General features: G+C 43.7%; 4 protein-coding genes across 9 annotated transcripts; 1 reads left to right on the forward strand and 3 right to left on the reverse strand.

The window, feature by feature from the left end:
- The first annotated feature begins 34,244 nt into the window (after positions 1-34,244).
- On the forward strand, positions 34,245-41,095 carry LOC139581521 (aldehyde dehydrogenase, dimeric NADP-preferring-like). Of its 2 annotated transcripts, none has more exons than XM_071411364.1 (11): positions 34,245-34,426; positions 35,059-35,139; positions 35,374-35,565; positions 37,990-38,221; positions 38,565-38,650; positions 38,751-38,959; positions 39,066-39,183; positions 39,777-39,918; positions 40,129-40,295; positions 40,392-40,491; positions 40,615-41,095. In XM_071411364.1, the coding sequence occupies exons 3-11, from the start codon at positions 35,410-35,412 to the stop codon at positions 40,887-40,889; spliced, it is 1,485 nt and encodes a 494-aa protein (XP_071267465.1). In that variant the 5' UTR covers positions 34,245-34,426; positions 35,059-35,139; positions 35,374-35,409; the 3' UTR covers positions 40,890-41,095. The 2 variants fall into 2 exon arrangements, with proteins under 2 accessions (XP_071267465.1, XP_071267466.1); XM_071411365.1 differs by lacking the exon at positions 34,245-34,426 and adding an exon at positions 34,498-34,850.
- Positions 41,096-41,113: 18 nt separating this feature from the next.
- Positions 41,114-47,404, reverse strand: ccdc142 (coiled-coil domain containing 142). 3 transcript variants are annotated; one of them, XM_071411360.1, is made up of 13 exons: positions 46,967-47,404; positions 46,348-46,485; positions 46,159-46,211; positions 46,001-46,055; positions 44,249-45,847; positions 44,081-44,182; positions 43,765-43,929; positions 43,429-43,592; positions 43,064-43,180; positions 42,821-42,935; positions 42,497-42,674; positions 42,005-42,216; positions 41,114-41,827 (listed from the first exon to the last, which is right to left on the reverse strand). In XM_071411360.1, the coding sequence occupies exons 2-13, from the start codon at positions 46,433-46,435 to the stop codon at positions 41,577-41,579; spliced, it is 3,099 nt and encodes a 1,032-aa protein (XP_071267461.1). In that variant the 5' UTR covers positions 46,436-46,485; positions 46,967-47,404; the 3' UTR covers positions 41,114-41,576. The 3 variants fall into 3 exon arrangements, with proteins under 3 accessions (XP_071267461.1, XP_071267462.1, XP_071267463.1); XM_071411361.1 differs by having other exon boundaries at positions 44,081-44,167; positions 46,967-47,403; XM_071411362.1 differs by lacking the exon at positions 44,081-44,182.
- Positions 47,405-47,670: 266 nt separating this feature from the next.
- Positions 47,671-51,310, reverse strand: slbp (stem-loop histone mRNA binding protein). Of its 2 annotated transcripts, none has more exons than XM_071411367.1 (8): positions 50,993-51,310; positions 50,034-50,162; positions 49,513-49,617; positions 49,367-49,423; positions 49,030-49,164; positions 48,791-48,940; positions 48,365-48,476; positions 47,671-48,201 (listed from the first exon to the last, which is right to left on the reverse strand). In XM_071411367.1, exons 1-8 carry the CDS (start codon positions 51,049-51,051, stop codon positions 48,133-48,135), a joined length of 816 nt encoding a protein of 271 aa, XP_071267468.1. In that variant the 5' UTR covers positions 51,052-51,310; the 3' UTR covers positions 47,671-48,132. The 2 variants fall into 2 exon arrangements, with proteins under 2 accessions (XP_071267468.1, XP_071267467.1); XM_071411366.1 differs by having other exon boundaries at positions 49,367-49,429.
- Positions 51,311-52,910: 1,600 nt separating this feature from the next.
- On the reverse strand, positions 52,911-56,796 carry tmem129 (transmembrane protein 129, E3 ubiquitin protein ligase). Of its 2 annotated transcripts, XM_071411369.1 has the most exons (5): positions 56,658-56,796; positions 55,731-55,820; positions 55,002-55,476; positions 54,621-54,780; positions 52,911-54,063 (listed from the first exon to the last, which is right to left on the reverse strand). In XM_071411369.1, exons 3-5 carry the CDS (start codon positions 55,466-55,468, stop codon positions 53,815-53,817), a joined length of 876 nt encoding a protein of 291 aa, XP_071267470.1. In that variant the 5' UTR covers positions 55,469-55,476; positions 55,731-55,820; positions 56,658-56,796; the 3' UTR covers positions 52,911-53,814. The 2 variants fall into 2 exon arrangements, with proteins under 2 accessions (XP_071267470.1, XP_071267469.1); XM_071411368.1 differs by lacking the exon at positions 56,658-56,796 and having other exon boundaries at positions 55,731-56,085.
- Between the last annotated feature and the right edge of the window lie 4,182 nt (positions 56,797-60,978).

The following is a 60,978-nucleotide window of genomic DNA, read 5'->3' on the forward strand; positions in this document are numbered from 1 at the left end:
GTCAGCTAGAGATGATGTGCAGGAGCTTGCAGGGACTTGTAGTCTTGCGTGATGTCTACTTTGATGCTAATTAGCATTTTCGAGTCAGAGTAAATAGAGCCAAATATATTGATAAAAGTCACCTTGTCCTCCTAGAGAGATTTACATGGTTATCATAATGTCACACCAGGGTAAGCCTACATGAAACACAGCCCTTATTTTAAGTGTTTCTAAAATTCCCTATTGGAAAAATGTGTGCTGGAAAAATTATTGGAACCATTTCCTTGTTTGACCGCTAGGTATAATGACACTTCTACTGTGGGGCTCTATTATCAGGCTGATTAATGGATGCATGTCTGTTGAATTTGGAAAAATCCACCCTCACTTGGCCCATGCCCACCTACTGAGCCATTCAGGAGCTGCATTCAGGTACTGCATTGCGGCCGTGGCATACTGCATACCTTTTACTAAACAGTACGTGCTAAATGGTATGCAATGATAAGTACATAGTATGCTGTTTATGTAGTGCTTTAGTATGGTATTCGGACACAACCAGTTTATTTCTGTTGTACTTGTTTTTTAGGTTCATTCTTTTTTTTAATAGTCTGGGGGGGTGTTAAATGTATATTTATTTTGTTTCCTCTGACTCCTGTAAACTGTGAAATGTGTAATCTACAGGCATTAAATAAAAATACAATAATAATAATTACGATATCCACTTAAAGTTATATAAAAATAAAAACAATTCTAAGATAATTTTTCATTGGTGAGGAACCCTTGACCAGTCAAGGTCTGTCTCCAGTTAAGGTCTTCAGATAGTAAAGCCACTGATGTATCCTGACAGCTCAGGGGAATCACTTTCCTGTTGTAAAACCTAGCCAATCGCTCTCCTAACAACTCAATAGCTTCTGCTTTATTCTGTACGGTGGAAGATGGCCATCATACCAGGGACTTAGTGCAGGAGTCACTACCAGGATATCACACAGGTCACATCATTCCCCAAAGGTTGATGACTCGGTTATATCTTCATCACACCACTCAGCCTGGGGAATATAGGCTCAACAGAAGAGGGCAAGAGTCAGACTGGTTCAGCAGTGATGGAGCCCTGCTAAGGGGACAGGGGTATTGGTAGGGGGTACCATGGGGGATTCCTGTATTAGACCTGCTGATCTTGACACTATACAAGGAATGTTTGGGTCTGTGGTCTTCATCTGTACATTTGCTTTAGTGTCATGGGGTAGGTTACCCTGATCTATAGATTCTGTAGTGTCAAGGGGTAGGTTACCCTGATCTATAGATTCTGTAGTGTCAAGGGGTAGGTTACCCTGATCTATAGATGCTGTAGTGTCATGGGGTAGGTTACCCTGGTCTATAGATGCTGTAGTGTCATGGGGTAGGTTACCCTGGTCTATAGATGCTGTAGTGTCATGGGGTAGGTTACCCTGGTCTATCGATGCTGTAGTGTCATGGGGTAGGTTACCCTGATCTATAGATTCTGTAGTGTCAAGGGGTAGGTTACCCTGATCTATAGATTCTGTAGTGTCAAGGGGTAGGTTACCCTGGTCTATAGATGCTGTAGTGTCATGGGGTAGGTTACCCTGGTCTATAGATGCTGTAGTGTCAAGGGGTAGGTTACCCTGATCTGTAGATTCTGTAGTGTCAAGGGGTAGGTTACCCTGATCTATAGATGCTGTAGTGTCAAGGGGTAGGTTACCCTGATCTATAGATTCTGTAGTGTCAAGGGGTAGGTTACCCTGATCTATAGATGCTGTAGTGTCATGGGGTAGGTTACCCTGGTCTATAGATGCTGTAGTGTCATGGGGTAGGTTACCCTGGTCTATAGATGCTGTAGTGTCATGGGGTAGGTTACCCTGGTCTATCGATGCTGTAGTGTCATGGGGTAGGTTACCCTGATCTATAGATTCTGTAGTGTCAAGGGGTAGGTTACCCTGATCTATAGATTCTGTAGTGTCAAGGGGTAGGTTACCCTGGTCTATAGATGCTGTAGTGTCATGGGGTAGGTTACCCTGGTCTATAGATGCTGTAGTGTCATGGGGTAGGTTACCCTGGTCTATCGATGCTGTAGTGTCATGGGGTAGGTTACCCTGATCTATAGATTCTGTAGTGTCAAGGGGTAGGTTACCCTGATCTATAGATTCTGTAGTGTCAAGGGGTAGGTTACCCTGATCTGTAGATTCTGTAGTGTCAAGGGGTAGGTTACCCTGATCTATAGATGCTGTAGTGTCATGGGGTAGGTTACCCAGATCTATAGATTCTGTAGTGTCATGGGGTAGGTTACCCAGATCTATAGATTCTGTAGTGTCAAGGGGTAGGTTACCCTGATCTATAGATGCTGTAGTGTCATGGGGTAGGTTACCCTGATCTGTAGATGCTGTAGTGTCATGGGGTAGGTTACACTGATCTATAGATGCTGTAGTGTCATGGGGTAGGTTACCCTGGTCTATAGATGCTGTAGTGTCAAGGAGTAGGTTACCCTGATCTATAGATGCTGTAGTGTCAAGGAATTCTAAGCCTTATAGTGTCCACATAGGCTACAGCCTAAAGCTTGGGCATGTCCATACAGGTTTGACTGTGTCTTTCTGGGGCTTGGCAATACATGGATGCATAAGGTTCTGAAAAATAGCCCGAATGCAAGACATTGTGTTTTGCATTGGATTATTTTTCTAATAAAGGAATAGCCTACTATACTTGCCAGAAACAAGAAAGCTTTTGCCCTGCAACCTTTACAGTGCATACGTCTCAGGTAACACCAGGTCAAACATTGACGGCTGCATTCATTTGTGCTGGGGAGCAAATAATCTTGACAACTTTATAAAGTGCTTGGGTGAAGAAGTTGTTCACTTCGAGAACCGTTTGCCTGTAATTTAAAACAACTACCCTCCGATTTGTGCAGGGGCTTTTTCACCCTCCCTCCCTGGTCTCCCTCAGTGAAAGTTTTCAGCAGGATATTACACACAAGAGCAGGCAGCAGATTGTGTGAGATTACGACAACATCCCGGAGCAGTCCAGCCTCTGTAATATCCTCATGTTTGTAGTCATGGCCCGTCACCCCCGCTGACCAGTAGGGACGTCCGGTGAGGCCGCCTGCGTTCCTCCATCAACCTCAACTGTTATTAAATACTGACCTCCATAAAAAAAAGTACAATGTAATGATGTCTTAAACAAACGCAATTTATCATCCTCTTGGAGTTGACATTGCTTTAGCCTCCTGTAGCCAGCCAAGCAAGTGCACTTTAGCTGGTTGGGGAAGGCTCCCTTTGGTTAAATCTAATTCTGAGGTTGTGCTGCCATTGGTTTAAATGTCTAAAAAGTCATTGAATGTACAGTATTTGCATTGCAATGTTCCCAGTCTTTTCCCTTTACCCCGGTATATTACAATTTAGAAAGATTTAAGATGGAGTTATTCTTATGGAAACAATATGGCAAGACCATTTAAAGTCACTCCTATGAAGGACATGTATAGAGATGCCTTGCTTGATGATGTCCTTCAGGATCTTGGACAGTTCCAGAATCTCCACCAGGTCAGACAATGACTGTCTACTTCTGCAGTCACATTAAGCTTCTTTCCTAGTTATGAAAATGGAAGCAGTCGCTGTCACGATCCACACACAATCAACTTTGAAAATTGAGCCATATTTGTACATTTTCATGGTATATTTAGTTCTACACAATTTTGCAGATAATTATTTGCTGTGGTCGAAATAAGGACAAGTTTGTTATGTAAAGATCTCCTGTGTTTCAGCAGATCAGCAGAGTAGCTATGCCTCAGGACATCACTAGTTGAGTAGCTATGCCTCAGGACATCACTAGTTGAGTAGCTATGCCTCAGGACATCTCTAGTTGAGTGCTATGCCTCAGGACATCTCTAGTTGAGTGCTATGCCTCAGGACATCACTAGTTGAGTAGCAATGCCTCAGGACATCTCTAGTTGAGTAGCTATGCCTCAGGACATCACTAGTTGAGTAGCAATGCCTCAGGACATCACTAGTTGAGTAGCTATGCCTCAGGACATCTCTAGTTGAGTAGCTATGCCTCAGGACATCACTAGTTGAGTAGCTATGCCTCAGGACATCTCTAGTTGAGTAGCTATGCCTCAGGACATCTCTAGTTGAGTGCTATGCCTCAGGACATCTCTAGTTGAGTGCTATGCCTCAGGACATCACTAGTTGAGTAGCAATGCCTCAGGACATCTCTAGTTGAGTGCTATGCCTCAGGACATCTCTAGTTGAGTAGCAATGCCTCAGGACATCTCTAGTTGAGTGCTATGCCTCAGGACATCACTAGTTGAGTGCTATGCCTCAGGACATCTCTAGTTGAGTAGCAATGCCTCAGGACATCTCTAGTTGAGTAGCAATGCCTCAGGACATCACTAGTTGAGTAGCTATGCCTCAGGACATCACTAGTTGAGTAGCTATGCCTCAGGACATCACTAGTTGAGTAGCTATGCCTCAGGACATCACTAGTTGTAAACGTTAAAAGTTTGGCTTTTTACAGTTCGTTGGCACTTCATCTTTGATGGGATGATTTTTCTATATAAGATATTGATTCGCCCTTTATTGATCCACTAGAATGTATCACACAAATCATTTTGCACCAAATCAATAAAGAAATCTCCTGGAAAATGTATATTAAAAGGCCTTTGTTTGCTTAACTGGGTTTAAGACAGGGCATATTGAATGTTTTGCTGATTAATTGAATATGTTTAAATTTGACCAAGGCTAGCCCATTAAAGAATGAATTCTTAAATCAAGTTCTGCCATTTCTGATTGAAATGAGTTTCCGATGCAGTGAGAGGACTGTTAGATAAATCAGCTGTGCATTTTACAGTGTGCAATAAAAGGGACATAATTCTTATGAATGCACAGTCTCCTCATCTTAAGCTGCTCTGTGAGTAACTTCCCTCAGGTAGCCTACAAGTCACCCTCTGTAAAAGAGTTTAAATGACTATAGTTTAAGGTGACTTGCTGTGTGTATCATCTTAATTATGCAGAAATACGTTTGAAATATCATTCCAAATTGATAAGTGATTATGATTTTTATTGCAATAATAATCACACATTTATTTTCAAATTAGTTTCTCAGGTACAAACATCCCATATGGTTTGGTTGTTAGTCACTGAATGACAACTAAGCGCATAATTTCAAGGATCTTGATAAATTGTCAATCGAAGATCAACTGTCAATCAAATGCATCTTTCTAATGATTCATCATAGACTCAGCAGTAATCTCAACACAATGTACTTTTCCAGGCATCATTTCTAATGAGCAATTAGTTTGGCACCTGATAATGCCCATTTTGTCCTCTAACTGAATTGTCACTGGTGAGTCCAGTCTGACCTAAAGCATAAGACCATACCATCAGATAGACAACACAGAGCAAGCACACAGGGACTGACAGCTCACCTCACTGGCACTGAAGGGCAGACACTTCAAGGATGCCAAGTTTTTTTTTTTATAACTATCAGTTGATCATTTCTATTTAATTATGTGGGGTGGATTTTGGAGTAGATAACAAGCTGTTATCTGTAGGTGAGGAGGATAGAAAGGATATCAAAAGATAAAGATGCCTAGATTGCCACTGTTAAAATATTTTAATGATTTTTTCTCTAAAGGAATGGAAGATGTTAATGTTTTACTTAAAAGAGAATGAAAAAGCTGAAAAAAAGACAGGCCTACCGTTTGACCTCCTCGTGTGAAAGTGACAAATACATTGGGACATCAGCCAGACAGCCACCTCCATCCAGACGGAGCAGGGGGGTAAATAATGACGTGAGGGGAGGAAGGCAGGCAGGGTGAGGGGTAGCTAGTATAGGAGACCTGGGAGGTTCAGCAACACTGCAGAAGTAATGGCTCAGGGGATTAAAAGATCACGGGAGTCAGGAGGTGTGCTAAGCGCAATAAAATGCAGAAAATATTCTGAAAGATATACCTGGTGGAGTGAGGTTGTGGAGAAATGGAGGAGGACTCTGTTGACTGGGCATCCATTAAACAGGCCGCGCCGCACAGCATTGGCCCCAGGAACCAGACAGATGGGAGTGACAAATCTCTCTGCATCTGGGTGGCTTTCACTCTCAATACGTATGTTATAAGCATACAGTTGTTCCATTTGAAGCAGTCAGCCAAGGTCTCTCTTGACAGATACCCCTAACAATTTGACATTATGATCAGTAATGTTAACATCATGAGCTGATAAGATGATGACTACCTGTGAAGATTTGGACCTACTTTACTATCAGCAGCGTTCCAACATGTCATTATGGTTGAGCAACAGGAAGTCTGAAGAGACCTAACCTAAGAGGCTTGGGTTGTATTAATAGCCCAAAATAAAACACTCTGCACTACTTGGCTCTACATTAGATTCAATCTAGACACAAAAATGCAGTACAATATTATCAGCAATGTGTTGACTTTCTGTGTTTAGGTGGAAATAAAGCAAAGGTAGGGTGCTAAAGGTATACACAAGCATGGGTCTGGGTGGTAGGCAACACTCAGAAGAATGTATACCACTTACAGCACAAGAGAAGGAATTTAGGAAACATTCAAATGGAAAAAGGAAGTGGGAGGGAGTGGGAAACAACTCATGAATGATCGGAATAGGAGATTGGCTGCTTAATTACAAGAGGATTTATTCAATAAGCTGTCTAAACTCTTAATTAAAGGAACTAATTATGCTATCGAAAGACGTCGTCGCCCTGCCACCAAAAGTGGGCCGCCCACTGCGGCCGCCTCCACCCCCCCCCCACCCCACCCCACATGAGCAGCGAAGGTGATGACCTTGCGATAACCTGTGTGTTCATTAGTCAAATTACTGTCCCCAGTAATGGTAATGGCAAAGCACTGGAACACTGGGGCCAGCTAATCTGTATTCAAATTACACGCCACCAAACGGTGAGGTGCACTCCTGGGTCATAACTCAGCTGAGCTGTAAGGGACAGAGAGCCAGGTGGGTGGGTGGGTGAGAGACAGAGAGAGAGAGACAAAGCGAGAGAGAGACAGCTGTAAGTGAGAGAGAGACAGAGAGAAAGACAGCTGTAAGAGAGAGAGAGACAGAGAGAAAGACAGCTGTAAGAGAGAGAGAGGGACAGAGAAAGAGCGAGAGAGACAGCTGTAAGGGAGAGAGAGACAGAGAGAGAGAGAGAGAGAGAGAGAGAGAGAGAGAGAGAGAGAGAGAGAGAGATGTAAGAGGGCGGGAGAGAGACAGCTGTAAGGGAGAGAGAGAATTCAAAAACAAATCCAATTTTGATAAACTCCCATATCTATTGGGTGAAATACCCCAGTGTGCAATCACAGCAGCAAGATTTGTGACCTGTTGCAACAAGCAAACGGCAACCAGTGAAGAACAAACACCATTGTAAATACAACCCATATTATTGATTATTTATTTTCCCTTGTGTACTTTAACTATTTGCACATCGTTACAACACTGTATATAGACATAATGACATTTGAAATTTGAACTGAAAATGACATTACTCTTTTTGAACTGTCGTGAGTGTAATGTTTACTGTACATTAGTATTTTTTACTTCAGTTTTGTTTATTATCTCCTTCACTTGCTTTGGTAATGTTTACATACAGTTGAAGTCGGAAGTTTACATACACCTTAGCCAAGTACTTTTAAACTCAGTTTTTTACATTTAATCCAAGTAAAATTCCTTGTTTTAGGTCGGTTACGAGCACCACTTTATTTTAAGAATGTGAAATGTCAGAATAATAGTAGAGAGAATGATTTATTTCAGCTTTTATTTATTTCATCACATTCCCAGTGGGTCAGAAGTTTACATGCACTCAATTAGTATTTGGTAGCATTGCCTTTAAATTGTTTAACTTGGGTCAAATGTTTCGGGTAGCCTTCCACGAGCTTCCCACAATCAGTTGGGTGAATTTTGGCCCATTCCTGACAGGTCTGGTGTAACTGAGTCAGGTTTGTGGGCATCCTTGCTCGCACACACTTTTTCAGTTCTGCCCACAAATTTTCTATAGGATTGAGGTCAGGGCTTTGCGATGGCCACTCCAATACCTTGACTTTGTTCTCCTTAAGCCATTTTGCCACAACTTTGGAAGTATGCTTCCATTTGGAAGACCGTTTGCGACTAAGCTTTAACTTCCTGACTGATGTCTTGATGTTGTTCAATAAATAACATTTTCAGCCCTCATGATGCCATCTATTTTGTGAAGTGCACCAGTATCTCCTGCAGCAAAGCACCCCCACAACATGATGCTGCCACCCCTGTTCTTCACGGTTGGGATGGTGTTCATTGGCTTGCAAGCCTCCCCCTTTTTCCTCCAAACATAACGATGGCCATTATGGCCAAACAGTTCTATTTTTGTTTCATCAGACCAGAGGACATTTCTCCAAAAGTACGATCTTTGTCCCCATGTGCAGTTGCAAACCGTAGTCTGTCTTTTTTATGGCGGTTTTGGAGCAGTGGCCTCTTCCTTGCTGAGCGGCCTTTCAGGTTATGTCGATATAGGACTCGTTTTACTGTGGATATAGATACTTTTGTACCTGTTTCCTCCAGCATCTTCACAAGGTCCTTTGCTGTTGTTCTGGGATTGACTTGCACTTTTTGCACCAAAGTACGTTCATCTCTAGGAGACAGAATGCCTCTCCTTCCTAAGCAGTATGACGGCTACATGGTCCCATGGTGTTTATACTTGCGTACTATTGTTTGTACAGATGAACGTGGTACCTTCAGGTGTTTGGACAATTTGTTTTGCTGATTTCTTGGCTGATTTCTTTTGATTTTCCCATGATGTCAAGCAAAGAGGCACTGAGTTTGAAGGTAGGCCTTGAAATACATCCACAGGTACACCTCCAAATGACTCAAATTATGTAAATTAGCCTATCAGAAGCTTCTAAAGCCATGACATCATTTTCTGGAATTTTCCAAGCTGTTTAAAGGCACAGTCAACTTAGTGTATGTAAACTTCTGACCCACTGGAAATGTGATACAGTGAATTATAAGTTAAATAATCTGTCTGTAAACAATTGTTGGAAAAATTACTTGTGTCATGCACAAAGTAGATATCCTAACCGACTTGCCAAAACTATAGTTTGTTAACAAGAAATTAGTGGTTGAAAAAGGAGCTTTAGTGACTCCATCCTAAGTGTATGTAAACTTCCGAACTCAACTGTATGTTTCCCTTGCCAATAAAGGCCTTAAATTGAAAATTAATTGAATTGAGAGAGAGAGACAGCCAGCTTAAGGGAGATAGGAAGTTTGATATTGAAAATATGAATCAAAGGCAACCCCACTCCGGTTTAATGGTCAATTTGAATTCATTGCAGAGGCGTGTGAAGGAGGGGCATTTATTGGTTGCAGAGAGGTGCAGTATAGGACTGTGTTGGGGCCACGGGTGAAACTCGGGAATGAAAAGGTCAGCAACTCTTTTTTATTCTTAGTTCTTAGCTATGGGTCAATCTGACCAGACCAAGACCCCCTTTGTATGGTGTTTGACCCTGTTATTTACCTACCATAAAAGTAATTGAAGGGTAATATTTACAACTTTGGATATGGTCACCAAGTGAACTGAGAGATTATGGAAATAGTCACTATAAAATAGTAATGGTGTTCAGGTCTGCTTGGCCCAGGAGCAGACAGAAACACAAGACACCTGAAGTTGTTCATCAGCAGTTTAACACTTTCATATTCACCAGTCAATTCTGAACAATATTATGTGGTTCTCAAAATATAACCAGAATATTGTACATTTATTTACATCTACAGATTGATTACATCTACAGCCCTGCATCAATGTCTGTGTGTGTGAGGCTTAAGCTTACAGATGCCAGACAGATAATGGTCTCTCTCCAGATGAAATCCTCTGACTAGTGAGGTCCGGCAACCCGACAACCTGACGCTCGACCCCTTCCCCTCCTCCAGACCATCTCTGGAGACCCTTTCCCATTCCTCATTTCCCTCATCAACTCATCCATGACCACTGTCTGCGTCCCCTCTGACTTCGAAATTGCCTGAGTCGCTCCCCTCCTCAAGAAACCAACACTTGAACCCTCTGACATCAAAAGCTACAGACCGGTATCCTTTCTTTCTTTTCTTTCCAAAACACTTGAGCGTGCTGTCTGTGACCAACTCTCTCGCTATCTCTCTCAGAACGTTCTTCTTGACCCTAACCAGTCAGGCTTCAAGACGGGTCACTCAACCGAGATTGCTCTTCTCTGTGTCATAGAGGCTCTCTGCACTGCCAAAGCTGACTCTCTCTCCTCTGTTCTCATCCTCCTAGATCCATCCACTGCCTTCGACACCATAAACCATTAGATCCTCCTCTACCCCTTCTCAGGGCGTCTCAGGCTTTGCACACTCTTGGGTTGCATCCTACCTGGCAGGCCGCTCCTACCAGGTGATGTGGAGAGGATCTGTATCTGCACCACATACTCTCACTACTGGTGTCCCCCACAGCTCGGAGCTAGACCCTCGCCTCTGACACTCAACTACTTTTCTTCTTCCCCCTTTCTGACACCCATGTTGCGACACACATCTCTGTGTGCCTGGCAAATATCTCTGCTTGGATTTCGGCCCACCACCTCAAGCTCATCCTCGACAAGACAGAGCTGCTCTTCCTCCCAGGGAAGGCCTGCCCAACAGTCATTATGCAGGAATTATCGTGAATAACTGCTATCAGCCAGCATCCAAACAACCTGTTTTTATCCAGTGTAATTATGTTAGATCTGCTAAAAACAGAACAGTTGAACTGCAAATTACCTCACGTAGAGCACTGGACAGCCTACGACTCCTAGTTGAACTCCTGCACTGTAACTGCAATTGTTGTAATTGGGGTGATGTGCTATATGCTGTTATTATACTTTGCTATTTACATAACTTACCGTAGGCCTACATTAGAGATTGTGATGTAGCATATGCTTGTATGTTATCTTTCTATATCTGGCAAAAATTATTATTTAGAGCATCACAGCTCATTTATGTCAGAGTGGATTTCTGGAAAGTATCCTATGGTTTACGTTTAAAAAAAATCACACTTCCTTCCACACTCTTTTTTCAGGTGCCCTACGATGCCAGATCATCACTGCACTCAGCTGCCAAAGAAACTCCATCCTTGCACCTACATTATGCTACAGCCTAGGTCTAACCCACCCAGAAATGATTGGGTCAGACATTGGAATACGTAGCCTAATTACTCATGACAAGGCGCTTTGCTCATATTGGGCATGTCTGTAAAATAGGAAAGGAATAGCCTGTCTTCAGATAGGTTGTCATTATGTTAGTAGTGGTGCTTGAGCTGCTTTTTCTGTCCACTAGGTGTCATCCGAGGGTTAATAATGTATTTTTGTTGGCAACAGAGTGTTTGTTAAGCCAAGTGTTTGTTAAAAAACACTAAATAAACCAACTATTGCTGATTACAGCCTACTGTTTACAAATGTCCAGGTCATCTAAATTTGTTTTCAAATAATTATATCCAGAAGACAATTCCACCCCTTGTACAAATCATGCTAATATATCATAAAAATATATTACACTTGGCAAATGCTTTTATGCATAGCAACTTACATCCATATGTGTGGTCCCGGGACTCAAACCCGCTATCATGGCATTGCAAGAGCTAAGCACCATGCTGTACCAACTGAGCTGGAGGACCACTCTAGGTCTCTGTGGTATTATTTCCTGTAGTGTAGTTTAAAGGGGCAATCTGCAATTCAAACAACAACCACAAAGTGGTTACCCCACCTCCGTTTCGTTAAACAGTTGAGGGATAGTGGTGGAGAAATATAAACACTCTTAAATTCATGAACAAAGATGGATGCAATGACTAACCATCCATGAGTTCAGCATTCTATTTATTTGAAGCTATATGGTGTTTGTTTACATTTACATTGTTTAAAAACAATGTATTCAAATAAGCTTCTATTTGGGTTACGGTGGGGTGTGACAGTTGAACTATGCTCATGAAGCATTTTTCAGTCATATTCTTTTTTTTCCTTTTTTATCTATGGGTGTTAATAAGCCTATACTGTAACATATCCGGGGGGTTCCAAACCCCTTGATGAGGTCGCTAGTTATTAGGTTAAGGTTGCTACAATTGGCTTTACCCAGGGCTTTTGATGAGGCTCTCTTGTTCAGATATCGGTAAGTGGACTGGAGGCAGGGCATGAAAGGGATAACGAATCCAGTTGTTTGTGTCATCCGTTTCGGGAAAGTACCTGTGTAATTGCGCACCCAACTCACTCAGGTGCTTCGCTATATCACATTTGACATTGTCTGTAAGCTTGAGTTCATTTGCACACAAAAAAATCATACAATGACTGAAAGACCTATGTGTTGTCCTTGTTAATGCAGACAGAGAAGAGCTCCAACTTCTTAATCATAGCCTCAATTTTGTCCTGCACATTGAATATAGTTGCCGAGAGTCCCTGTAATCCTAGATTCAGATCATTCAGGTGAGAAAAAACATCACCCAGATAGGCCAGTTGTGTGAGAAACTTGGCATCATGCAAGCAGTCAGACAAGTGAAAATTATGGACAGTAAAGAAATCTTTAAGCTCAAAAACTTTGCCCTTTGATAACCAGTGCACTTCTGTATGTTGTAAAGGCGTTACATGGTCGCTGCCCATATCATTGCATAGTGCAGAAAATACATAATAGTTCAGGGGCCTTGCTTTAACAAAGTTAACCATTTTCACTGTAACGCTTTTACAACATATTCATTGACCCCCCATGCAAAGCTGTCATCAAGGCAAAAGGTGGCTACTTTGAAGAATCTCAAATATAAAATATATTTTGATTTGTTTAACACTTTTTTGGTTACTACATGATTCCATATGTGTTATTTCATAGTTTTAATGTCTTCATTATTATTCTACAATGTAGAAAAAAGTAAAAATAAAGAAAAACCCTTGAATGGGTATGTGTGTCCAATCTTTCGACTGGTACTGTATATACTTAAATTCAAACATTGACCTTGAGAATTAGCTAACAAACATGGTAGGTAAAACAATAATGCTATCAAACACTAGTAATATTCTATAAAGTGGATCCAGGACAATGTACTGTAGCACCTTATATCCCATCACATGGTAATGACACAAGGAGAAGTGTATGATGTAGACTAGGCTACAATCCTTCAGCTTTACATTGTCAGATCTTTTGAAAGTGATAGACAATCTCACCTTTGTCCAGGATCTCTTTGGCCACCTGCATTCAGGCCCCACCGATGTTAAAATGCATTGGGACAGTTGGGTCACTTAGTGCCTTCTCCCTCTGCATGAACTCTCTGCCCATCTAGGTCAGCCTTTCTTAATGTATGGGTCGCGACCCGGACCTGTTAATAGTGGGTCGCGACGTGTCAGAGTAAATGTATAATTACTGAATTAATTACAGGAATTGATTTGGCCAAGTGCAACTGCGCTCATTCAAGTCGTTGACTGCTAAATCCCCTTTGCACATGTGAAATCTTTGGAAAGAAACACTTGGATGAACGTTAAGGCTATTTTCTGGTAATTGTGTCGTTATTATGTGCCAGATGTCAAGACTACAAACCATTATAATTGGGTTATTTGCGGAATTTACTCGTAATTTCAATAGCATTGGGTCCATGTTACTGACTGAATTGAAGTTGTGGGCAGAAAGAGGCTCATGTATTGTGAACTATTTTAAATCCCATCGAAATGTATCTTTTCCCTTAGGAATTGGCTGATGTATTTTGTGGATTTGGCACATTACATGTTAATCTTATAATAATAGAGGTTTAATAAGTATGAAGCAGAAAGGGAATATCCAGCAGAGGTTGGTATTAAAAATATAGAGTAATATTGTTAGGATGGATTGAAATTAAAACAATGCCTTCTAATAATGTGAATGGAAATATGTTATTAGTGTTTTTTGGATAGACTCTAATAATGCCATGTTTAATTCCGTAGGTGAAAGTGAGTCGTGCTCGCTGGGCTATATCAGGCTGTAAGGGACGCAATGAAGCAGAGGTCTGAATAGTTGAATCAGAAACATTCTTTGACAGTTTCTGATTATTATTGCTCAGTTTTGTAGTTTAGGTAACACCAGTGAATTTGAGCAGGAAGGTAATGTCATTTAAAACGATACTCTGTTTCCATTACATGGAACAGTGGAAAGTATCTGAAGTGAATGTTTTAGTACTGAATATTGAGCTGATGAGTATTGAGCTGATTTGTTAAAACAGGTTTTATATTTTGACTAAATCAATGCAACAGGTTAAAATGACAGGATTACCAGAAAGGGGCTCTGGTACTGTTTATTTTAGAAGGTGTCTATTCCTCATAATGGGACACAGTATTATCTGATGTGTTTTCAGTAGGATTCTCTCTTCCAGGACTGATGGAAGTCCACTACAATATGCATGTTAAGGGAGCTCCCACATTAAATAAGGCAATGAAAATGTTGTTTGTTTTTACCCTACAACATGAATGTTTGTTAGTGTTTCAATATCATGTCTGATTTATTGCGTGGGGTTATTTTATTTGTTTTCTGTGGGTTTTTCACGGGTTAGAGCCGAGGTATCTTGAAAGGGGTACACAAATGACATTTTCTGAAGTTTTATTTTCTGAGTTTTAATTGAACATGTGTATTCTTTTGATAAGGAATGTACTGAAGAAACTGTAACCTGGGATACGAAATGTATGACATGTATGAAATGTATGACATGTATGAAATGTATGACATGTATGAAATGTATGACATGTATGAAATGTATGACATGTATGAAATGTTTGATATGTATGAAATGTATGACATGTATGAAATGTTTGACATGTATGAAATGTATGACATATATGAAATGTTTGACATGTATGAAATGTATGACATGTATGAAATGTTTGACATGTATGAAATGTTTGACATGTATGAAATGTTTGACATGTATGAAATGTATGACATGTATGAAATGTTTGACTGTTTTTAAATAATTAATCTATTACAGAAAGAAACACTTATTTGAAGGGTTTGAATGACCTCTGACCTCTGTCCTGACTTTCTAGTGTGGTTTGATCGCCCTCACTGGAAAGCCAAGAGATGGTTGGTTGATGATTTAAGGTAATTTATAATACTGATTTCAAGGTCATTTATAATACTAATATTTACGGAGAAGTTTATAATTAATAGTTATATGTGTGATTCGGACCACGAGATGGATAGTCCTGTCTCTAGTCTATTTTTCTATTCCTTGAATCAAGTTATGGGTATAATTATTTTTCTTTATGAAGTTGTTATGGGTAGTGATTCTAATTTGATTTTGTTATTTTAATTTGTTTTATTTGTTTATTTCTTGTTGTTTTTTACACGTTAGTCACTATGGTGAGTCGTGTCAAAATGGGGGAATTACCAGTGTTTTGAGGTTTTTGGATTGAAGTTTACACACCTTGAGTGATATGTAGGGATGTATAGAGTGATATATGAAGGAGTGTATTGTTGCATTGTTTGTTCTGTTTTGTTTAGATAAATCTCACCAGATTGGGTCTGCTGGATGATCGGGTAATTTCCTGATCCTATGACTCTGCGATGAGGTTGACAGTGTGATAAGGGGAGCATAACCAATTTGGAAAAATTGTTTCAACAGAATGTGTTGTTATTCACTTTGACATTTGTTTTAGAGATTTGTATTAATAATATTGGTCCGAAGTAATAATATGTCATATAGTAGATCATTTGTCAGGATTTCCTGAATCAGATATAAACTGAACTGAATTGTTGTTCTGATCTGGCCTTTCTCGGGGTTATGGGATTGGTCAACTGTCATCATTTATTTACTTGTCTAAAATTGTTGTTTTGGGGTATCAGGTTGATTGAGGTTTACACACTGCTAAATGTATAGTTATTTAGGCTAAGAATGCATTGAGATACCGATCTGTCATTAACATGCCACTCACGACAGTGTAAGACGGGGATAAACGGGGGCTGTAATGATAAAAAGTAATAAGTAGTACAAACTGTCTATATATGATCCCGTTTGTAAATGTATAATCTAACTGTATTGGTGTGTGCTAAATTGAGGGTCTTGAATTTGAGTGATAGACTCAATGTGGAGCATTACATTTGGGATAAATAACATTGATAGTAGAGGTTCTATTTTACCATGTTATCAGAATTCTAATGTTAAAGCGCATCAATACATATGGCTTTCTGGATGATACAGTACAATTGACCTGAGCATGTTTTAGTATGTTTATAACTATGTAAGTGGACTAGCAGTAGTGACTAACGTGTTATGAATTAGATAGAATGATTAATTGTGCAAAATGTATTTGTAGCCGTAGGCTAAGTACATATGGGGACAGAATGTTTGCACAAGAGTGTGCCATATGATAGGTGACCATTGCTGTACATTCATACCCCAGGGTGAGGGTAACTTCACTATTGTAGTGGAAAATCTGAAAGAGCTCAGTGGGGATTGGAATCTGTTTGGATGGGTTCAGTCATTATTTGGTGTTATGGGAGCTACAATATTTAATTGGTTGATTTATGGCTTAGTTATTTTTTTTATTACAATAATTCTGATTATAACTTGTGTTAAGAAATTGTGCTGCAAAGCCGTTGAGACTATTCTTGCCATGCCATTACTGACCCCTGAAGGAGATGCCTCAGAACCCTATTTACCTGATTTATTTCCTATGCCTGATTACATGTCTGATGAAGACTATGATAATCCATAACATAGAGGTACACATATTGAGTTAATGGTGCAGCATGTCCATAGGCCATGCTCACGGCAGGGGTTATGTGAATGGTGCTCCCAAGGTAGGGTACCATCGTGGTGAACCTGTGGCAATATGGACAGTCTCAACAAAGCTATTGCCTTGTGTGTTGTGATAAAGTATGTACAGATGTTTGAATTCATATGTTCCTTTCCCCCTTCTGAGAATGAATTGCACTATATGAAGGGTTGAAACTGAATGACAACAGAGGTAATTTACAATTGTAATGTACTAAGTGTAAGAAAGCATTTTCTTTTCCCTCATGTTAATGCTTGTTTAATGGAAATGCTTGTAAGTAATTTTCTATTAGGTTGAGACTTAGTCTCAAAAGGGAGGAAATGTTGTGGGAAATTATATAATTATTCATGCTATCCCGTGTTTTAATCCTTAAAGAATAGTCTCTTGTTATATGCTAGTGTTTTTCTAACCTGATACAAACTTGTCTTGATGTGACTTAGTCATGAGACTGGCCTTACAGCTGAGAGACTTTTGTGTGCAACCACAGCATGTGAAATCCCGTGGGTTTACTATCTACAGAAAGTCACATCTTTGGAACCTTGCAGAAAGCAGTACAATATAGTGTTTGTTGTTGTGAATACAGTTAGACTGTTGAGCCCTAGGCCTATCAACCTTGTGCTATCTTAAGTTTACACAGACAACGAATTATCTTTTACACACTATCTGCTGACTGCCAAGCATTGAACCGGCACTGTTTGTTGAGCTTTTCAACTATGCACTGTTGAGTGGATAGTTAATTCTCAATTTTTGCAAATCTTATAATAAAGTGTTGTTTGAAAGAATCTGCAGTCTCTCTTCCCTTTGATTAGATATTCCACGACAAAGTCTGCAGATAGACCTCAGAACTCATTGTAGTTACAGGCCCCAGTCGGGCGGGCTCATGGAACGCACTGACCAGACCCCAAAGATTAAGATGGTAAAATTTATGGCAGAAACGGGTCTCCCATGTGTGACGGTGATGCCATTGGCATTGATGTACATGATGGGGCGGGCCCACAGGACCACAGGGTTGGCCCCTCATGAGATACTGATTGGTAGACCTATGAGAATGATAGATACCCCTTTCCCACAGAAAAGGTTGACCCTGATGGGCTGTGATGACCAGATGGTAAGTGACTGTACAGCTCTAAAACAATGTTGTGAAAGCTATCTTTCCCAGGGTGAAAGCAGCACTGTCTCAGCCTAAAGAGGGGTGGCTACACAAACTTCAGCCTGGTGACTGAGGGGGGGGTGAAGGACCTGCGCCGGAAGCATTGGAGTCAGAAGCACTGGACGGGGCCATTCCAGGTAATCCTGATAACTCCAACTGCTGTAAAGATCGCAGAGAGGTCAACATGGGTCCACGCCGGTCACTGCAGGAAGGTGCCACACGATCCAGCTGAGGATGTACCGGAGGATGAGCCGCCACCAGGTGCGACCTAGAGGGCTATGGGAGGACCAGGACCTGACTCTACGCATCATGCTGGGGGCCATTGTGATCAGTCTGTTCATCGCAGCTGTGGTATGGGCCCTGGGAGGAGCAGAGACGTGCCGAGGAGTAAATGAGACCAGTCCAGCCGAAAGAAACACCAGCAAAGTCCCACGGTGGGACTTAAATAACAGCCGCTCCAGCTCGATCCAACGGCAGGCTCAGGACAGGAGCCTGACCCACATGATAACTTAACAGCATTAATGGACAGGCTTGAGGCATTGGTGCACTCATTTGCCCCCTCTGAGAGTGCGGGTACTTCGACAAAATCATAGTTCCACAATACATTAGGCCCATGTGGTACTATGCTCCTTCAAATTCTCCTTCCGGTTGGGATTGTTTTATGCCTCATGTTTTGTGCTTGCACTATAGTAATAACATGCATTAAAGCTGTTCTGGTGCGATGGGTTGGTACAGCTCTAGGACCAAATACACTAACCACACCATTATTGAAGGGCTGAGCCCAAGCAGAGTCTGATGATGAGGAAGGTGAGGAAGGTGAGGAACCTGACAATGATCAGGAAAGCACTGATGGGTACATGTCTGATTTCCCTGACCCATTCCCAATTCCAGGCTACGTTGAGGATGATAATGATCCAAACCCTGAGCACAGGGCTCAAATTGACCTGATGGCTCATTTGGTCTGTAAACGTAGTCCTAAGAGGGACAACTGCAGATGGTGTTCAAAGGGAAGACGTGGTCCCAGAGTCGATGGTCATTTCCACCATGCTGACCCTTATCATTGTGCCCGGTGCCAGCGTGACAATTGTCCTGTGTGTTTTAATGAAACTTGTGTGTAAAAACTATTTGATGTAGAGAAGACTGTGCTGATGGCAGAAAGGGATTATTTACCATGTATGGGTTATTTAGGTTATTTACCATGTATGGGTTGTTTAGGTTATTTACCATGTATGGCAGTGGCGAGCACTAGAGGGGTTTTATTGCTCTTTCTTTTCTTTTAACTTTATTGTTTGTATGATTCTTTTTAACGCTGTAAGGGTTTAACTGAAAGTTTAGAATAAACTTAGTTTCTTAAGTGGGGAATGTGAGGGCATTTTCTGTTAAACCTGACTAATGCTTGTGTACTAAAATATCATTCTTTAAGCCTAGGCATTGAGATTGTCAAAGAAACTAAATCATATAAGATAGAAAAGTGTGTGTGCATTAGTATAGGCCTGTTGTAACTGTTGTGTGTGTGTAGCATGACCCCATGATGTCTGGGCGCTCAGCCAAGAGCTGACAGAAACTAACTGGTTCCTCTTAGCTTAACTGGAGACAGGGCAAAGTGTTCTATCCTGCACACCAGGGGTAAGGCTGTTGTTCTGTTTGGAGCCTGCTTCTGGGTGAAAGGTTCATGCTTGTGTGTGTGTATAATTAACAGACTCAAATACATTTAGTTCACATTTTTTCACAAAAGTAGTGCACTGGGCATTTACTAACCCTCTATTAGTGGATGATATCTTCGGTGTGGAAGAAATTGTAAAAAAAACACAAAAAAAACATGTTCACTAAAGTTTTTAAAGTTCCTCTTTGTGATGGCATGAGACTTGGATTTTTGTAGTTTCACATCTCTAACACAAACAACTGGGCAATAGTCCCTTATGTCTTGTGCGAAGACACCAGTAGAAACATATTTATCTGTATTCGTTAAAATAAGATCAGAGTTGACTTTGAAGGATCTTTAGGGTTGGGCCGTGTAGTCTTAGTCACCAGCTGGGTTAGGTTTAGATCATCACACATGTCTTTTAGATTGTCTGAAGCCTACATTTCTCAATCATTGTTTAGGTCACTCAGGATAATAACTTCTGATTTAATAAAAGAAGACAAACTAGTTAACTCCTCGAGAGTACAAAGGTTAGCCGAGGGAGGACGGTAGACCTCTATAACAGTTATGGATACTTTTTTCTGGAGGGGTTGGACCCTCAGACACCCTCGAGACACCATCAGACAACCTCGAGACACCATCAGACAACCTTGAGACACCATCAGACACCCACAAGGCCTGATGTGAGATGGAGAATAGTGGACATCAAGAGAAACTGCACCACACACACACAGTAACCTTCAAATAGATGCATGCTTTGCATACATTGCTGTGTTTTTATTAGACACTATTAGATATGTCCAACTAGACATTCAAAAGTGCAGTACATTTGGAATGCAGAACACAAACAACTGGGAAGTTCTTTAAAAGCAGCTGTAGTGAGTCAAGCATCTTGAGGTTACCTGAAAGAGGTCAAAGTATAAATTAAACTCAACAACATCTTCGACATAGACACAAGTGACCTATATTTGGTCAACAGGATTAACACAGACAGAACTTGGCCAAATATACAGTGGGGAAATCTATCCATGGGGTTTTAGATGTATATGATATTTGGACTGGAAGCTATAGAATAATTTATTTGTATGTGAATGAATAACCACAGCTGTAATAGGAGAAATATTTGTAAAAAGGGGAGGAATTTTGATAAAGTAATTTGCTTTGATAATAGAGGTGTCACGATCGTCGTTAGGAGAAAGAGAGGAGGACCAAGGCGCAGCGTAATAACAATACATCTTCCTTTTTAATGAAGACAAAACAAACACTTTTACAAACTAACAAAACAACAAACCGACGAACGTGAAGCTATACAAAACAAATAAGTGCAGACACTGGCAACTTACACATAGACAATTACCCACAACCTACCTAATGACTATGGCTGCCTAAATATGGCTCCCAATCAGAGACAACGATAGACAGCTGTCTCTAATTGAGAACCAATCTAGGCAACCATAGACTTACATAAACACCTACACTGAACACAACCCCATGAACTCTACAAACACCCCCTAGACAATACAAACACCCTAGACGAGACAAAAACACAAACATCCCCCATGTCACACCCTGACCTAACTAAAATAATAAAGAAAAACAAAGATAACTAAGGCCAGGGCGTGACAGTACCCCCCCCCCCCCCCAAAGGTGCGGACTCCGGCCGCAAAACCTGACACAGAAGGGGAGGGTCCGGGTGGGCCTTCCTACGGCGGCGGCTCAGGTGCGGGACGTGGACCCCACTCCACCATAGTCAATACCCGCTTAGGTGGCCTCCCAGGAACGAGGACCCTTGCAGCGAGTCCCGGACTGAAGACCATCGTAGAGGGCGCCACTGGACGGAGGGGCAGCTCCGGACTGAGTTGGAGCTCCGGACTGAGAGGCAACTCTGGACTGAGGGGCAGCTCCGGACTGAGGGGCAGCTCCGGACTGAAGGGCAGCTCCGGACTGAATGGCAGCTCCGGACTGAAGGGCGGCTCATGACTGGAGGGCGGCTCATGACTGGAGGGCGGCTCATGACTGGAGGGCGGCTCATGACTGGAGGGCGGCTCATGACTGGAGGGCGGCTCATGACTGGAGGGCGGCTCATGACTGGAGGGCGGCTCATGACTGGAGGGCGGCTCATGACTGGCAGGCGGCTCTGGCAGCTCCTGACTGGGTGGCGGCTCTGGCAGCTCCTGACTGGCGGGCGGCTCTGGCAGCTTCTGACTGGCGGGCGGCTCTGGCAGCTTCTGACTGGCGGGCGGCTCTGGCAGCTCCTGACTGGCGGGCGGCTCTGGCAGCTCCTGTCTGGCGGGCGGCTCTGGCAGCTCAGGACAGACGGACGGCTCAGATGGCGCTGGGCGGGCAGGCAGGCAGCTCAGATGGCGCTGGGCAGACGGGCAGCTCAGATGGCGCTGGGCAGACGGGCAGCTCAGATGGCGCTGGGCAGACGGGCAGCTCAGATGACGCTGGGCAGGCAGGCAGCGCAGACGGCGCTGGGCAGACGGCAGACTCTGGCCGGCTGAGGCGCACAGTAGGCCTGGTGCGTGGTGCCGGAACTGGTGGTACCGGGCTGGAGACACGCACCACAGGGCGAGTGCGTGGAGGAGGAACAGGGCTCTGGAGACGCACTGGAAGCCTGGTGCGTGGTGTAGGCACTGGTGGTACTGGGCTGGAGACACGCACCACTAGGCGAGTGCGGGGAGCAGGAACAGTGCACACTGGACTCTCAAGGCGCACTATAGGCCTGGTGCGTGGTACCGGCACTGGTGGTACCGGGCTGAGGGCACGTACCTCAGGGCGAGTGCGGGGAGAAGGAACAGTGCGTACAGGGCTCTGGAGACGTACAGGAGGCTTGGTGCGTGGTGTTGGCACTGGTGGTACTGGGCTGGGAACACTCACCACTGGGCGAGTGCGAGGGGCTGCCACAGGAGAACTGGTGCGTGGGGCTGCCACAGGAGAACTGGTGCGTGGGGCTGCCACAGGAGAGCTGGTGCGCTGAGCTGGCACAGAACGTGTAGGGCTAGGGAGGCGCACAGGAGGCCTGGTGTGTGAGGCTGGCACAGTTTTCACCAGACGGCTAGCCCGCACCTCAGGACGAGTATGGAGAGCTGACTCAGGTGACATCAAATCCCCGACACGCTCCGTCGGGAGGATGTCGTGCCTCATGCACCAAACCAGCAAATCCCTCATTTCTCTCTCCTCCAATTTCCCCATTAGATCCTTCACAGTCTCTACTTCGCTCACCTCCAATACCGCCCTCACCGGCTCTGATTCCATCTTCGGCTCCTCACAGTAAGCACGGGGAGCTGGCTCAAGTCTCCTACTTGACCCAGCTACACTCCCCGAGAGCCCCCCCCCCCCCCCCCAAGACATTTTTGGGGTTGCCAGCCGCTCTGCCGTGCTAGCTCCTCATACCGGCGCCTCCAGCTCTGCCTTGGGGCGGTGATATTCCCCTGGTTGTGCCCAGGGTCCTCCGCTGTCTAATACCTCCTCCCAAGTCCAGGAGTCCTGTGTCCTCGGCCGCTGCTGTTGTTGCCCGTCATCACGATGCTTGGTCCTAGGTTGGTGGGTAATTCTGTCACGATCGTCGTTAGGAGAAAGAGAGGAGGACCAACAATACATCTTCCTTTTTACTGAAGACAAAACAAACACTTTTACAAACTTACAAAACAACAAACCGACGAACGTGAAGCTATACAAAACAAATAAGTGCAGACACTGGCAACTTACACATAGACAATTACCCACAACCTACCTAATGACTATGGCTGCCTAAATATGGCTCCCAATCAGAGACAACGATAGACAGCTGTCTCTAATTGAGAACCAATCTAGGCAACCATAGACTTACATAAACACCTACACTGAACACAACCCCATGAACTCTACAAACACCCCCTAGACAATACAAACACCCTAGACGAGACAAAAACACACAAACATTCCCCATGTCACACCCTGACCTAACTAAAATAATAAAGAAAAACAAAGATAACTAAGGCCAGGGCGTGACAAGAGGTCAGGGAACACATCACACTTGTCTATAGATCTCTAGCATATGTGGATCGTAAACATTTACAAATTATAATTATGATATTAAATATGAATTTATAATCAGGGAACTTCCAAATGGGAATTCTTATTGGTGTATCATGGATTAGGGACATAAGTGACTTTGCTACAAGTGATTTTAGCTCTTCGGGTCATGCAAGTAGACTACAGTAGGCTACAGTAGGCTACAGAAGGCTATAGTAGGCTATAGTAGATTACAGTGGGTTACAGTAAACTATAGTAGGATACAGTAGGTTACAGTCGGCTACAGTACCCTGCAGTAGATTACAGTAGGTTACAACAGGCTTCAGTAGGCTTCAGTAGGTTACAGTAGACTACAGTAGATCACAGTAGGCTACAGTAGGTTACAGTAGATTACAGTGGGTTATAGTAGATTACAGTGGGTTACAGTAGGCTACGGTAGATTACAGTAGGTTACAGTAGGCTTCAGTAGGTTACAGTAGGATTCAGTAGGTTACAGTAGGTTACAGTAGGTTACAGTAGGCTACAGTAGGCTACAGTAGGCTACAGTAGGTTGCGTATGAATGAGAAAGATCATAGGCCTATTTCTGTAATTTTTTCATTGTTTTACTTTATTTATAGATTTTCAAATATGAGAACAAAAACAGTACCACCCCAACCACTCATACTCCCATCCATCCATCTCTCCTTCCCGCCCTCCAATCTCTCCTTCCCGACCAACCACCCACCCCTCCAATCCACCCACCCACCCACCAATCAAGGAATCATACAAGGATATGCTATTAAAGTAAATTAAATAGGACAGAAACAAACAGAAAAACAGTAATAGAAACAAAAACGTAAAAAGTTCAATAAAAAAAAAATTCAGCACAAATGGCCACTAGAACAGACATGACTGCTTACCAAAATATGCAAGTTACACTAAGTAAAAGGACAGGCTCTCCACATATTGTATTAATGGGGACCAGGTTAAGTCGAACTTTTGTCGGGACACAAGCACAGCGTACCTAACCTTCTCAGGAGGCAGAGATGACATCACCTCCTTAACCCAGTGCATAAAAGTGGGCGGCTTTGCAGACTTCCAGTAAAAGAGGACAAGGCGGCAAGCTAGCACCTGATGTGTGGTAGCATTCTGGTCTAGGGGAAGTACTTAAAAAATGGTAGTGAACACCCATGTCTTATTCCCACGCAGATTTTGTATTTGCCAAGGAAGGTGGATTAATGTTCTTTATTATGTTGAATAATCTGGAGATTGTGCCCTTCAGATACGGGTTAAGATCTAAGCACCTCTCGACTGGACACTTAGTGGGCTCGAGTGGAAATGAAGGGAAAAGCTGTGAGTTTGCAGATATCTAAAAAATGTGTATTGGGAATATTATGGTCAACCCTCAGAGTATCGAATGAGACGAATGTGTTGTCAACAAATAGGTCACAAGAAAACACCAGGCCGTTCCTATGCCAGAACTGGAATGCCGTGTCAATCTGTGACGCTAGGAAGAGATGATTAGATGTCAATGGAAAGAAGCCGCTTGCTTGTTTAAGGCTAAAGTGATTTCGGAATTGGGACCAGATTTTAAGGGAGTTCTTGACAATGGCATTCAAAACATGGGTGCCAAGGTTCATGAGCAGTGGGGAGCACAGGAGCGAGACTGTCACGGCTGTCTTCGTCCTCCTCATCTGAGGAGGAGAAGTTTGCAGGATTGGAAGACCAATACGCAGCAAGTATTCGTCATTTTAATGGAAAAAACTGAACACTACAAAATAACAAAGAAACAACCGTGAAGCTAAATACCAATCGTGCTGACACAAACACTACACATAGACAATCACCCACAACGACAAAACAGGCTACCTAAATATGGTTCCCAATCAGAGACAACGACTAACACCTGCCTCTGATTGAGAACCATATCAGGCCAAACACAGAAACAGACACACAACATAGAATGCCCACTCAGATCACACCCTGACCAAACAAAACATATAAACATACAAAGCAAACTATGGTCAGGGCGTGACAGTACCACCCCCACCCCCCCCCCCCCCCAAGGTGCGGACTCCGGCCGCAAAACCTGAGTGGGTGGGCATCTGTCCGCGGTTGCGGCTCTGGCGCTGGACGTGGGCCCCACTCCATCATAGTCCTAGTCCACTTTATAGGCGTCCTTTGAGCGGAGACCCTCTTGAAGGGCCCCTCTGGACTGAGGGGCAGCTCCGGACTGAGGGGCAGCTCCTGACTGGCGGGCGGCTCTGGCGGCTCCTGACTGGCGGGCGGCTCTGGCGGCTCCTGACTGGCGGGCGGCTCTGGCGGCTCCTGACTGGCGGGCGGCTCTGGCGGCTCCTGACTGGCGGGCGGCTCTGGCGGCTCAGGACAGACGGGCGGCTCTGGCGGCTCAGGACAGACGGGCGGCTCTGGCGGCTCTGACGGCGCTGGACAGACGGGCGGCTCAGGCGGCGCTGGACAGACGGGCGGCTCAGGCGGCGCTGGACAGACGGGCGGCTCAGGCGGCGCTGGACAGACGGGCGGCTCTGGCGGCGCTGGACAGACGGGCGGCTCAGGCGGCGCTGGACAGACGGGCGGCTCAGGCGGCGCTGGACAGACGGGCGGCTCAGGCGGCGCTGGACAGACGGGCGGCTCAGGCGGCGCTGGACAGACGGGCGGCTCAGGCGGCGCTGGACAGACGGGCGGCTCAGGCGGCGCTGGACAGACGGGCGGCTCAGGCGGCGCTGGACAGACGGGCGGCTCAGGCGGCGCTGGACAGACGGGCGGCTCAGGCGGCGCTGGACAGACGGGCGGCTCAGGCGGCGCTGGACAGACGGGCGGCTCAGGCGGCGCTGGTCAGACGGGCAGCTCAGGCGGCGCAGGACAGACGGGCGCACCTGTAGGGAGGAGACGGAGAGACAGCCTGGTGCGTGGGGCTGCCACAGGACCCACCAGGCTGGGGAGACCTCCAGGAGGCTTGGTGTTAGGAGGAGCCACCTGAAGGACCGGGCTGTGGGGGAGCACTGGAGCTCTGGTGCGCAGCCTTGGCACCACTCCCCCAGGCTGGATAACTACTCTAGCCCGGACCCTCCAGAGTGCAGGCACAGGATGAACCGGGCTGTGGGTAAGCACTGGAGATCTAGTGCCTACTACGCGCACCTCTCCCTTAGGCTCCACTCCCACATTTGCCCGGCACGAGCGGAACGCAAGCATAGGACGCACTGCACCCTCCCAGCGCCCCGGAGACACAGCACGCAGAGCCGGCGCAGGATACCCTGGACCGAAACGGCATACCGGTGACCAGACACGCTGAGCAGGCACCATACGCCCTGGCTGGATGCCCACACTCGCATGACACTTTCGGGGGGCTGCCCTATAGCGCACCGGGCTATGGGCACGTACTGGCGACACTGTGCGATTAACCGCATAACACGGTGCCTGACCAGTAACGAGCTGCTTATAATAAGAACGAGGAGTGAGCTCAGGTCTGCTACCTGGCTTAGCCACACTCCCCGTGTGCCTCTCGTACCTGTCGCGCTGCCGTGCTGCCTCCTCATATCGGCGCCGCTCAGCTTTCGCTGCCTCCAGCTCTGCTTTGGGGCGGCGATATTCCCCAGCCTGTGCCCAGGGTCCTTCTCCGTTTAAAATCTCCTCCCATGTCCAGGAGTCCTGAGATTTCGGCCGCTGCTGCTACCCGTTACCACGCTGCTTGGTCCTTTTTTGGTGGGTGATTCTGTCACGTCCGTCGTAATGTGGAAGAGAGGAGGACCAAGGCGCAGCGTGAAGTGAATACATTCTTCTATTTATTTAAGAAGAAACACTAACCAAACTAAATACAAAACAACAAAACGAACGTGACGCTATATATAACAGTGCAGACACAGGCAACGAACACATAGACAATCACCCACAACCCACAATGACAAAACAGGCTACCTAAATATGGTTCCCAATCAGAGACAACGACTAACACCTGCCTCTGATTGAGAACCATATCAGGCCAAACACAGAAACAGACAAACTAGACATACAACATATAATGCCCACTCAGATCACACCCTGACCAAACAAAACATATAAACATACAAAGCAAACTATGGGCAGGGTGTGACAGAGACAGGAGAAGTTGGAATGCTTGACTGTAGCTCCATAATGGCCCAAGATGGACCATCCTTGTTTTCAAATGTGGAAACCCAATAAAAACATTTAGACATACAGTTGAAGTCGGAAGTTTACATACACTTAGGTTGGAGTCATTAAAACTAGTTTTTCAACCACTCCACAAATTTCTTGTTAACAAACTATAGATTTGGCAAGTCAGTTAGGACATCTACATTGTGCATGACACAAGTAATTTTTCCAACAATTGTTTACAGACAGATTATTTCACTTTTAATTCACTGTATCACAATTCCAGTGGGTCAGAAGTTTACATACACTAAGCTGACTGTGCCTTTAAACAGCTTGGAAAATTCCAGAAAATGATGTCATGGCTTTAGAAGCTTCTGATAGGCTAATTGACATAATTTGAGTCATTTGGAGGTGTACCTGTGGATGTATTTTAAGGCTTACTTTCAAACTCTGTGCCTCTTTGCTTGACATCATGGGAAAATCGAAAGAAATCAGCCAAGATCTCAGAAAAAAAATTGTAGACCTCCACAAGTCTGGTTCATCCTTGGGAGCAATTTCCAAACGACTGAAGGCACCACGTTCATCTGTACAAACAATAGTATGCAAGTATAAACATCATGGGACCACGCAGCTGTCATACCGCTCAGGAAGGAGATGCGTTCTGTCTCCTAGAGATTAACATACTTTGGTGCGAAAAGTGCAAGTCAATCCCAGAACAACAACAAAGGACCTTGTGAAGATGCTGGAGGAAACAGGTACAAAAGTATCTATATCCACAGTAAAACGAGTTCTATATCGACATAACCTTAACAGCCGCTCAGCAAGGAAGAAGCCACTGCTCCAAAACCGCCATAAAAAAGCCAGACGACAGTTTGCAACTGCACATGGGGACAAAGATCGTACTTTTTGGAGAAATGTCCTCTGGTCTGATGAAACAAAAATAGAACTGTTTGGCCATAATGACCATCGTTATTTTTGGAGGAAAAAGGGGGAGGCTTGCAAGCCAAAGAACACCATCCCAACTGTGAAGCATGGGGGTGGCAGCATCATGTTGTGGGGTGCTTTGCTGCAGGAGATACTGGTGCACTTCACAAAATAGATGGCATCATGAAGTAGGAAAATTATGTGGATTTATTGAAGCAACATCTCAAGACATCAGTCAGGAAGTTAAAGCTTGGTTGCAAACGGTCTTCCAAATGGACAATGACCCCAAGCATACTTCCAAAGTTGTGGCAAAATGGCTTAAGGAGAACAAAGTCAAGGCATTGGAGAAAATCTGTGGGCAGAACTGAAAAAGTGTGCGAGCAAGGAGGCCTACAAACCTGACTCAGTTACAACAGCTCTGTCAGGAAGAATGGGCCAAAATTCATCCAACTTATTGTGGGAAGCTTGTGGAAGGCTACCCAAAACGTTTGACCCAAGTTAAACAATTTAAAGGCAATGCTACCAAATAATAATTGAGTGTATGTAAACTTCTGACCCACTGGGAATGTGATGAAATAAAAGCTGAAATAAATCATTCTCTCTACTATTATTCTGACATTTCACATTGTCAAAATAAAGTGGTGCTTGTAACTGACCTAAAACAAGGAATTTTTACTAGGATTAAATGTCAGGAATTGTGAAAAACTGAGTTTAAAAGTACTTGGCTAAGGTGTATGTAAACTTCCGACTTCAACTGTATTTGCTGACCAGTAGTAGTGTAAAAAAAATGGGAAGGGCCTGCAGGCTTTGATCTCTCTAGATATACATTTCTCATTCATGGATTTGACTTATTCCAAATGAAGTTGGAAATGTAGCTGTCCAGTTGTTTGAACATCAACTTTGGCAGAAAAATGGGAATAATTTGGAATAAGTACAAAAACTTAGGTAGTTCCATCATCTTAACATAATTAATGCGACCTGCTAGTGAAATGGGAAGAGACGACCACCTTATGAAATCCTGCTTAGTACGCTCCAGGAGTGTTTAAACAGAGCCTTAAATGAGCGTGTGACCTTTATCCCCAAATAAGTAAAGACCTGATACGCCACCTTAAATGGGAAGTTGGCATACCCAATTCCTTCTGCCAACTGATTAATGGGGAGGAGCACAATTTTTTTAGGTTTCACTAATAACCAGAGAATGTCCCAAAACCTTGTCGCATGTCCAAGAGATCGGGTAAAGACTCCACAGGGTTAGAGATGTATAAAAGAAGATTGCCTGCATATGAAGACACCTTGTGAGTTATGTCGCCCCTTAGTATTCCCTTAATCCTTTCCTCCGCCCGCTGGGAAATAGCAAAAGGCTCAATAGCCATATCAAATAAGAAAGGGGATAAACAGCAACCCTGTCTGGCCCCCCTGTGGAGAGTGAAGTAGCTGGAGGTAACATTGTTGGTGCGAACAGAAGCCACTGGGGACGAGTACAAAATATGAATCCAGGAAAGGAATTATGGGCCAAACCCAAATCTCTCTAGTACTGTAAATAGATATCCCCACTCAACCCGGTCGAAAACCTTTTCAGCATCAAGAGAGATGACAACTTCTGTCTGTTGAGTTGAGTGGGCAGAATAAAGAACATTAAATAGCCGGCGCATATATTAGAAAGATTGCCTACCTGAGATAAATCCGCTTTGGTCAGAGTTAATTATATTAGGCATCACTGTCTCTAAACGGCATGAGAGGACCTCAGAGAGAATTTTATAATCACAGCACAAAAGGTGTTCCTTCCCCCTCCCCTGGTTAATAAGAATCTGCAGAAGTGATAAGACTTCACGGAAGCAGGGATGGACTATATAGAATTTTCTGTAAATGAATCAGAACGAAATGCACTGTTAGCAAATATGCAACAGAATGAGTTGGAACTCCCAAAGATTGCTTAAGGCAGCCAGTCTGGGTGATTTGCTCTTCCTGTGTCACCACTTTGTCGAAATAAGTATTTGCACCGCCTTCCAAGCTATTCAGATGGGTGTCATGTTTCGCCAAGTCGTCTTTAACGACAAGTTGATCTTTGTGTTGACCTCGGTGGTGAGAATGGCTATTTGTACGGATAGGTCAGTGGATAGTGACACCTTAGCCAGGACAGTCTGTTCAGACTTAATGATCGCCGCCATTACCTTGGCTAGGTCGGGGGGGATCAGTCAGTGTCCGGTGAGCCCGAGGCTTCAGTAGAGGCCTGCTCTTTTGTGACTCGTGGCCGTGGTTGTTTCAACATTTCACGATGAAAAGGCCAAACATTTCTGAAAAAATTGCCAAATTAGGAAATTGGATTTGATTCCAAATTAAATATTACAAAATGAACACGGTAGGGGAGATGTTGGTCAAGTATTAATAGTAAATTGTTCGCCCTGGACAGGAGCACCAAGAAAACGCATCTTCCCATGTTGCTGCTCACCAGCGCCGCTTCCCATTTATGCTTTTCGAGTTGATATTTTCATATAAAATCCATGAAATATAAACAGGTTAACATTTTTAAATGTAATTGTTGTGGGGAAAAACAAAGTTGGTTTAAGATCTCTAGATCATTTAATTGAGACAAAAAAAGTTTTTCTGTAAACACCAGGTTTGGCTGATTGCACTTTTAAGACAGTCCCTTTGCCGTCCATGCATAATATTCTCCCATTGAAACCAATATAAAGTCACTTTTTGAAAACGGAACAGAGAAGAAAAAAAAGACTGTAGCGTGCTCTCTAGCGTCATCTGATTCTAGATATATCACCCTAATCATCCTAGGACCTTCTGTCGAAGAGGTATTGATTAGCAAACTCCAAATATCAAACAAATAACCAAACTGAAAACAAATTTACTGTGGTATGTTGGACTTGAACACCAAGTAATACAGATCACTTCCTTCCCCCTCCCCTGGTTAATCTGAGTCTGCAGAAGTGATAAGACTTCATGGAAGCAATGTTTATGCTTCTACACCTGCATTGCTTTCTGTTTGGAGTTTTAGGCTGAGTTTCTGTACAGCACTTTGTGACATCAGCTGATGTAAGAAGGGCTTTATAAATACATTTGATTTGATGGAAGCAGGGATGGACGATACAGAATTTTCTGTCAATAAATCAGAACGAAATGTACTGTCGGCAAATATGCAACGGAATGAGTTGGACCTCCCAAAGATTGTTTAAGGGAGCCAGTCTAGTCTCTTCACAGCTGCTTTGAAGAGACTACAGACAGTCTAGCTCAGAGTTTCTCAACCTCAGGTCCGTGGACCAGCACTGGTTCCTGGGATGATGTTGGGATTGTCCAGCAAGGCCAGATTCTTATAGTGGTACTGATGCCCCCAATGGCACGTGCTAATTATTAGAGAGCTAAGGTAATGATTAAACTAACAGGCTGCCTCTGATATCTCAAGAGATAAAAAGAACTGGCAATTGTCCATGGTGACACCCAAAGTTACGTCAGTGAGGTAGGTATCAGGAAGAAGCTTCCGTAGAAGTGTCAGGTTATTATACACTAGAACTTGGTCATTCTTTTTATAACTTTTCCATATCTGTCCAATCACAAACCTCATACAGTACAGGGTGTTTTGATATTGTGCAATTAAGGTTTTCAAGAGTAAAATAAAATAAAAGTTAATGAATTATTAACATTTAAATAAAAATTATCTTCACACAAGTCTTGTATATGAACAAATCACTGTTGAAAAGTGAAATTATGTGTTCCTTCCCCCTCCCCTGGTTAATAAGAATCTGCAGAAGGGATAAGACTTCACGGAAGCAGGGATGGACTATATAGAATTTTCTGTAAATGAATCAGAACGAAATGCACTGTTAGCAAATATGCAACAGAATGAGTTGGAACTCCCAAAGATTGCTTAAGGCAGCCAGTCTGGGTGATTTGCTCTTCCTGTGTCACCACTTTGTCGAAATAAGTATTTGCACCGCCTTCCAAGCTATTCAGATGGGTGTCATGTTTCGCCAAGTCGTCTTTAACGACAAGTTGATCTTTGTGTTGACCTCGGTGGTGAGAATGGCTATTTGTACGGATAGGTCAGTGGATAGTGACACCTTAGCCAGGACAGTCTGTTCAGACTTAATGATCGCCGCCATTACCTTGGCTAGGTCGGGGGGGATCAGTCAGTGTCCGGTGAGCCCGAGGCTTCAGTAGAGGCCTGCTCTTTTGTGACTCGTGGCCGTGGTTGTTTCGACATTTCACGATGAAAAGGCCAAACATTTCTGAAAAAATTGCCAAATTAGGAAATTGGATTTGATTCCAAATTAAATATTACAAAATGAACACGGTAGGGGAGATGTTGGTCAAGTATTAATAGTAAATTGTTCGCCCTGGACAGGAGCACCAAGAAAACGCATCTTCCCATGTTGCTGCTCACCAGCGCCGCTTCCCATTTATGCTTTTCGAGTTGATATTTTCATATAAAATCCATGAAATATAAACAGGTTAACATTTTTAAATGTAATTGTTGTGGGGAAAAACAAAGTTGGTTTAAGATCTCTAGATCATTTAATTGAGACAAAAAAAGTTTTTCTGTAAACACCAGGTTTGGCTGATTGCACTTTTAAGACAGTCCCTTTGCCGTCCATGCATAATATTCTCCCATTGAAACCAATATAAAGTCACTTTTTGAAAACGGAACAGAGAAGAAAAAAAAGACTGTAGCGTGCTCTCTAGCGTCATCTGATTCTAGATATATCACCCTAATCATCCTAGGACCTTCTGTCGAAGAGGTATTGATTAGCAAACTCCAAATATCAAACAAATAACCAAACTGAAAACAAATTTACTGTGGTATGTTGGACTTGAACACCAAGTAATACAGATCACTTCCTTCCCCCTCCCCTGGTTAATCTGAGTCTGCAGAAGTGATAAGACTTCATGGAAGCAATGTTTATGCTTCTACACCTGCATTGCTTTCTGTTTGGAGTTTTAGGCTGAGTTTCTGTACAGCACTTTGTGACATCAGCTGATGTAAGAAGGGCTTTATAAATACATTTGATTTGATGGAAGCAGGGATGGACGATACAGAATTTTCTGTCAATAAATCAGAACGAAATGTACTGTCGGCAAATATGCAACGGAATGAGTTGGACCTCCCAAAGATTGTTTAAGGGAGCCAGTCTAGTCTCTTCACAGCTGCTTTGAAGAGACTACAGACAGTCTAGCTCAGAGTTTCTCAACCTCAGGTCCGTGGACCAGCACTGGTTCCTGGGATGATGTTGGGATTGTCCAGCAAGGCCAGATTCTTATAGTGGTACTGATGCCCCCAATGGCACGTGCTAATTATTAGAGAGCTAAGGTAATGATTAAACTAACAGGCTGCCTCTGATATCTCAAGAGATAAAAAGAACTGGCAATTGTCCATGGTGACACCCAAAGTTACGTCAGTGAGGTAGGTATCAGGAAGAAGCTTCCGTAGAAGTGTCAGGTTATTATACACTAGAACTTGGTCATTCTTTTTATAACTTTTCCATATCTGTCCAATCACAAACCTCATACAGTACAGGGTGTTTTGATATTGTGCAATTAAGGTTTTCAAGAGTAAAATAAAATAAAAGTTAATGAATTATTAACATTTAAATAAAAATTATCTTCACACAAGTCTTGTATATGAACAAATCACTGTTGAAAAGTGAAATTATGTGTTCCTTCCCCCTCCCCTGGTTAATAAGAATCTGCAGAAGGGATAAGACTTCACGGAAGCAGGGATGGACTATATAACATTTTCTGTAAATGAATCAGTACGAAATGTACTGTCAGCAAATATGCAACGGAATCAGTTGGACCTCCCAAAGATTGCTTAAGGCAGCCAGTCCGGGTGATTTGCTCTACCTGTGTCACCACTTTGTCGAAGTAAGTATTTGCACCGCCTTCCAAGCTATTTAGACGGGTGTCATGTTTTGCCAAGTCGTCTTTAACGGACTCGATCTTTGTGTTGACCTCGGTGGTGAGAATGGCTATTTGTGCGGATAGGTCAGTGGATAGTGACTCCACCTTAGCCAGCAAAGTCTGTTCAGACTTAATGATCGCCGCCATTACCTTGGCTAGGTCGGGGGGATCAGAGTCAGTGTCCGGTGAGCCCGAGGCTTTAGTAGAGGCCTGCTCTTTTGTGACTCACATATTACCTCAACTAACCGGTGCCCCCGCACATTGACTCTGTAAAGGTACCCACCTGTATATAGTCTCGCTATTGTTATTTTACTGCTGCTCTTTAATTACTTGTTACTTTTATTTCTTATCCCTATTTTTTTTCAACGGCATTGTTGGTTAGGGGCTCGTAAGTAAACATTTTACTGTAAGATCTACACCTGTTGTATTCGGCGCATGTGACTAATAAAATTAGATTTAATATTCACTAGAACTAGGTCATGATTTTATATGACCCTGGGTAGCCTATATAACAACTTCCTCTCAATAGATATGCAGCAACCCTTGTAGTACTCATCGAACAGTGAATAGATTTGGGATTTAATCTTTTTTTACAGACCATCTCTATATTTATGGGTGTTGATGACAACACAACAGGCAACATTAGGATTTGTGTAGGCTACTGCTTTCATTCACATGTAAGTATTGCACTTTACCCTATGTTATTCTCAATTTTCAATCCTCTGCCTATCAGACAAATTGCATTATTATGATGTTGAAATGCACTTTTAATAAAGTTGGATTTTATTAGTTGGTCAGGCATATCACAGTAAATGTAGTATATTTTAGTACATTTTCAAACCAAAAGGATTAGGTCTACTGCTGTAGGTGTGCATATTTTAGCGTCTGTCTCATTGTGATTATGGTTGCAGGCTACAGGTGTCTGTTTGTGATAGATAGACGTACACATGGAGAAGCAGACTGTGGACGTTGCCAGGGACGCTTTTCTCACAGGGAGGTCCCAACCCCTGAAGTTCAGAGTTCAACAGTTAAAGTCCCTTCAGAGGCTGATCACAGAAAGACAAGGAGAGATTGCCATAGCGCTCAAGCAGGACCTCAACAGGGTGAGAGTTTGGAAGTCATTGAATCATTCTTTGTTGATAAATAGACATACACTGAGTGTACAAAACATTAAAAACACCTTCCTAACATTGAGTTGCAAGGTGTCGAAAGCATTCCACATGGATGCTGGTGGACCATTCTTGATACACACGGGAAACTGTTGAGTGTGAAAAAACCAGTTCTTGAATCAAAACGGTGCGCCTGGCACCTACTACCATACGTTCAATGGCACTTAATCATTTTGTTTTGCACATTCACCCTCGGAATGGCAAACATATACAACCCATGTCTCAATTGTCTCAAGGCTTAAAAATCCTTATTTAACCTGTCTCCATTTCCTATACACTGATTGAAGTGAATTTAACAAGTGACATCAATAAGGGATCATAGCTTTCACCTGGATTCACCTGGTCAGTCTATGTCATGGAAAGAGCAGGTATTCTTAATGTTTTGTACACTCAAATGTATCAACAAAGAGCATATACAGTATATCACAAAAGTGAGTACACCCCTCACATTTTTGTAAATATTTGAGTATATCTTTTCATGTGACAACACTGAAGAAATGACACTTTGCTACAATGTAAAGTAGTTTGTGTACAGCTTGTATAACAGTGTAAATTTGCTGTCCCCTCAAAATAACTCAACACACAGCCATTAATGTCTAAACCGCTGGCAACAAAGGTGCGTACACCCCTAAGTGAAAATGTCCAAATTGGGCACAAAGTGTCAATATTTTGTGTGGCCACCATCATTTTCCAGCACTGCCTTAACCCTCTTGGGCATGGAGTTCACCAGAGCTTCACAGGTTGCCACTGGAGTCCTCTTCCACTCCTCCATGACGACATCACGGAGCTGGTGGATGTTAGAGACCTTGCACTCCTCCACCTTCCGTTTGAGGATGCCCCACAGATGCTCAATAGGGTTTATGTCTGGAGACATGCTTGGCCTGTCCATCACCTTTACCCTCAGCTTCTTTAGCAAGGCAGTGGTCGTCTTGGAGGTGTGTTTGGGGTCGTTATCATGTTGGAATACTGCCCTGCGGCCCAGTCTGCGAAGGGAGGGGATCATGCTCTGCTTCAGTATGTCATGTATAACATGTTGGCATTCATGGTTCCCTCAATGAACTGTAGCTCCCCAGTGCCGGCAGCACTCATGCAGCCCCAGACCATGACACTCCCACCACCATGCTTGACTGTAGGCAAGACACACTTGTCTTTGTACTCCTCACCTGGTTGCTGCCACACACGCTTGACACCATCTGAACCAAATAAGTTTATATTGGTCTCATCAGACCACAGGACATGGTTCCAGTAATCCATGTCCTTAGTCTGCTTCTCTTCAGCAAACTGTTTGCGGGCTTTCTTGTGCATCATCTTTAGAAGAGGCTTCCTTCTGGGACGACAGCCATGCAGACCAATTTGATGCAGTGTACGGCGTATGGTCTGAGCACTGACAGGCTGACCCCCCACCCCTTCAACCTCTGCAGCAATGCTGGCAGCACTCATACGTCTATTTCCCAAAGACAACCTCTGGATATGACGCTGAGCACGTACACTCAACTTCTTTGGTCGACCATGGCGAGGCCTGTTCTGAGTGGAACTTGTCCAGTTAAACCGCTGTATGGTCTTGGCCACCTTGCTGCAGCTCAGTTTCAGGATCTTGGCAATCTTCTTATAGCCCAGGCCATCTTTATGTAGAGCAACAATTCTTTTTTTCAGATCCTCAGAGAGTTCTTTGCCATGAGGTGCCATGTTGAACTTCCAGTGACCAGTCAGTATGAGGGAGTGTGAGAGCGATGACACCGAATTTAACACACCTGCTCCCCATTCACACCTGAGACCTTGTAACACTAACGAGTCACATGACACCGGGGAGGGAAAATGACTAATTGGGCCCAATTTGGACATTTTCACTTAGGGGTGTACTCACTTTTGTTGCCAGCGGTTTAGACATTAATGGCTGTGTGTTGAGTTATTTTGAGGGGACAGCAAATTTACACTGTTCAACAAGCTGTACACTCACTACTTTACATTGTAGCAAAGTGTCATTTCTTCAGTGTTGTCACATGAAAAGATATACTCAAATATATACAAAAATGTGAGGGGTGTACTCACTTTTGTGATATACTGTACATATACACCAAGCTTTTTAGACGTAATAAAGCCTTCGTAAATCGTAATGCATTTATACGACCTAAATAGATGATTCACAAATCATAAAAGTAACAAAGTGAATGTCTGAGTTTTCATAACTTTGAGGGAGAAAAGAGGGAGATACCCCTTACCATATTAGTAAAGTCCAACCACCTACTTCATTTTAATGACTAATCCAGCATGTTTAGGCACAGAGTGTGTTGATAAGTGAATAATAACGATCCATATAGCCTCGATACAGACAGACATCACTGCCCTGTCGTTTTACAGAGCCAGTATGACACAGCCCTCTCTGAGCTGATTGGCCTGGAGAATGAGATCAGCCTGGCGGTGGGGAAGCTGTCTCAGTGGGCTGCCCCTCGCCATGTGGAGAAGAACATCATGACCTTAACAGACCAGGTGTACATCCTGCCTGAACCCCTGGGAGTGGTGCTCATCATCGGGGCATGGAACTACCCCTGGGCCCTCACTCTGCAGCCCCTGATCGGGGCCATCGCAGCTGGTATATACCCCAGGCCCTAGTTGAATTAAATTCCTTCAAATGTTCCCACTACAAGGGGAGCAGAGGGGTATACTACAAAGCAGGATCAATGAGTTAGCCACCTAACGTTGATAAACAACCAGATATAACCACTTATTTGATGGCTCAAACTTAGAGATGTGTTTTTGGTTGTTGAGTCAACTAGACCATGTCCATTTCAAGCTTATCTTCAAAAATAAAAGGTTATATACCAATATTTAGTCAAGTTACCTGGCCAACTCATTGATCCTGTAATGGATGCATATTTAGTTTTCTAACTTTCTCTCAGCAACCCTCTCACACACTGTTCATTCTTCCTCTACAGGGAATGCAGCAGTGGTGAAACCCTCTGAGTTGAGTGAGCACTCAGCCAGTCTCCTCAAAGCACTGCTCCCTCAATATCTGGACAAGGTCTTACATTTTGCTAACCTTGTATCAGTAATAAAAAAATTCTAAATTTGTGGTTTTGGGGTAAACTATCACTTTAATGTTGGGTTATTTTCCCTGTCAGGAGTTATATCCTGTGGTGACAGGTGGAGTTCCAGAGACCCAGGAGTTACTGAGGCAGCGTTTCGACCACATCTTCTACACTGGGAACAGCACAGTGGGGAAAGTGGTGATGGAGGCCGCGGCCAAACACCTGACCCCTGTCACCCTGGAGCTGGGGGGCAAGAGCCCCTGTTACATCGACAAGGACTGTGACCTCATCGTGGCCTGCCGGTAACAGCCATTTGCTAGTTTGCACCGCTGCTCAGCAACCCATTTTATCCATAGTCACATGGCTCATATAGACATGTCTTGATACGTCATGTGTTTGTTTTTATAGCCGAATCACATGGGGAAAGTTTTTCAACGTTGGGCAGACGTGCATCGCCCCTGACTACATCCTGTGTGAGCCCAGCATTCAGAACAAAGTGGTGGAGGGCATCCGGAATACACTACAGGTCTGTTCCAGATCTGTCTTCACCCAGCAGAGTAGTCTATTACCATGGACAATATATCAGGGTTCTATATCTGTCTATTACACTGTGCGTATGGTTTTAGACAGCATCTTCGTTTTAGACAGCATCTAATCCTCATTTTTAGACAGCATCTAATCCTTGTTTTAGACAGCATCTAATCCTCGTTTTAGACAGCATCTAATCCATCTTTTAGACAGCATTTAATCCTCATTTTAGACAGCATCCTCGTTTTAGACAACATCTAATCCTTGTTTTAGACAGCATCTAATCCTCGTTTTAGACAGCATCTAATCCATCTTTTAGACAGCATTTAATCCTCATTTTAGACAGCATCCTCGTTTTAGACCGCATCTAATCCTCGTTTTAGACAGCATCTAATCCATGTTTTAGACAGCATTTAATCCTCGTTTAAGACAGCATCCTCGTTTTAGACAGCATCTAATCCTCGTTTTAGACAGCATCTAATCCATGTTTTAGACAGCATTTAATCCTCGTTTAAGACAGCATCCTCGTTTTAGACAGCATCTAATCCTCGTTTTAGAGAGCATCTAATCCTTGTCTTTTGTTAATTCCAGGAGTTCTACGGCCCGGACCCCAAATCTTCCCCAGACTACGGTCGCATCATCAACCTGCGCCACTTTAGCCGAGTGATGGGTCTGCTGGAGGGGTGCAGTGTGACACTAGGTGGAGAGAGCGACCCATCACAGTGTTATATTGGTAGGGAGGAGCCTTATGGGGGAGATGATTGGCTGGACTCTTGCCAAGCTTCTTTATTTATGCAATGGGTATACAAATCCATATTGAATCAATTCTGGGATGAACTTTTGTCAGTGCTGTGATGTGCCGATGTAACTGACTGTACCGTCCCTGTGACCTTCCTGTGTGTCTGTCAATAACAATGACCTTTCCCCCCATCTGCTCCTCCAGCTCCCACAGTGGTAACGGACGTATCTCCTCACACCAGACTTATGCAGGAGGAGATCTTCGGACCTCTGTTGCCCATAGTGACTGTTGCTGATGTGGGTGATGCAATTCGCTTCATCAATGGGAAAGAGAAGCCCTTAGCGCTGTATGTTTTTTCCTCTGACAAGAAGGTAAGCTACTACCGTTGAAACAATAGGACTCCATATTAGGAGAGTGTGGAGGATCACGCAGACTATACTATTCTTGTTTCTCTTTTTGCCAATGAGGTGATAAAGCGAATGATTGCTGAAACCAGCAGCGGCGGGGTGGTAGTCAATGATGTCATAATGCACTACGTGCTCAACTCCCTTCCTTTTGGCGGCGTAGGTAAGACCGATAACCAACAAGTATTTTAATCGTTTTGGCCAGCACATTGGTGAATTTTCCTAGTCTAATATCCTATCTTATAATGACCTCACTTGCTGCTCCCTGAACTCTGACCCCCTACAGGTCAAAGTGGAATGGGCAGGTACCACGGGAAACACACCTTCGACCAGCTCAGCCACCACCGGGCGTGCCTGATCAAGTCCTTGGGCATGGAATGCATTAACATGGCCAGGTACCCACCCCAGGACCGCTCACGGGCACGCAGGGCCAGACAGGCCATGAGGAGCTCCCTGTGTGACCAATCCAAATCCAGCTTCGTGTGGGCAGTCTTGGCCACCATCTTAGCCTGTGGTCTCCTTGTCGCCCTGATTGTAATTCTAGTCATGGGTGCCAGGTAGTCCAGGTTCTCACTACTTCAACTCATCAACTGTAAATGTTTTTTGCATCAAATGCACTTCTTGAAGTTGCTATATTGTAATGTATCATCATCAATGTATTATGTCGATAATTCTGTAATCTTACTATGAGACGTTTTACTATCTATAGATCAACCATGATCATCTATTTTATGACCTGATTGCGATTAAAAAGTAGACAAAACAAACCCCTCAGGAGCCAGAGATGAAAAACAAATCTTTACTTTCCATTACTTCATTAGCACGGATTTAGAAAAATATGTTAAAGTATATGCACATGTCATGGATACACACAATATTTGAAATTTTGTTTTGAAAAGAAACAAAATAACTTTTCAGTAACGTTATTGCTTTGTACCTTTTGTAGCTAATGATAACATAAATAACTTCATCAATACTAGTCTATTGACATGACTTTGATTTGTTCAGATGAAGTCCTAGGAAATGTAACATCCAAATGTTCCTAGTAACTTCCTAACCTAGTAAACTAAACTCTAACCATCCATCATTTTGCTGTCTGGCCCTAGCGCATTGACACATTTATTAATTCAAAGAGCACAATGTCTTCCAGATGAGCAGCCTTGTAGGACAGCCTTTAGGCCAAAAGGCTGTTCATTTCCAGTGTCTGGTCTGGAGGAGGAATGAGTTTCTAGATAGAATACCTGAGGGTTAGGGCCCTGACCTTGTCAGGCACTGCAGCCCAGGGAGCTTCCTGCGGTTTCCATTGTGTATGCGCAGGTCCAGCCACTCTTGCTGTGCCACGGCCAGGTAGGACTCCTGCGGGGTGGAGGCCAGCAGCTCAGGGCTCATAGAGCCCTCTGCCTGGGCCAGGGCCTGTTGACATGCAGACTGGAGGTCCATGCTCTCAAAGTTATTCAGACTGCTAGACGATTGGTCCACCATATTGGCACTACTTGGACCTGACGGGTAGAAATCACAAGATTGTCAACAGGAGAAACAGGCCAAATACATTGCTATAAAGTGTTGCGGTACGTCTGACTTGCCTGTGTGGATTACTTTTATAATTCCACTTTAGTGGGATTCAACTAAAAATCATGTTATCAATGATGAAGGCACCCCCCCCGGTGGACACTTACAGCAGCGTCTGAAGGGCTCCCAGCCCCGCGAAGGCATGTAGGGCTTGGCCATGGGCTGCTGCAGCAGGCACACGATGGCGTTGTCCACCTGGTGGAAGACCCGGAGGGAGAGCAGCCTCTGGTGGATCTCCTCTGACAGGCTGTATTCCTCCGAGCGTATCAGGTTCCGGATCAGGTCAAAGTCTTGCTTCAGCTGTAGAGCCCCCTGGATACTACAGAGACAGAGAGACAGAGAGACAGAGAGAGAGAGAGAGAGAGAGAGAGAGAGAGAGAGAGGAACAGAACAGTTGGTGAGTGGGTTAGTCTATCACTCCCCTTACTAGTGCCATGTTAGGAGATAACAGTAATGATAATCAGTATAATCACAGAAATAGAATCACTAGTATGCGCTCCCAAGTCAGAGATTCTATGCCCATTCTAGTAATTGTATTTCTATGGTATTCAGCACGGTTGTATTTGCTAATCTAAAATCAGGGAATACTGTACACATACCTGAACTTGATCTTCTGCTTGAGGATGTGCTCCATCCAGGCCTCCATAAAGGCTGTCATGGCCTCTGTCAGGGCGGGGATCCGAGCCTCCTCAGGCAGGGCCTGCACCCCCTCCAGTACCTGTCCTATTACACTCTGAGCTGCAGTAGCAGCGTAATCACTAGGGCTGCTGGGGAACTCTACAGATACAATAAGATGAAGGAAAAAACAAGCATCAATTACATTGGCTCCATACACAAAGTACAACAGAAAAAAACTCAAATAGTGGACATGTTTCTTATGTTTAGAATATAGGATATTTCAGTTCCAACAGTCTGTAATTTACCTGTTTTATAGTTCACTCTCCAGTGCTTTGCTGAGGGCATGGTCTGCAAAAAGATCTCCTCAGACATCCTCTTACAGTCCATGGAGAAGATTCTGAGCACCAGTTCAGAGAATACCTTCAACAATGCAGACATAATAGAACTAACTGAGTTTATTTGAGTAATAAACTCAAATCGGTTATAAGAGATGACAGGTGGAACATTGGTCTAGAAATTGACAGATCAACCATTATATTGTCCCTCACCTGTAGATCTGTGACACCCTGAGTAAGCTGTGCAGCCAGCAGCTTGAGATTATGATTTTCCTTCACACTCAGGGCCTCCACATGCTGCAGTAGCCTCACCACTGATGCTCTCAGCACCTTAAAGCACAGAACACACTTATGTAGGTGCATCCCTCAATGTCAAGATAGGATTTCTCACTAAAGACAAGAAGAAAGATGGAGACCACCTGAAGCAAGGCCAACATACATTCAATAGGGAAATAGAAGATGTGTCCCAAATGTCACCATATTCCCTATATAGTGCACTGCTTTAGACCAGAGCTCTAGTTCAAAGTAGTGCACTATATAGGAAGCCATTTGGGAAGCATATCAGATTGAATCCTCACCTTGAGGTCTCCTAGGGTGACGAGCAGGAACTTGTTGAGGGACCAGGAGGAAAGGAACTGGTAGGCCTTTCTCATGACCCAGAAGGTAGAGGATCGGACGGATGCCACCGCTCTGCTCAGCGTTCCTATGTGAAGGGACCTCATAGTCCGAGCATTACTGTCACCTGATGAAGGATGAAAAGCAAGATGACTACCATGTGGTCTTGTAGAATGTTTAAGAGGTAGAGAAGAAGAATGATCTAGGGATATTTGGAGGTGATTTCCAGATTAATAAGCAGTTTAAATCATATGGATATAGGGGTTACCTTGGACCAGGTGGGCTGATATAGGGGTTACCTTGGACCAGGTGGGCTGAAGTTTGAAGACACTGCAGCACTGTGAGGAGTGGAGGGGACAGCTGCAGGAGTCTTTCCATGGTACATGTCATCACCATGCAGTTCTCACGCTCAACTCCTGGAAGACATTTATCTTTCAGTCCTGAGCCCAGTGATGCACACATCACTGCAAGAGAGAAAGAAACACACGCACAAAGATGAGAGGCAATAGCTTAACAGAAACCAAAAACATTGTGTTGTTATATTACTGTAACTACATGATGCAGATGGATGTCAAATTACACTGTATTAAGGATGTTTTAAACACAGAAACTGACCCTCGTCCCAGTGCCTAAAAGCAGTGTTGGACAGGAGCTGTAAGCTGAAGTCATCAACCACTCCTCTACACTCCTCAGGGATGAGCTCTGCAAGGCATTCAACTATTATTTATTGAAAGTGTGTCACAGTCACACATCAACTGATTAAAAACAGGCAGCATTTGTTACCTCCTCTACAGCCATGGTTGAGCCACATCACAAGCTGGAAAACCATCTGGTCGTTCCACTGGTTAACACTGCCCAAAGGGTCTCTCTTTGGTGGCTGGTGGAAGCGCTGGATGACGGCTTTGCCAAACTCCCTCCACAGCATTGTCCTGTAATGACCAAAGAGCTCCACACAGGCCCCAGACTGGACTGACTTGGGTCTCTTTATCTCCTGCCTGGCCTCATCTGTGGGTGAGGACTCTCCCTCACAGCACCTGGGAGAATGTTCTGGGGTGTTGGTCCACTCCGGCCTGGGTCTGTTGGGGATGTGTGGAGCCAGCAGGTCTGTGGAGGACACCAGGGCCTGGAAGAGAATTTCTAGAGACTTTCGGTCCTGACGGATGAAGGCTGTAAAGGGGAGATCAGAGGAGCAGGGACAGGGCTTTCCCAACCTGGATTCATCTGAAGAGGGCCCAGGGAGGTTCTCCAGTGTGAGCCCATCAGGACTGGGCTCTGAGGGGTGTAGAGCGGAAAGCAGCGGGAATAACAGTTTTAATTTCTCCCACGTAGGGGCTGGGGCTCCAGTGTGCAGGGCCTGGGAGTGGAGGAAGCTCTGTTGGGAAGCCCATTGGTACAGCTGCTCTGCCGCGATCTGCCCCCTGTGCTCTGCCAATATCCTCATCAGTTCAACCACTGGGAACGGTGCAGGAAGGCTACCCCTCCGGGTGGGCTGCCTACTAGACAGCCCAGGCCAGTCAGACAGCTGCAGGGTCTGAGTTCTCCACCGCGAGCCTCTATGCTGGAATCTCTGCTCCTCCAGTACCTGGTTAAAGACCTCTGCCCCAGCCAGCAGGTCCTCTAAGGCATCTCTAGGCACCCTGGCCAGCTGAGCTGAGGCCAGAGCGGAGAGGGCTGTATAGATACAACGTTCCATCAGAACCAGGGCCTGAAGTCCCAGCACTCTCAGTGTCCGCCGCATGACAGCAAGGGTCTCTGTCCTCTGGAACAGAACAGTTCTCAGCCAGACGTCAGACTGGGCTTTGGCACATAGAGCATCCCAATGGCTCACGTGGATACGTAGTTCCTGGCACAGGCCTCCCATCCCAAAGCTCCAGGCAGAGTTTGGTCGCTCCAGGACTCGACTCCTGTCCATCAACAAACCTAGCTCCCGCTCCAGCAGGCTAGTCAGTTTGTCAACATACACAGTGGTGACTCTGGTGCGCCGGGCATACTCATGGAGGAAAAGGAGCTGAGCCCGCTGTTCCAGTAGGTACTGCAGCTGCCCATAGTGCTGGCTGAGGGTAGCGGCTGGAGGGTGGTGGTAGAAACTTCCCTCTGTAGTGAGGCCCCTGACGCAACTCTGCAGCTGGCCTGTCCGTGGCCCCCGCAACACTTGGCACTGTGGACTGAGACCCAGCATGCCCTGGTCTAGCCGCTGCAGCCTGCTAGACGACTGAGAAGTGAGGTTCTGGCACGCTACAAAGGTATCCCGGTTCTCAAATTCCCACATATCATCACTTTTCTGCCTCAGTAGCCACCTCAGGCTGGGGTTGAAGCGAGTCCTCAGCAGGGCCTCCGCCTTCTGCAGAGACTTGGTGAAGGGGCAACTCTGGGACCAAGAAGCTGAAGATGACAGGAGTATAGTGCTACTGTAATGCCACACAAACAGCATGGTCCTCTTATCAATTTGTTTCTATTTACATAGCTCAGGTGTTGTAACTATCAAAGCTCAGGTGTCAACTATCAAAACAGTAACAAAGAAGGCGTTGCCCATACCATCAAGCTTGTCCTTTGAAAGAAAGTCATCATCTGACAAAGCAATTAGTCTCTTCTGAAATAAGAGAGAATGGTCAATAATAAAACCATAACTTAATGTTTTTTACATTGACTTAAGCATACCACAAAATATTTAATTGAGAATGTTAGTCACTTACCTGTTCATCTTCAGAAGAAAAGGGTTCTGGGTTCTCATTCACAAGGGATGTCTCTGTTTTATTTGGATGGAGACAAAGAGTAGTATCAATACCACGCAACAGTGTTCCTCTTCTGAAACAGAACACGAAGTAACAATAAACTACGTATTCACAATGTCAGTGTAGACTTAAAGAAACAGAGAAGGTTACCTCCTGCCTTGTCCAAACCTCCCTGCCCCTCTATTTCCAAAGCGGTCCCATTCTGGGTTTCCTGGTGGGTGCATAAAATCTGAGCCATATCAAACAGGATGGAGCATTCAGGGGTCTTTCCCAAAATGGCTCACATTGCTGTTGGAAACAAAGTTATTGATTAAATGCCCTCATAGTCAGAATAAATAGAACACATTTCCAGGAAACAGCACTGAGCTTTAACGTTAGTCAAGGTAACATGATCACCCTCTTTACATTTCGTCTTCAGGTCACGTCTAGCTCTTAAACTTTAGGAATGAGGTCATGCTCGCCTGCTGATGTTTTCTGATAGTATTCCTTGACAAGCTGTCGCCACCAAATATACACCAAATACTCCATCTGTGCGGTCTCTGATAGTGGACTATCGTATAGCAAGGCAACAATAGCCACCGTTCACATAACTAGTACAGGTGTCTATTTTTAAAACGATTTCACACTTGATTGTCATTGCCAAACTCTAGTGAGATTCATAGCAACTCTATCACACAGTGACACACACCCTAACATGGTAACTGACGCGTTGGCCATCTGAAAAGTATAGGCTATTTACTGCCATAATAAAACGGCAATAACACAATACCTGTGAAATCAGTATCCGACGTAAAGGCCCAGTAAGAGAACCCCATTTAGCTGGCTCGTAAGTCTATGCTTCCTCTTCTTGACACCTAGCGTTGGCAAGTTAATTTGTCAACATTGCTTTTTACTCCAAGTTGTTTGCCACGACTCGCGCTAGCAAGCTAGCGAATATTTTCTAGTTAGCAAGCGATGGCCAAATTGAAGAAATTAGCATCCATTGTTGCTAGCTACCGTTAAAGGTAATAAAACAAACATCACATTTGTACTTGAATACTTCCGTGTTTCACATCAACACTTGCTGTGAGGATTACAGCAGTCAACTGTTAGTAATTTAGCCAATCCTATTTTGAGTTTTAATCCTAGTGGTCACGAAAGTAGCGGGCTTGGTCCACGAATAGCATTGCTAGCTCAAAGCTAGCTAACTATCATGAGATACAAACAGCCAATGAAAAGAGAGCGTCCCTTGTTGTTATGGTTAATACAGGGCGGAGCTATGGTGCTCGTCCACATAGATCTAGTGCTCCTCCATGCTTCCGACCTACACAATTTATCAATCACAGCTACCGAGTATAAACGAAATGTTCTCTTATTAAGTAATAAGCATTAATGTACTATGAAAAACTAGCTAAGAACATATTATACACTTCGCAGCTACAGACAGGCAGAACGCTGAAAATGCATATGCAGAAAACTGATCATAGACTATAATAACCTTGACGCATAACTTCTCATTTATTTATTTAAAAACTGCCTATAAAAATCCCAATGTCAACATAACCCTTCAAAATACAGTACAACATTGTATTTCAAAACAGTTTACACAGGCAGCCAATTCTGATATATTTTCCCAATTGGTCATTTTACCAACCACAGATCTTTTTCAGAGCTGATCTGATAAAAAAGATCTGATTTGGACTGCCTGTCTAAACGCAGTCAAATTTCCACTCCCAACTACTCACAATAAATGTATTTTCTTAACATATAAAGGCATTAACAATTATAAAATGCAAGCATCCACAGCACAACGTAAGAAAATTGTAACTATATACAATTCAGGTCACTGACTTGAATTAAATCTATCATGAATTTATCCTGGAATTTTAATTAAGCATTCAATATTTTTTTTCCTGCTAGGGTAATAGCCATGGATTGTCTTTCAATGCACAACAGTTAGGCCATGTCAAGATCAACTGATGCATCTATTTTCATCATCTTGCTGGGAGTTCCTTGGCAAGAGTCCTAGAACACCAAGAAAAATCAAGATTAGTTTTATACTGACAAAATGCGGCACAAAGTCACTCCAATTGTGTTTGGTAAGAGTCCAACAGTGCTTCACAAAATTGCTTTTGAACATGGACCAATAGTTATCTTCAAACATGCCAAGACTGGTTAAAGAACATACTGGTTGAGACGAAGAGGCCTTGCTGACTTTAAGAGGCTGTGCGCTCGAGTCTGAATCCAGCTCAGGGAAGTCCAGCTCAATATCCATGACATCGTCCAAGTCAACCTCCTCTCTAAATGATACATGAAACAAAGAACAACTGTATTATAAACTTGGTTTGAGTAAGCCATCTGGCACAAAGGTGTTCTCTCATGAAGGATATACCCTGAGACTAGCTAGATACATTTTTTCGACAGGATGGCTTTAACATATTTCCCAAATCCAATTTCAGGAGAACAACTTGTGCTTACAATTGAAGGACTATATCAAAGGGAGTATAAAGTTCAATGGCATAAAGACATTATATATATATATATATATATATATATATATATATATATATTTTTGCTTGATCGTTTTAAATGCCAGGATATTTGAGGGGCTTACATGGCCTGCAGCTCACTGCCTTCCAGGGCTGGGGGATCCCACGCGTGAATCTTCACCTTCCACAGCTTAATCTGCTGGTCCCATGAGCGCCGGCTGTACTTCTTAAACTTGTTGGGAGTCTTAGGATGAACTCCCGGCTGCCTCAAGTGCCTGGCAAAACAATGGAAAACAAACAGGTTAATATTAACTTTGATCTATTAGGGTGGTAGCTGAATGAAAACCAACACCATTTTACTCACTTGGGTACTTCCTTGATGTATCTGTCGTAGGCGAGTGTGTTCTTCCCGTAGGTGATCTGTTTCTGCCTCCTCATCAGGACTTCCTCGTCCTCCTCCATGACCTCACCAGGGACAGGAGAGTCTCTGGACTCTGAGCTGAAGAGACAGGAAACAAATTAATGCAATGAATGGATGTAGTCTGAGTGCCAGTCTGTTTGTGCTATCATGCCAACTCCTTGTCACGCACATTGTTTGTTTGGCTTGACAATGAGCGAGCAATGGAGTTGGCAAGAGCACAAAAATCTGGTACCAGGCTCTCATGCAAAACACAGTATGAGACATACATTTTCAAATATACCTTCCAGAAGAGTTCTTTCGTTCCCTTGGACCAAAATCTGATGTTAGTATCCTCCGCCTGTAACTAAAAGAAACAATACCATAAGCAATTGAAAGCTTTTACAAGCACATTTAACTAAAAGGGGAAACTACGCAGTGACTGCTGACCGTTGCATATCACGACGGACACTTGAGCGCCTTTCGTCAGTCTCCACTTCACTCCCCCAATCCGCGCATCTAGGAACTGGACCTTCACTTTCAGGAGTGGTAAAACTGAAAGAGGAATGAAATGTACAGTTATTTCTATATTTTATCTTTATTTAACTAGGCAAGTCAGTTAAGAACAAATTCTTATTTTCAATGACGGCCTAGGAACAGTGGGTTAACTGCCTGTTCAGGGGCAGAACGACAGATTTGTACCTTGTCAGCTCGGAGATTTGAACTTGCAACCTTTCGGTTACTAGTCCAACGCTCTAACCACTTGGCTACCCTGTTATTATGAGCCTCCTCTCCAGAAGATGTCTCAAAACACCTTAAATTGGAAATGGCTGATGGTGTGAAAAAGACATTAAACAACACCACCTATTTTAATGTCGGGAATTGGGTGCCATTTGGGACACAAGGGCTCAACAGAAAATCAACCTAAAATATTGGTTTGATAACTCCCAAGTGAGCGGTCTGAATATTACCTAACAGGTCTGTGGTTAGCGTTAATCTTCAGATCACTGGTACCAGTCGAGTCCAAGTCCTCATTTGATCTCATACTGCCATCAGCTCCCCGTTTCCGGCAGTTGGACCACCTTGAAGGGCCCCTATTCCTAGAAACAATGATATTTGGATCAACAAGACTGAAAGATCATGCCATTGTCAAGAACATCATTTTCCCGAAGAACTTAACATTAAAACAGTACTAAAAATGCCTTGTTCCCTAAAACAGTACTAACAATTCATTGTTCCCTTTGTTTTAGTTGATTCTTGTCAATCACTACAGACTCAGTGGAGACACTAGTAGGTACACTAGTTGACTATTTCTGAGATATTTCAAACACGGTACAATAGCTGCTTCGGCGCCATACGACGCATGAGCGCGAAATGTTATGCTAGTCAACCAACGTTAATATAGCTAGCAAGCAAGCTAACGTTAGTAGCTAGTTAGCTGTTGCATTCAAACCAGTTACATTAGTTATCTACATTTTGAGGGAAATTAGTTGTTATAAAGTTGGCTGGCTAGCTAACGTTAGTTGGATAAACAAATTATTTGCACTTTCTATTTAGCTACAGTAACTAGTTAAGGCAAGTTAGCAAGCTAAAGTTAGCTGATTAGCTATCCAGCAGTAAACTTAGCTAGCTAACACCTGATCAAAATAAAGGTTAGATGTCTAGCAAACGCTACGTTACTGTACGTAGCAAAACTAGTCAAGCATGCATAAGCCAGCAATGCAATAAATGCTCATATACTTATAACATGATAGGAAACACACATTAGCTGGAAAAGTGTATCTAGAAACAGTTAGCCAGCTAGCTAACCAGACCAGCAACAATTCCTGATTTCGCGGGAGAAGACTGGCGCGAGAAAGCGAACTAGCAAAATAGATTTTTAAATAGATTTTTGTTGCTAAATTACACTTACAAACTCATGACAACTCACCTATTTTCATCTCCGTTATATTCAGCATCGGTGCGTCTGGATTTGTGGCGAAAAGACATTTTTTTCTAAACTTACAGAGGAACGAAGGGCTTGTAGCTACTTCCCTTAAGCAGAGATCTTTTGATTTTGACGTAAACGCGCCAAAGCTAAGGAATGGGGCTTCACTGACGTCAGTCAACAATTGGAGAATTCATTTCGCATGGCCCGGTGCCCAATGAGTGTAGAGATATCGCTTAAAGACCCACTGGAATTGTCTAATTTCGCAAGCTCTGCCGTTCCGGGGCACCGTGCCATGTACAAACGAACATGCCCGTTGTTGTCACGTGACAGAAGGGGAGGGATTTGACGCGCTTGTTTACGAAACCACAGATAGAACAAAGCTAGGAGACAGAACAGTGAGTGGTTTAGTTATAAATAGAGCCATATATTTAGGGAGCTAGGCAAACTTTTAGAATTTTTAATATTGTTCTAATTTATACATTCTGTTACATAGCATTGTCTAAATATTCCCCATGTAATGGTAATGGAGAGCTAACATGGCTGCCATAGAATGTTGTAGTGTCATGTAAATGCGTCATAATGCTCATTCTAGACATTCAGTTTTATAGCATTTTTTTTTGTATATTCCCCATGTACTGTTAATGTGCAGCTAACGCCACGTCAATGTGCTATACTAGGAAACTCCGAAATTTCCAACTTTTTAACTGGTAGTAGTTATACACGTGCTGCGTTCAACAAATCAGCAAGTCGGAAATGTCGCGGCATAACATGGCTAGAATGTTGAAGTGTCCTTAATACATCATAATGCAGAAACCGCATTGGCCCAACTGTCTATTGGTGCATTCATGACAACTGGGACCCGTGAAAAAATGGGGTCAAATCATATCAGTGACCTTCTGGTCAGAAAGTTAGCGATCTACAGAAATGCCAGAGTTTTCGACATGAAACTCCCACTTAATTGGTAATTAGATACTTATGCATACATTTCAGTTTTCTAGATCCGACTACCACGTGAATGCAGAATCATCTTTGCATCTGTGACAGCATGGGCAGCGCCAATGAGTAGTAACATGTATTCTGTACGATTGGCTCCAGCAGGAGCCCTGCTGTACAATTCAAACTGATCCCTCCTGATGACCCGATTGGACATGACTCCAGCAGGGTCACCAGGAGAGATCAGTCAATGAAGTTGGACGTCTCGCCCTGTTGACTACATTAAAATGGTGGAAGCCCCAATAGCGCTGCCCATGCTGATGACAGCATTTCGTCCGCTAGAGGGCTCTATCATTCTCTATGGTTAAAAATAATTTTCGCAGTCTGAGCTTGTTTAAAAAAAAATCGAGCTCCCAGTTGTCTCGAACGCACTGAAGTCGGACATTTCCGAGTTCAAAATTATTTTAAACGCGGCGCTAACACATGTTCTGCTTATACATTTCGTTGATAAAAACCTAATGGTGCCGCGTTCAAAACAACTGGGATCTCGGAAATCTGTGACTTCCAACTTCAGTGCGTTCAAGACAACTAGAAACTCGAAAAAAAACGAGCAACAACTGAGAAAATCATTTTGAATGTTCATCCAAGTCGGAATCTCCGGCATCTTTCTAGTACTCCGACTTTCTGACTTGAATATCACTGACGTCATGATTTGTCCCTAAGTTCCCATTGAATGCGCCATTACTGTTGATTGCCACAAAGAGGCGCCCAAGACCGTCATGGTGGATCACTAGGCCTACTGATCAATGTAGTTAAGTAATTTCCTCATCCATTCTTGGTATTGTTAAAAACATGTTTTGTGGCAATTCTCACACAACAATTCTTAACCTTTTTGTTCCCAGGTCAGGTTAGTTAATTGTCTGTTGACAAATCCTCATTGAAATGTGGTATCACGCAGTGGACATTCAGCAACAAACAAAACAAATAGAGGGTAGTATTATTTTAATAAAGGTAACATAATTGTGAAATTAGGTAAATGGCAATTTTATATACCATGTACCACATCAGATTTCCCCATTTCATCAACTGACTACTTAATTTAATATATTTTCATAGCCCTAATTGACAAAATTCCGTAATTGCATAACAGACCAATGAAAGACTGATAACACAAAGGTAAACAAAATGTTTCCATTACAGCACCCTTGAAAAAGAGACAGTAAAACAGAGTAAAGATATGTTGTGCCGTACTGTCCAGATCCTACTACATTTTGCCCCATTTGAGTCTCATCAGAACGATCAACTGGAAGATGTTGAAAACCACACAAGGTAATAACTCAAGGGGCAGACAAACATTTAGGCATAAGTGACTCAGCGATATGACGTAGGTGCACAAAGTACACAGCATAGTGGGTTGATTTCCACAACAACTACGAGCATTGACTCGCGAGGCTAAACTTCACAGCTGTTTTGGTCCGTACCTACCACTCTAACAGTGTGACACGAACACATGCACAGATACTGTGCGAGTCTTGCATCTCGCTCATCGCAATATCTTTGGTGATGCTCATGGCAACGTCATTTTGCTGAGACTAAATTTAACCTCTACTTAGCAATCTACTCAGCTTCAAAGCTCAAAGTTCATGTTGTAGCCATATTGTGCAGGGGAAAATATTTGATCAAATCAAAATCATGAAGAGCAAAGTTGGAACAAAACTACAATATGCCAAGGTTTCCCATAGCAGAGTAATGGCACTAATGATGCAATAGAGACAAGGCACAATTAGAAAAGTAATCACAAGGGTAATCTGATGCACATCGCACCAAGCCACCAGCAGATTCCTATGCATATCTTTAGAATTGACTGAGAAGAAAACAGTATTGAGTGATCAGGGGACAATGCAGACATCCAGGATGCAGAACTTGGCCCTACAGGTGGGGCAAGGCACTCTGTTGCCCAACCAGGTCTCAGGTTTCTGCTGGTCCTGGCGGCTGGCAAACCATTTGCCCATACAAGTGAGACACCACATGGGTCTACAGTAGCACTGCTGGCACTCTCCTTCACCTTCCTCCTGGCATAGCCGTAACAGTTTGGTGTTGGCGGGCACCTGCATGCAACCAATGCAGGACTCCAGCTCCTAAGAACAGAGGCAGAGAAATATTGGGCATGATATTTCTAGTTTCTACTACACTGAGCAGAACACATTTTTTCATTACCATTATCAAGCATGTTGGGAGAATTCATTTAAAGGTAGACTCAGCAAAATGATGTCACGAGCAACACCGGATATTGAGGTGAGCGCTTTGCTCTCACACAGTCAAAGGGGGATACCAAGTCAGTTGTACAACAATGCCTTCAACTGAAATGTGTCTTCCGCATTTAACCCAACCCCTCTGAATCAGAGAGGTGCGGGTGGCTGCCTTAATCGACATCCACGTCTTCGCCGCCCAAGGAACAGTGGGTTAACTGCCTTGCTCAGGGGCAGAACAGATGTTTACCTTGTCAGCTCGGGGATACGATCTAGCAACCTTTCGGGAATTGGCCCAACGCTCTAACCACTAGGCTACCACACACAGTATGTGCACAGGTTCACTTCACGCTGTGTCATTTACTTTCTGCATCATATCGCTGAGTCTACCTTTAATGTTGAATACATTAAATTGTTCACCCATAGACAATATAACATGGGTGCACCTGTCCGCTTGTCAGCTGGTAGACTTGGTTCATTTCCACCTGGGATTTGAATGTTTCCAAGAAGAGGTCACTCATAGTCTGGTGAATGACCACGTTGGCAGCGTTCCTGATTGGTGCATGCAGCTTCTCTCGCAGTTCTGCATATTCTGTTGAATTGAGCCTACGCAGGTGCATAATTCAGAACTGAGTATTTCACATACATAGTACAACAGCATTATGCATCAGAAAAACAATATTTGCATTAAACAGGTGTTACGATGGGAAAGAAATATGGTAGTTCTATTTAAGGTTTTGAAAGGGGTTGGCGTTTACGGTTTACTTCTCAAATGAGCTGACAAGACAACAGCAAGCTTAGCCTATAGCTCGTGTTAGCTACTGTACCTTATGTCAAAGGGCTTGACGCTGGGGTTGATGCTAGCGACCCGGAGTGTCAGGATCTGAACAGGAGTGGCTGAGTCAGGGGAGAGCTGGTGTTGCCTTGAGTCTGTGACTGTCAAGTGAGTGTCTTGCTGCAGTGCAATATGTACATAATAGGTAGTGACCTTCATGATCCAGGTGTCAGTGATGAGAACCCTTGCACCAGGAGCACCCGTTGCAAACTTGTCAATGCGGCGAAATTCTGTGTTGACAGAGGAGGCAACTGCCCCCCAGCCGGACTGGGGCAATGCATGGGCTTTAAGGTTCTGTGATATTGGATGATTTCCCCATTTGTGCCGAGACCAGTAGATGACGAGCACCCAGCTAAAGAGCTGAAGAGCCAGTGACAATGTGAAGAAAGCCCTCCAGCCATCACTTATTAAGTGAACATAGGCCAGATACTTTTCTGGAGCAGCTATGCACATTCCCATGTAGTACCCTGTTGGATACAGAACAGAAAGTTTGCCTAAATGTCAATAGACTTGACGTTTGAATGATGTGGCTAGCTACTAGCTAGGCAGAATTATCACAGATAAAAGAGACTAGCTATACTATAGTAAAAAAATAAAACTATTCAATCAGTTAGTATGAATGATCACTTGACAGGACAGTGATCAATGTGGGTATTGCATGTCATTAGCTATTTTTCACTAGGCCCCTGGCAGCTAGTTATCTGCTAGCTAAGTGACTTACCAAGTGGCAAAGTTGAATGAACTAGTAAAGTGACGCTCGTTCTCCTCACATGATATTGAATGAAACCAATATCTTCACTTCCAAGCCATCCTGAAAACAGATTTTGCACGGTGAAACCAGCTGATCGAAATTCATTTGGAGTGAATACAAAGCAAAACGCTAATACTATGTAGGCTAAAGAAAACGTTACTTCTGGCCGATCCATGTTACCAATGTATTTATATCTAGTGAAGTTAACAGTCTAGCTAATTTTATTAACACATTAGCTAGCTAGAACTGAATAGGAAGAAACCAGAACAAAAAATGACAACATCCTGTGCCACGACTTTCGCTATCCCCTGAATTTTCAAAATAAAAGTCAGGTGCTGCAGTCCAAACAAGTTATTTCTACTACCCTTTCATTTAGGGGAATCCCCGTTGAAACCGGATGCAGTTTGATTTCCATCTTAAGTAAAGGTCCAATTCACTAACTTTGCCCCCTCGGTCCTCGATTTAGCTCAAGGGAACGAGTGACGAATTTAGACCAGTTGTGTTTGATATGACCCACAATTCAATGCAAACTGTAGTTAAGCGTCATACTCCGGTGACCGCGAAGTGTCACATTTAATAAACGTAGTCCATTATATATAATCTATATATACTTGTGTTCCCTTATGTACTTTCTGTATTGATTTGTTGTTAATAAAAAATAAAAAACATTTAATCAACGTAGCTAGCTTTTAGGAATACTAAAATGCATTGGAATAAGTGACCAAACTAAAAAACTAGCTAGCCAGCTATGGGTAACTGTAGCTAGCTGCCTGACACGAGTGCTAGCTAGCTACGTTAGCTTGCTAGGTACATTCATAGCTTTAAGTTGGTTGTTTTTAACCTCAACTTCCAAGATTTCCACCAAGGACTTTGCATCTGATCATCACTCTCCCTTACTTTAAGGGCTCCCTAGTGGTGCAGTGATCTACGGCACTGCATCCCAGTGCAAGAGGCGTCGCTGCAGTCCCTGGTTTGAATCCAGGCTGCATCACATCCGGCTGTGATTGGGAGTCCCATAGGGCGGCGCACAATTGGCCCAGCGTTGGCCGGGGTAGACTGTCGTTGTAAATAAGAATTTGTTCTTAATGCCTAGTTAAATAAAGCTTAATTTTTTAATAATTGCTTGGGCGAGGGACAAATCGGACGTGACGATGTAAAACGTTATTCTAGGGCTGAGGGTTTAGCGCTGACAACCATGAGTTTGAACGGCAGCTTGTGTGTCGCAACAAACTTCTGTGCATTTTATGGCACACTACAAACCAAAAAGGTGTACTGGGTTGAAAAAACCAAGGTAAAATAAAACCCATATGTGATAGGGAAAACTAACTTAATCAACCCCCAAAAAAACAAAAAAAACACATTGACAAAACAAAAACTCCTCCTTCTTCCTTCAAATCTCCATATCTTCCTTCTCAGGCTCTATGACTTGAGAGGGTGGTACGGCTTGTGACAGTACTCCATGCAACTCCTCTGCCGAGAAGTCTTTCAGAGCCAGGAACCGTTCCGCCGCATCCACAATATCTATTTTCCTGGACTTTCTCTCCACCTTGGCAGTGCCATTAATCACCATAGCTATAAATACCACAAAGTCTACCTGCTTAACCTTGAACATATCTGGGTCCTGCTGTTGAAGGGCAACCCCTGCAGCCTTCAGTGAAGGCCTATCCACCACCATGGACTCTTCAGGAGAACCATATGAACCCTCAACCCTTTTAACAGGCGCTGCATATGAAATGCTCTGAACAGCCCTGACTTTGGACACCTCATTCTCTTTCACCCTTGTTGGGCATTCCAAAGACATAGCTTCATGGTTCTCACCACAATTGCAACATGTCACATTTTCATCACTTTTAAAACACATGATATGATCTTTTCCACAACTTGAACATCTCGGCTTCTCCATTCTGCAAACACTTGAAACATGTCCAAAAGCTTTACAATGATGGTCTTGGAACACATGTTCTGGCTTGGTAGTTTATATATCCCAAATGCACTTGAGTAGGGAGAGACTCCATATTAAAAAACACAAGAACAGATAGTCTACACTTTTTCTTCATTCACCACACGATTCATCCAACGAGCATCATTCACTCCAGGAATATTTTTCATGACTGCAAGATATTACCCCCTTGAGGAATGCCCTGTTCCGAAGAGGCACACATGACACATCAAACTTCTCAAATCGGGTGAGAGGCAACACGCTCCCTCTGAGCCTCAGAACAAAAAATCTAAACAAACCCGCCTCTCGTGATCCTCACAGCCTTCACTTTACCCAGCACTCTCTCCACCAGTTTGGATATATCAAATGGATTCTTTAAAATTGGTAATCCAATCAGCTGCTTTTTGAGTAGTTCATTCTCAAGTAAATTTCCCAACCACGTGAGCCTTATCAGGTTATTTTGTTGAGTATAGTCAACCTATCACTGCAGCAGTAGCATTATAAATTAGCAAAACCAAACCAAGAACCAATCTGCGTTCATAAACGTTATGGTGAATAAATATTGTAGTGACCCTTCTGGGGTAGGGTGGGCAGACCACGGGCCTGAGTCGGTCACTCCTACTAAGGCCAACTTTGAGTGGTTAATATCCCCGAATTAGTGTGGATATAACCAGTGGGGAGAGCCCCATTTGGCTATCTCGTGATTATCTCTCTGGGGAGATACTTCCCGCTGGACTGTGAGTTACGGTATGGCTAGTTAGGTTGTTTTGTGCAGCTCCCCATTACCTTGTGCAGTGTAACATTAAAACGGCTGTTGTTGGCATTAACTATGATTCTCTCTCCATTCGTTTGTTATTTAAGCTAGTAAAACCCCGTAAACGCCACAATATATTCTTTCAGTATGTAAAATGAAAAATAATGTATTTTTAAAAAGGTAATCTCATGGTCAAAAAAGTGAGACAGAATAGCCTACTTTAAGTTTATTACAACCTCTGTCTGCCAAGTGGTCTTGACCTTTATGACACTTTGTAATGCTGGTTCAAGATCCACTCCTGTTCATCAATAGTCCAATAAAAGATAATCCAGTGTAATGTGACAAAGTAACAGTTAATATAGTATTTGTTGGAAAGAGGAAAACAAATTAACAACACAGATGTGCCTCCAAATGAGTATGATGAAAACTATATTTTAACTGTAGGATCCTTACAAAAAAACGATGAATTACCTCACCAGAGCAGCACAGCAACAGTGTCAGCTGGAAATATTTACTCTTGAGACCTGGTGGCGGCCTGGCGTCAGCCAGGGCAGAGTACATGCCAGAGGAATTTAATATCAGGAGGAAGCAGCAGCAGGTCGCTCAGCAGCTGGCACTCTGCCCAGGAACAACTGGAGGCCTTTGGGTTAAAAAGAAAATAAAGAAGAGCCCAAGCCTGTTTGGATCTCTTTACTCCCGAAAATGTTTATAACATTAAAGCCTGTCTATATATAAGGTCACTGCCTACATTTTTTATGTATTAAATAGTTATCTTGGATTACATGAAAGGCTGTATTTGTTCAAAATCTTTTTTGGACTTCTGTGTGTGTACCAACCAACTGATCTATTTCGTAATACCTTCAAATATGGCAGAAAGGGCCTACATGAGAGTGACTTCCGGACAAGATAAACACCTTCTTCGCCCGCTTTGAGGATAACACAGAGACACCGACGCAGCCCGCTACCAAGGACTGTGGACTCTCATTCTCTGTGGCCGATGTAAGACATTTAAGCGTGTTAACTGTCGCAAGGCTGCCAGCCCAGATGGCATCCCTAGCCACATACTCAAAGCATGCACTGACCAGCTGGCTGAAGTGTTTACGGACATATTCAATCTCACCCTATCCCAGTCTGCTGTCCCCACTTGCTTCAAGATGTCCACCATTGTTCCTGTACCCAAGAAACAAAGGTAACTGAACTAAATGACTAGCGCCCCCTAGCACTCACTTCTGTCATCATGAAATGCTTTGAGAGGCTAGTTAAGGATCATATCACCTCTACCTTACCTGACACCCTAGACCCACTTCAATTTGCTTACAGCCTCAATAGATCCACAGACGATGCAATCACCATCGCACTGCACACTGCCCTATCCCAGCTGAACAAGAGGAATACCTATGTAAGAATGCTGTTCATTGACTATAGCTCAGTATTCAACACCATAGTACCATACAACTCATCAATAAGCTCGGGGCCCTGGGTCTGAACCCTGCCCTGTGCAACTGGGTCCTGGACTTCTTGAAGGGCCTCCCCCAGGTGGGGAAGGTAGGAAACAACACCCCCACTTCGCTGATCCTCAACACAGGGGCCCCACAAGGGTGCGTGCTCAGCCCCTTCCTGTACTCCCTATTCACCCATGACAGTAGTAGACCTGATTACCAACAATGACGAGACAGCCTACAGGGAGGAGGTGAGGGCCCTGGGAGTGTGGTGTCAGGAAAATAACCTCTCACTCAATGTCGACAAAACAAAGGAGCTGATCTTGGACTTCAGGAAACAGCAGAGGGAGCACGCCCCTATCCACATCGATGGAACCGCAGTGGAGCAGGTGGAAATCTTCAAGTTTCTCGGCGTACACATCACTGACGATCTGAAATGGTCCACCCACACAGACAGTGTGGTGAAGAAGGCACAAGAGCGCCTCTTCAATATCAGGAGGCTCAAGAAATTTGGCTTGGCACCTTAAACCCTGACAAACTTTTACAGATGCATAATTGAGAGCATCCTGTCGGGCTGTATCACCGCCTGGTACGCCAACTGCACGCTCTCCAGAGGGTGATGCGGTCTGCCCAACTACCTGACCCCCAGGACACCTACAGCACCCGATGTCACAGGAAGGCCAAAAAGATAATCACGGACAACAACCACCCGAGCCACTGCCTGGTCACCCCGCTTTCATCCAGAAGGCGAGGTCAGTACAGGTGCATCAAAGCTGGAACCGAAAGACTGAAAAACAGCTTCTATCTCAAGGCCATGTTAAATAGCCATCAATAGGTGGCTTCCACTCAGTTACGTAACCCTGCACCTTAGAGGCTGCTGCCCTATATACATAGACTTGAAATCACTGGCCACTTTAATAATGGAACACTAGTCACTTTAATAATGTTTACATATTTTTACCTTACTCATCTCATATGTTTATACTGTATTCTATTCTACTGTATTTTAGTTTATGCCACTCATCCTAATATTTATATATTCCTTAATTCCATTATTTTACTTTTAGGTTTGTGTGTATTGTGTGT

Source organism: Salvelinus alpinus, chromosome 7 (assembly GCF_045679555.1).
Source record: "Salvelinus alpinus chromosome 7, SLU_Salpinus.1, whole genome shotgun sequence".
NCBI lineage: Eukaryota > Metazoa > Chordata > Actinopteri > Salmoniformes > Salmonidae > Salvelinus > Salvelinus alpinus.

Excerpts from the sequence above, each read along its gene's own strand:
- LOC139581521 (XM_071411364.1), top strand. The coding sequence starts at position 35,410 with ATGGAGAAGCAGACTGTGGACGTTGCCAGGGACGCTTTTCTCACAGGG. Across the intron at positions 38,651-38,750 it reads TCCCTCAATATCTGGACAAG|GAGTTATATCCTGTGGTGAC; the intron begins GTCTTACATTTT and ends TTTCCCTGTCAG. Across the intron at positions 39,919-40,128 it reads CCCATCACAGTGTTATATTG|CTCCCACAGTGGTAACGGAC; the intron begins GTAGGGAGGAGC and ends CTGCTCCTCCAG.
- ccdc142 (XM_071411360.1), bottom strand. The coding sequence starts at position 46,435 with ATGGCTCAGATTTTATGCACCCACCAGGAAACCCAGAATGGGACCGCT. Across the intron at positions 43,930-44,080 it reads TTTTAGGCACTGGGACGAGG|TGATGTGTGCATCACTGGGC; the intron begins GTCAGTTTCTGT and ends TCTCTCTTGCAG. Across the intron at positions 41,828-42,004 it reads GGAGCCCTTCAGACGCTGCT|GTCCAAGTAGTGCCAATATG; the intron begins GTAAGTGTCCAC and ends TCTACCCGTCAG.
- slbp (XM_071411366.1), bottom strand. The coding sequence starts at position 51,051 with ATGTCTTTTCGCCACAAATCCAGACGCACCGATGCTGAATATAACGGA. Across the intron at positions 48,941-49,029 it reads TACATCAAGGAAGTACCCAA|GCACTTGAGGCAGCCGGGAG; the intron begins GTGAGTAAAATG and ends TTGTTTTGCCAG. Across the intron at positions 48,477-48,790 it reads GGCAGTGAGCTGCAGGCCAT|AGAGGAGGTTGACTTGGACG; the intron begins GTAAGCCCCTCA and ends TGTATCATTTAG.
- tmem129 (XM_071411368.1), bottom strand. The coding sequence starts at position 55,935 with ATGGATCGGCCAGAAGTAACGTTTTCTTTAGCCTACATAGTATTAGCG. Across the intron at positions 55,477-55,730 it reads TCATTCAACTTTGCCACTTG|GGTACTACATGGGAATGTGC; the intron begins GTAAGTCACTTA and ends TGTATCCAACAG. Across the intron at positions 54,781-55,001 it reads GTCAAGCCCTTTGACATAAG|GCTCAATTCAACAGAATATG; the intron begins GTACAGTAGCTA and ends GCACCTGCGTAG.